Here is a 71833-nt window from a genome sequence, read left to right on the forward strand (position 1 = left end):
CAAAATCATCATGTGCAACGGTTAAAGGCAACCCATCAATATAATCCTTAACAAGAGCAAACTTCTCCGATATAGTGTAGTTGTGAGAATTCAAAAAGGATAATAGGACTATCATGTGTGGGTGCAATAGCAACAATGTCATTCTTAACATAAGGAACTATAGCAAGTTCATCTCCATAAGCATAATTCATATTGGCATCTTGGCCACAAGCATAACAAGCATCATCAAAAAGGGATATTAAAAAACAATCAACGGGATCATAGCAATAATCATAGCATTCATCCTTTGGTAAGCACGAAGGGTCATTAAATAATGTATGAGTTGAAGAGTTACTCTCATTAGAAGGTGGGCACGAGTAGCTAATCCGCTCTTCCTCCGTTTGTTCTTCGCTCTCCTCATCATCTTTTTCATCCAATGAGCTTGCAGTTTCATGTATTTCTTCTTCCATAGACTCCTGCAAAATATTAGTCTCTTCTTGGACAGCAAAATTATTCTCAATAAATACATCGATATCGTAATTGTATTTATAATTATCATAGCAATATTTAAGGATAGCAAGATTTTCAGGTCTATAAACTGAATCATCAAAATCTTCAAACTTTTCAAACAAAGATTCAATTTCATGTGCACCCTTAAAAGCAACAAATTCTTCTATTCGTTCCACATCATAGTAATCATATATACCATTAGCATAAGAAGCTAAGGTTTTATTAGCATTAAATTTGCATGAAAAGGGAAGATGTGGAGCATTCATCCTAGAGCAACAAGTATAATCATATCTAGAGCATAGATTCCAAGCATACCACTTCAATATATGAATTTGATCCCATAACAATTTCCCTTTATGAGTCAAGCGATAATCCCTAAAGTATTCACGTTGATCCAAGGTTACTCCCATTATATAGTTGAATGGGGTTTTCTCAGGATTGTCAAAGTAGTGCATAATATCTTTCACATAACGAGCATCGAGGGTTTTAGGAGGTTCCCCATCTCCATGAGTAGCAGGTACAACTAAATTTTTTTGGTGTTTCGTGTTCCATATCCATAACTGAAGATAGAGAACAACTTAGAACAAGAAAATAAAAACTACTTGGTGATAAAGCAAACAAGCACACACGAGAATATTCACCCCATGCTATAACTCCCCGGCAACGGCGCCAGAAAAAGGTCTTGATAACCCAAAAGTATAGGGGATTGTTTGTAGCCTCTTTTGATAAATAAGAGTATCGAACCCAACGAGGAGATAAAGGTAGAAAAAATATTCCCTCAAGTTCTATCGACCACCGATACAACTCTACGCACACTTGACATTCGCTTTACCGGAAACAAGTGTGAAACTATTTTGTAGCGGTGATGCTAGAACTACTTTGTAAGAATAAAACTAGAAGTACTTTGCAAGATAATAAAAGTTAGGTGTTTAGTAAAAGGGTTTGTGTCAACAAGAAAGTTATTTGTCCCTAGGCAATCGAGAACAAGTACCGGTAATCATTCTTGTAATTTTATATGAGGGAGAGGCATGAGCTAACATACTTTCTCTACTTGGATCATATGCACTTATGATTGGAACTCTAGCAAGCATCCGCAACTACTAAAGATCATTAAGGTTGTGAAACCCAACCATAGCATTAAGTATCAAGTCCTCTGTACTCCCATACGTCATACCCCACTTACTCGGGTTTACACTTCTGTCACTCTCGCAACCCACCATAAGCGAACCATGAACATATTGCAACACCATACGACGGGGACCCCTCATGTTTGCGCGAGAATGGAGAGCACCGTAGGACAGCACCATAAATAAAATATACAATCATACCAAACAAGATCGCGATTAACCCACAGGACAAAACGGATCTACTCAAACATCATAGGATAACCATAGATCATTGGGAAATAATATATGGAGTTGAGCACCATGTTTAAGTAGAGATTACAGCAGGGAGAAGAGGTGTTACACCGCTGCATAGAGGGGGAGAAATTTAGTGTTGACGGTAGCAAGATTGTTGATGTAGATCGCCGTCACGATCGTTGCCCCGGCGGCACTCCGGCACCACCGGAAGCGAGGGGGAGAGAGCCCCCCTCCTTCTTCTTCTTCCCTGACCTCCCCCTAGATGGGAGGAGAGTTCCCCCTCTGGTCATTGGTCTCCATGGCGGCGGAGGTGCGGGAGCCCCTCCGAGATTGGATCTCCCTCTTTGTTCTCTTCTGTTTCGTGTTCCCCTGATTTGGCCGAAAACCGCTTCTTATATTCCGGGAGATCCGTAACTCCGATTGCGCTGAGATTTTAACACGATTTTTTTCCGGATATAAGCTTCCTTGCGCCCAAAGTAGATCTCCAACCAACGTACAAGGTGAGCACAACCCACCACCACGCACCAGGGGCCTCTGGCGCGCCCTGGTGTCTTGTGGGCTGTGTGGGCCTCCGTTTGCGGTGATTCCAACTCCCAAAAATCACATATATTCCAAAATAATTCTCCGTGAAATTTTGTTGCATTTGAACTTCGTTTGATATGGATTTTCTGCGATACAAAAAACATGCAAAAAATAGGAACTGGCACTGGGCACTGGATCAATAGGTTAGTCCAATAAATCATATAAAAAGTTGCCAAAAGTATGTAAAAATTGTATAATATTGGCATGAAACAATCAAAAATTATAGATACGACGGAGACGTATCATCCGTCGCCGCCGTTGTATCTCTCCGGTTATTGCCCAGGCATCGTAGGACGTCTGCAGCCCCCACCAACACACCTGCTCGCCTTGGACTGCGCCGCCATCCACCTAGGATCCCTCCGCAGCCAGGTACCCTCCTTTCCCCTACTGAAGTCGTCCATGGCAGACACCATGCCCGACGTCGACACGTGTTCGGTAAAATGCACTGAGCTGTTGTGTAGAACTTCTCGATGTTTTCTAGAGTAATTCAATTACGGGTACTCAGTAATGGAGGATGAATTGTTGTGTTATGCATGATTGATTGTATCTGCGTGCTTTGCAGGTAGAAATGCAAGGAGCTCGCTCGCTCTTTTGGCAGCGCATGCATGCTTCCTTTCATGAGAAAAAGAACTTCACGCCCTACGACATATGCACGTCATCCATGGACGCAATGTGAGAAGTCGATATCACATCGATGGCACACCATCTGCAACTCCATCATGAACTTTTTTGCTGCGATTTACCGAGTGGAAACAATGTGGCCATTGTGCTTGGCAACTAGGGAGATCATAAGTTTTACTTCATGTTGCTCTACATGTTGATTAATTCATTTATTCACTCAATGTTGCTCTACATGTTGTATAGCCAGCACGCGTTGTCGTGAAGTACTACATGACCGAGCGCATACCATTCATGTACATGCATTGTTCAATGAAGCTCAAGGGGCATTATGCGTGGGACGACATGTGCCCGCTCTGGCTCTAGTATCGCTAAATTTGAAAAACTTGATGAACATCTGGTTATCTCGTATGTAATATTTACTATTGTTGTATTATTGGTATTTGCATTTTATTTATAGATGAATTGTGCTATTTTCTATAATTATTTTGAGTGTTGCGATCTTAGAAAAAACTGAGACGAACATTCAAGAAATAGGGTTGGATGGCCGGCTCTTGCATCAATGTTCGTAGACTGATCCTAACCAGTTCACAGAGAAACAATATATTAGTTTTAGGGTCAGCGTTGGAGATGGCGTAACGCTGGAATTAGAGCATCTACAACAGGAATTTCCTAATCCGGAGCTCTATACGTCTGCGAATGCACCTGCCGACAGTGACCTGACGGCCCTCAAATAATGCATTTTGCAATCACAATCCCTACTTTGAAAATATCAAATACATGCAAACACATGCAGCATTGATCATTTGGCCAAACATAGTTCAGTGCACATAAATACAAAGTGTTCGTACTCAAGAATACATGAAGTCAAACATAGTTCAAACGTAAATATTGTTCCTAATGCATAATTGATAAATTGAAGCAAAGTTCACTAATTTTCAGCATGGACCCACATATGCTCAACAAAATCATTCAGAAGTTGCAAATGTACATGTTGATCTCGCATTTATGCATGCATCTCTATAAAGTTGGCAATGTGCTCTGCCTCTTGTTCCGGGAGGCGGACCTAAATACCAGGTTTGTCAAAATCATGCGTGTGGGCTGCCCTTCATCCTCATCCTCGATAATCATGTTGTGCAAGATCACACAACATGTCATGAGTTGTCAAAGCGTCTCCGCTTCCCACGGCAGTCACTACACACAAGAACAAGTTTCTGCTCATTTGGAAGCCATGTCGAAAAAAAACCTTCATGGTATGTTGGGTCCACAGCGAAGCAGGCCGTGTACAGAAGCCGTGCATCGAAAATCCTATCCCGGGAAATAACTTTCCGACCCTTCATGGAGCCCTTGAAGTTCAACACGTGCTCCATCTCCTCTTGTATGCTCATCATCATCATTTCGGCATCTACGTCGTTACAATCTGACGAGGCAATGAACTCGTTGAATATGAATTCGTCAAGGTCGGGGTTCCCATAGCCATCATTCCACGACGAATACATCAGTGACCCGCAAGTAGAGGCCAAAAGAATAAAAACCGACTCGGACATTACGTGGAACACCTAGAGCACGAGGTGTATATAAGGGGGGAGTTGGACGTACCAGGGCGGCGACCTTGACCGGCTGCGGCACGGTCGGCGACAGTGTGGGTAGGGGCCTCAGGTGGCCAAGCTTTGGGTTTGGGATGACGGCGATGCAAAGATGGTGGCGGAAGTCCGGTGACAGCCGTGCGGACAAGGGAGAAAAGAAAAGAAGAGAGGGTTGGTCGGGAAAGGAGGGGTGCGTCCGGGCGTCTCTATATCTGTCGCAAATATGGGCCAGGTACAAAGAGTGCCGGTCAGTCTAGATGTTTGGACCGGATTTGTGTCCGGTCTGGTTAGGCAGAGGTCGCCTGGGCGTTTGGCACGGATTGAGGGTTCTGGCTGTAGATATTCTTGCCCAGTCAGACCGCAAGGGCCGGAGGCCGGTACACAACGGACGACATCCTTGATCACGCCGGCGACGCCGTCGGGGGGGGGGGGGGGGGGGGGCGGCCGGCCGGTGGCATGAAGGCGCGTGGAGCTAGCTGACGGGTACGGATAAGCAGCAGAGACGTACGTAGACGCGTGTGTCCACGTCAGGAGCACGTGCTTGCGTGCTTATCACACTCCACTCTGTCTGCCAGGTTCGGGGCCAAAAATGGATGAACCCAACTTGATAATGAATTTGAACCGGCACCCTTTTACCTTCCCACCAGAAAACTCCAGTGCAGCTTCTTTAATCATGGCTAAAAAAGAAGCTTAATCATGGCTGCCGGATCTCGCCGCCGGTGGGCAGGGCGTCGTGCATGGCATGGTACAATAACCAATCCGGCAATTTTCTTAACACTACGCGCGTGAGTTAGGTCCACCAAACGCCGGCGTCGCCTTCGGACAGTCCACGGGCACCTGACAGACAAACCTGCTTACTTGGGACGCCGCTAATTAAGTACTCGTACTACCAAGTGCTTGGACTCGACTGACTGAGACCTTTGCTTCGACACAAAAGAATGGTTGTTGCGGCCGGCCGGGTCGGGTCAGGCAAGCGATCGTGGATCCCGGGACCCGGAATCCGGATCAGGGTTAGTGATCGCCACGCTTTGGCATGGGATGAGAATGAGATCTGCTTTTTTGCCTCATGTGGGTGGATGGATCTCGGACTGATTCGCGCACCTACGTAGGACTACGTGGTTCCTCAGTTCTTTTACTCTCCGGCTTCGGCCTGCAGTGCACCGCCAAATTTGGAACCATGCATATGAGAATGTTTTTGCTTTGTCGTCCCCTCATGGGTCTTTCTTTCTTAGAGCATCTCCAACGGCCGCACAAAAATCTCGCGCCCAATAAAAGTTATAGCGCGCCACTTTAGCACTTTTAGTGCGCCGGAACCAATATTGCTTTAGCAGACACCCAAAGACGCGCGCCCAAAAAACAGACAGTGCAAATTGTGAAGCGCGCGCAATCCGGAGCCCAAAATATGCTGCGGACGATAGCGTTTTTCAGCGCGCGCCCAAAACTTTTTAGCGCTACAGCTTCTGCTGGAGCTGTTGGGCGCCCAAAAAAACGAATTTTTAGTGCGCGGAGCTCTTTTTGGGCGCCTGTTGGAGATGCTCTTAGGTCGATGCTATAGCGTTCGACTTCCCAAACTGAAATTCGCACCAATGCCCCACGAACCACGATGAACCCCTACCAACGTGCCTGCACTGCTGCTATTGTGACTTCTTTTTTGCAGGAATTATGAATCATGATCGCGGAAAGTAGGACAAAGACCTCTATTTTCCACTTTCTTGGGAACATTTAATTTTTTTACCACAATATGAAATCAACAAAGTCCACTGAACTTACATGAAAAACAGTTATTTAGATATAGTAGTGAGTCAATGGTTTAGTGGCTTTTTTCTAAGAGAGAACTGCCATTGAATTTATTTTAGGAAATTGTCGTTGAACTTTTCTAGTGTCATTTTGGCCCCCAAAAATTATTTATATACAAAGATATAAACACTACACTGTGCTTTCTTGTAATCAGCTCCAATTGTGTCGTTGCTTTGAGGGTCGTAGGTGGACCAACCTGTAATGGAGTGAATCGCTGATGGGCGTTATGTTTGGGTCTACCCCCAGGTGGCACCTGTATGTTGATTTCTATACTGCAGGTAAAAACATTACGAGTGTAATTGATTTGATGCCAAAAATTGGCATTGCCAACATTTGGCAAATGCCAAATATTGATTAGTGCATGGTTGCTTACCATGTCTCTTGCCAATCTCACAAGAAGCTGCAAAATTTTGGCAATTTTTTATATTGCCAATGCCAAACGTTGGCATCAAACCACACATAACAACTCACTCCACCTCACACACCAGATACTGCCTTCACTGGATAAGAACGAAGCCTGCAAAGGGTGAATAAACACACACTATAAAACAAGTGACCACAATAGACCATCTTAAGGAAAAGAGGCTTTACTCATGACTGAAGGACGACGTGACAAAGTGCACCTCACCCTCTAGCACAGTTTATATGTACTCTAAAATACGCTTAACCTTCATATTCTGGTGACATGACATGTATTTGACATACGAGGCCCATAAACCACACACAGACCCAATAAGACTCAATCCATCTTATAACACACCTTCTATCTCCCTCTCCCCCTTGCCCCTCCCCCTGTTTTCGTAAAAGAGGATACATCTCTGATCTTTGCGTCGACTTAACCATATAAATTATTAATGATGACAAATGAATCAGTTCAAAAAGGAGAAAAATATGGGAGGTCATCCACATAGTATATTCAAGTCCTATCTACCACCATGCCAGCGGGCGATATATCAACACATAAAACAACACCTTTTAAGAATGAATCTCTGCTTGCACATGGATGTTGGCTAACAACGGGACTTGTATGTCGCAAGAAGAAGAGTCATTTGTCGCCTTGATTTAAACTTTGCAACGGAATGTATCACAAATCTACATGAGCATATATCAGTCAACATTGGGCCTTGTAGTGAAAACCAGATCGAACTACAAACACATGTAAAGAACCACACGGTTATGTGCAAAGGAATGTGGATCATTCCATTGCAACCAGAAGCTAGTTATTATATCACTTTAAAGATAAAACATACGGGTCATGTGTTTTGGATGGGAGCTAGTTGCCATAGTTGACCAAACAATCTTGGTGAACATGAATGGCGCATTTGCTATGAAGCACAACTACCATGAAGGATGTAGTACACACATGTCTTTGGGCATGCATGAGCAAACCATCATGCCACAGCTAATTAATTATACTTCATGCACCAATCAATATATTTCTAGAACATTTGCATATAAGATTATAAGCATACCATGTATATTGTCAATTGTGTATGGTGGATCCGTCACGCGTTGAAGGATATTTTGTCCCTAGATCACACGAGATCGCTCCACCCAACTAACCTGGTGCCTGCAATTGCCATTACAGCTTATTTGTTCCTCTTAACAATTTAATTATTTTCATTATGTTTTGTTGCATGCCTTGAGAGTGCCATGGCCGCCCTGCGCTAAGCGCTAGCCACGACCCTCTATTCCTTTGCGACTGCTTTTCCTCTGCTCCCCCATTGGAAGGAGGCAGCAGAACTCGTTCCCATAGCCTCATGGTAGCGCTCAAGTTGGTGCTCAACTGCGGGGCTCTGGCGTCAGGTTTTGTGTTTGCCAAGCCCAAACCGAATCATCCGACGAAGACGACGAGAACAAACTCCAATCCATCTAAAAAAGCACGCCCATGAATTTCACCCGAACCTCAACTATCCATCCAAATTGAATCAAAATATACGAGGGCGTTGGACACACCTTCCCTGAAGCAAAGCCGGTCGCCACTTTCTTCTCCCCCGCCGGCCGACCCTTTCTTCCCCCCTCCAGCCGAAGCTAAACCGACCGAAAGCCCTTCAACCAGCGCGAGCGGGTGACCCCCATTGATTTCGAGGCTCGCCGGGGCCGGAGCCAACTGGATCCGCCGCCTACAAGGCCGCGCACCGAGCTTCGGGGCGAATCTATGGCGCTGGCGGCGGCTGCGACCCCGCAGAGCCAAATGAGCACCCGCCGCCCTCGAACTTGGTGGAATGGATGCGGCACGGGGCGGCGGTGCTAACGGACGGCACGGAGCAGTCGAGGGCAGCAAGCAACGATAGGGAGGTGCGGCGGCCGCAACCGCGGGAAGTGGGGCGGGAACGAAATCGGGCGGAAATGTCCTTCGTGCCAAGGGAAAGGGCTCCGGCAAAACAAGCCAATTCTCATAGATATGGTGAAAATTGGTCGTGGTTTGCAAGATCCCGTAAAACAAAATCTGAGACGATCGAATATAGGGATCTATTCGGGCCGGCAAATTGGTGAGTCCACACATGACAAAATTGTTGCGCGTACGGGGTTTGTCGAGCCCAAATTGGTGAGTCAGTGCCAAGGATAGCGCGTCGGATCTGCCAGATGTCGCACACACATGACAAAACTGTTGCGCGTCCGGGGTTCCTCTTGTATGGATCGGATGCGTGGAGATTTGTGACTTTCAGATCGGACGGCTGCGGAGGCGGCCGATCGGGTTGGAATATCAGTAAGACCACATTGTTTGACGCCGACAGGAGAGAGGCATGTGTGCGAAGGAGTGGAAGGATGATGCTGCCGGTGTACGCCTTGTTGTAGATATATAGATAAATAAAAGCAACGCCGTTGAAAAACGATGTCGGAGCAACGCGCGCGCCGACCACTCGATATAACGGGAAAAAACCCCTTCCATTTTACGACGTCTCGGCAGGCAGCGGCAACAAACCCAACCGGGCGCGCGCGCTCCAGCGGCCGGCCGGACCAGACCCGACCCGCGTCGCGCCACCCGCCAAATCCCACCGTCGCTCCGGCAGGCAGGCAGCGGGTCAGGTCAGGTCAGGTGAGCAGGCCAGCCGCAGCCACCTCCCTCTCCCCTCCCATCCCCTACCACCGCCCACTCCCCTGCCTCTGCCACCGGCGTCCCGTCCAGATCCCCGCCGCGGCCCTGCCCCGCCGCGGCATTGGCATTCGGCGCCCCGCTCCGTCCGCCCAGCCCCGCGCGCGATGCCGGCGGGCTCCTCCTTGTTATTGTTGTTGTTGTAGGAGGAGGAGGAGGGGATCTCTCTCTGCGTTCGTGGTTGAGGAGGAGGCATGCCGGAGGCGGACGTGCTGGCCGCGGTGACCGCGGCGGAGGTGGTGTCCCCGCGATCCGGCTACTTCCGGCAGCGGAGCATGCACGCCGCGGATCCGGACCGCAAGGCGTTCGACGTCGAGAACCCGCCGGGGGCCTCCGTGGGCGCCGCCGGCGCGGGAGCCGGAGGAGGACTCGGCCTGGGGCTCCGGCCCAGCGAGTCCGTCGCCAAGCTGGAGTCGCTGGAGCGGGCGGAGCGCGCCGCCCTGGCGCCCGCGGTGGTGCTCAAGACGGGGTTCTACATCCTCGTCTGGTACACCTTCAGCACCTGCCTCACCCTGTGAGTGCTCTGCCTCATCCTCCTCTGCTCCGCCTCCGGATCTCCCTCTCGCCAGCTCCTCCCGTGGGGAAAAAATAAATCAATGGAGGTTTTGATCTGGTTGCCTCCTTGTTCCTGTTGGGTAGATACAATAAGACGCTGCTGGGGGACAAGCTGGGCAAGTTCCCGGCGCCGCTGCTGATGAACACTGTGCACTTCGCGCTGCAGGCCGCGCTCTCCAAGATCATCCTGCTCTTCCAGGCCAAGGGGATCGACAGCGCCGTCGAGATGAGCTGGAAGGATTACTTCATGAGAGGTGACCATCCTCCTGCTCCACGATTCATCTCTCGGTTTACTTCCAGTTGCTCCATGGCTCTCTGTTTGCTCATGCTTCTGGCCTTGCCTCTCTGCAGTCGTCCCAACTGCTCTGGGAACCGCCCTCGACATTAACCTGAGCAACGCGTCTCTGGTGTTCATCACGGTCACGTTCGCCACTATGGTCTGTCAGCCGCAAAAGTGATTTAGTCCACTTACAGTTTCGATTTCACTGCATCCTGAATCGAGTTCAGCTAACTTGATTTCTGAATTTTGACCTTTTTGCAGTGTAAATCGGCATCGCCAATATTCCTTTTGCTATTTGCTTTCGCATTTCGGTGAGTCTTGTAATTGGATAACTGCTGTGCCATGGCTTTCTAGTGCTGCGGTTTTAGCTGGGATGCTCATTCTCGTTCCATTGATTATTGTTTGTTCAGCTTGACAGTTAGTTGTGGAGTTGATTTATCCATATTAGCAGAGCAGGGCATGCATTTTTACTAATTCTCATTAACTGGCAACATAACTTTACTCTATATTATTATTCCTACTTTTGAAGATGATAATTTGAAGAACCCAATGCTGCAACTGATCTATTTTTTGGGTGGGTTAAGCCAGTACATAGGTATTGCTAGTTCGTTCACGCATGGCCAAAACTGTGTTGATCAAATGTAAATCATTAAAAAAGCCAGTGTCTCTAGACAATAGACGGATTACTAATTTCGATGGTGAATAATCATGCCCGCACCACTTAATTCTATAACATCCATTTATTTTTCTTATGCAATTGCAACCTATAGCCTAGAGGGCTAACATATACAAACTGCGTTCAATTTTATATGGCTCTAAAAGTTGCTTCCTGGTTTACTAGGCTGGAGAGCCCCAGCATCAAGCTTCTAGGAATCATAGTTGTCATTTCCATTGGGGTTCTGTTGACAGGTATGTAGCCTCAGCGTGTTTAAATGGATAGAGGTTTATTATGGTAGCTGCTGAGAAAATAGTTTCTTCAGTATCAGCCAGCTTATTACTAAGATTGCATTATTTATATTTTTGTGGTTGTCCATCTCTGTAATTATTCCACTTTGGTTTATAGCCACATCATGTATAGTAGGGTTTCCATTATTTTTCAGTGGCCAAGTACACTACTTTCAAGTCATTCGAAATTCACCTAACTGTGTAATATCCCAACAAATTAAAAACAACACACTACTCGTAAAAATAGTTGATAAGCCAGTACATGTTTCCAATACTAGCAATTGAATGGAGAACTGGGATGTTCTGGAAATTAGTCTCACCACTGGCTATCATTTTATATTATCTTAACATTTGGACAACCAAGTTGTTTTGGGGTACATATCAGAGCGCTTAGCACAGTTGTTTTAGCGACTTGATTGTCTCGCCAGGTGGAAAGTATTGTTCTTCTAGGCAGTTTTAATCCAGTACTGAGCTGAAGCTGCTGAAGAAAGGATCTGGGGTTGTATTTTTTCGAGCAACCATCTGTGGTTGTATATATTAATTCCAGTTTTGTAGTTGAATGATTTTCCTGTCTAAGTTACCTCAATTGTTGTCCTCCAATTTGTAGTCCTTTTTGAATGCTTCAAGAATGCATCTTGGACTTGCCTTTTGTGATTTAACAATATTATTTTCATCAGTTGCCAGGGAAACTGCGTTTGACTTCTGGGGCTTCATATTTGTGACGCTTGCTGCTGTTATGTCAGGATTCCGCTGGTCCATGACTCAGATTCTATTGCAAGTATGTGTAATGACTAATGTTATTCAAATGCCTTGAGAATTATCACCAACCTCCCATCTTTCCTGTTTTCCTTTTTTCTTATACACTTCCTGTGGCTAACGGTTTGTTTTATTTATGTGCATGTGGATATTGATATTTCAAGAAAGATAGTTATGGTATGTTGCTTCACATGCGCACTTCCATGCCTCTCTTTTTTCCTTCAGTACTTCTAATGCCCAATAGTTTGAATGCATCTTTTATGCATATCATTAAGGCATTTGCTCTGGGTTTAGCTCCTTTTCTCCAGCTAATATGCTTGGTTCTTGCAATTTTATTTTATCTCCTGAATGAGGGCCTTGAAGGTGTTGAATGAGAGCTCGATCCTCTCTTTTCTAGAGCCGTTGCACATTTCTGATCATGGAGATAATCAAATGGTCCAGCAGTTAAAAAACTTGATATAATTGAAACTTAAATTTGGTATAGAATCTGAAGTATGGGCTTTATGATTTTGATCTTAAGTTCTGAAGTATCAGGAACAGGGCTCCTATTTCATAGGTATTAGTTATAGTTCTGCTTGATCCATCCCGTTTTCCCTAGTAGCTCTAGCTCCAGATTTTCATCTAGAGGCCAGAGCTTGGATAAATACGGGGCAAATATTATTTAGTAAACTTAGAAATCCTGATTTGGCTACTAGGAGTTCATGAGCTCAATAACCCATCTTCCTTTGGCAGGCCTGAAAGATCCAATCACCCTGATGAGTCATGTTACTCCGGTGATGGCCATAGCCACCATGGTACTATCTCTTCTGTTGGATCCTTGGAGTGATTTTCGAAAGAACACGTATTTCGATAACCCATGGCACGTCATGCGCAGTTTCTTACTTATGCTAATCGGAGGAAGCTTGGCTTTTTTCATGGTAATGATTGTTTATTTGATTACAAAACGAACTTGTCAGAAATATCATAGATGATTGACTGTCATGATATATTATATCAACTGCAGGTGTTAACGGAGTATATACTTGTTTCAGCAACAAGTGCTATAACTGTGACGATAGCTGGGGTAGTAAAGGAAGCTGTAACCATCTTGGTAATATTTGAAATCTATTCTTTCCTAAAAGAGTAATTGTTTTATATTTACTTGCATCTGTCATCTGCGTCGGAATGTAAATCCGCAAACACCTACCAAAGTAGTATCTTTCTATATTAGCTGATATTTATCAGAACACTGTTATTAACATGAATGCCACCTCGTTTAAAATAAAATCAGGATGAGGTAAGTGGTTAGGCAATTGATAACTCATGAACAGGAAGAACTAAATTCTGAACCACAAAATGGAACTGATCTGTTGTTTGTTCAGAAGTTAAGATTAAGAAGTATCAAAGGAAGAAATTCCCGTCAGTAGCTAATTCATTTTTGGCATACACTAATAGAGGCGAGCTATCAGTAGTCATATACAAAAGTCCAACAACATTTCTTGTGTATGCTTCTCTGCTAGAGTGTTGGTTCTAGCATGAAGATGAATACTGCACTTGATATCATTCATAGCCCAAAAGAGAATATTGTTCTTAGATTCCATATGATCCAGAACCAAAATCTTGTAGTAATTGATGTCCCTTATGAAGAAAATTTTACCTTGTTCTTTCAGGTTGCAGTATTTTATTTTCATGATGAATTTACTTGGTTGAAAGGGGTTGGTCTTACCACTACTATGGTTGGTGTTAGCTTATTCAACTGGTACAAGTAAGTGACTCTTGATATTAAAGACTTCGTTACAGCTTACATATTCTTCTTGGGAACGCAACTGAGCTGAGGCAAGCTGAACCATTGCCATTTGGTCAATGTTACAATACCTATTTATCTCAGAAGTAAATAAGTATTGTTAGATGGCTCTTATGATGTTTGTTTAGGACAGCTTAGCTCGGAGACATGAATACTGAAGTAATTCGGACCCAAAGTTCATTTGTTTTGACTTGTTGAATAGTATTGGTCCCACATTTTTGTTCTGCCTAGACCATCATCTTCTACAGTGCTGCCTGACAGTTTATTTAACGAATCATACTGTGGTCCACAAATTGTCAGTCTTTGACACAACATAAATACTTCTGTGCACACATGCATGGATATAGATATTTACGAAAACATTTTTCATTGTTTAGCCCATGCCAATAGTTGAGGTTCAAATTCACATTCATCTTCAAAATGATTACTTTCTTGATATTGTGGTGGATGGACCAAGGACATGTGGCATACTACATTGTTCATCTTTTCTTGGTTTCATATATTTATGGCTGATGACAGGTATGAGAAATTCAAGAAGGGTCAGATAAATGAGGATGGAGTCGATTCACCTTCATTTAGTGGGGATGCCAAATATATTATTCTAGATGACCTGGAAGATGAGGATGGGTTTCTGGATGAAGATACATAATTTTGGAATGTGGCAACATTTTAACTGCCACTTGGTAAGGTTCCCTTGCATATCTTATAAAACAAGAACTACTTGCATTATTGAGCAGACTTAGGCACACAGATGTCATCCGTGTTTATAAGCCACTAAAGTGACTAGTCCATTTTGTCTCATCAGTGTCCAAGTAACAGTAATTACGTAAACATAATGACTATTCCATAGATTGTTTTTTGTACTAGTCATCAATGCATAAACTGTTCAACCTCCTACTTTTGCAAGTCTTGAAAGGATGAAACTGAAAGGTGGAAGAGGGGAAGGGGGGCTTTTTTTTGGTATTTAAGACCCTGTTCGGAACCTCTCAAATCTCAAAACTCCGCTCCGCGCTGTAGAGGAAACGAGGAGCTCAGTTTGAGCCACTCCCTGAAATTGTGCTGTCGTTCCTTCTGCTCCAGGAGCCGCAGTTGTGGAGCAAAGAGGATCCGAACAGGTCCTAAAATGCCCATATTATGATGTAGTCTGTGCTAGTAACTAAATGATGAGTGTCAAGAGCAAGAAGAAGGTGAATGTCAGAGCATGAAAAATAGACCCGCTTCTGTGTTGTATGACGAAGTTTACGAAGAAAAGTTTTGATCAAATACTCGGACTTGCAGAAGAATCTGACAGTCATTTCTGTGTCAAGAATTGCTGCAGGGCTTTTAATGTGACTTCAGTATCATTCCTGACATATCGCAATAATGTTTGTTAAGATTATTCAGCTCTTGTTCTTGCACTTAGCATTTTTGTGCCGTTCCCGTAACAAATGCACTGACGACTTAATCAATCTGATTTTGGCAGGATTGTTGATGCCTTTAGACCATTGATGGCTGCCTGCTGAAATAATACTCATGGAGGTTTTCTACAGAGACATACAAACACACAAGCAATCTGTGTGAGCTTAATCCATCTCACATTGAGGTTGAATGCTTGATTGACTGAATGGCCACCTGGATTGCAGTATATCATACTATGAGCTAACTTCACTGGAACATTTTGAGAGGATCGGCAGGTGGTACAAATCGGCCTGCTTGTTCATAATGGAAGTTACTTAAAACCGACTGATATTAGCTTGTTTTTCCTTTCTCTTCGTGTGGGCGCAAACATGCACATATTCATTATAAAACCTCCACATTTTTGGTGCCTAGGCATATTCATCCGCTGTGTAGATCAAAGTGTAAGAGTGACCACACATACCCCACATGTGCTGCTCCCTTGAAAGCTTAGGGACAGCCTCTGATTATTTGTAATCTGTAAAACTGTGAGTGAAAAAGGATTGTTCTTCTCTACTGTATCTTGCAACTCTGCAGTTTGTGCTTTAACACTAGTATTCCATAGCTCTTGTTGTCCTGTTGATGGAAGTTAAAGCGGAACTGTTCCAGTCATTCGGTTTCTACCGTAAAGATAGACCGTTACTGTCAAAATTGTATGCTCAAAACCACACCAAAACTTGTAAACCTACCAGATCGCTTGACCATTCATTGAATGAAATTTTGATGGTGTGTTTAGAGAGATGAGATTGTGCGAACTAGCGGAACGTCTTGCCTTGCTCAGGCCGATGGGTTCGTGCTAAATAGATGGGCTGCACTTCCCATAACAGCGCATACATGTGGTTAAGATTACAAGCTTGGAGATCAAAAAAGGAGATAGAGACAAGAGGTTACATGAGATAAACATGATACTCACAACCTAACTATCTCCTATTAGATGCGCCTGTCATGTAGCGTGACATGTTGACGTGTTTAACACCCTCTCTTAATCACAACTGCATTAAATTGAGATTATACTTGAAGTTCTCAAAGCTCTTGACAGGCAATGCCTTTGTGTACCCATCTGCAATTTGGTCACTGGAATGCACAAAACGAATGTCAAGTTGCTTGTGAGCAACTCTTTCTCTGACAAAATGGAAGTCTATCTCAATGTGTTTGGTCCTGGCATGAAACACTGGATTAGCTGAAAGATAGATAGCACCAAGGTTATCACACCACAGACATGGAGCTTGTTTACTCTTTATACCAAGTTTCTTTAGCATGGACTAAACCCATATAATTTCAGCTGTGGCATTTGCCAAAGCCTTATATTCTGCCTTTGTACTGGACCTGGAGACTGTAGCTTGTTTGCGAGCACACCATGATATCAAGTTGGGTCCAAAGAAAATAGCAAAACCACCAGTGGAGCGTCTATCATCAAGACAGTCTGCCCAATCAGAATCAAAGAAAGCACCGACAAGTGTAGAAGATGATTTGCTGAAATTTAGACCCGTGCTTAATGTGTTTTTGACATATCGAACTATCCGTTTGGCAGCAGCTAGATGAATAGTTGTAGGTGCATGAAGGAACTGGCATGCTTTGTTGACAGCAAAAGAAATATCAGGCCTGGTAAGAGTGAGATATTGAAGAGTTCCTACCAAGCTCCTGTATTTTGTGTTGTCTTCTTGAGTCAAGAGGGTTCCTTGTGTGAGAGATAATTTTTCTGAGCTGGATAGTGGAGTAGGTGTAGGTTTACAACCTTGCAGGCCAGCTTTTCTTACCAAGTCAACTGCATACTTTTCTTTTGAGAGATGAAGTCCATCTTTGTGCCTCTTTACTTCAGTCCCAAGAAAATAATGCAAGTCTCCAAGATCCTTCAAGGCAAAATCTGCACTCAAATCTTTCAAAAGTCCTGTGATGGCTTCATCAGATGAGCTTGTCACAATAATATCATCAACATATATTAGGACAAATATGCATGCATTGGACTTGTTGTAGATGAATAGAGAGGTGTCAGACTTTGAAGGAACGAAAGCAAGTGTTTGCATTTTGTGACAGAGACGGGAGTACCATGCTCTTGGCGCCTGTTTCAAGCCATAGAGTGCTTTGTCCAATTTGCAGACATAAGAGGGTGCACTTTTACTTACAAACCCAGGAGGTTGTTTCATACATACCTCCTCTTTCAGAACACCATGAAGAAACTCGTTCTGTACATCAAGTTGTCTGAGACTCCATCCACTGGAAACATCAATAGACAAAACAAGACGGATAGTGGCAGCTTTAACAACCGGACTAAACGTGTCCTCATAATCTATGCCATACCGTTGTTTAAAACCCTTTGCAACGAGCCTAGCTTTGTAGCGATCAATAGTTCCATCAGATTTCCTTTTGATTCTGAATACCCACTTGCAATCAATTAAAATTTTACCTTGCTGTGGGGGAACTAAATGCAAAGTTTTATTTTTCTTAAGTGCCATGTATTCCTCGTTCATGGCATTCTTCCATTTTTCATCACCAAGTGCTTCCTCAAGTGTATGTGGTTCACCTGTAGAACAAACCATACCATATTTGGTTATGTGTTTATAATTAACAGGATGTGTTACCCCATGTTGTAGTCGTGTACGTCGTGACGGTGCAGCAGCAGGATCACCAGCCACAGAGAATCCCGGAGTAGGAACTCCTGTAGCAGAATCTGCTCCCACCGGATCTTCTGTGGCAGTTTGGTCGCGTGCTGCGTCTCCAGTTGGCGCAGAGGATCCTCATCATTGGCTGATGATGGCGTATCCGCCTCAAGTCAGACGCCAGTCAGGCGCGTGGATGCACGCGTGGGTGCGCTGGAGTCCGCGCCGGATCCCACGTCAGGCCTGGGCCCTGCGCCAGGTTGGCGAACCGGGTCACGCCGCTTGTACACGAGCGGCTGGTCGCGGTACCGCGCGCCGTCCTGACGAGCCGCGTGCTACCGTGTGCTGGGCGAGGATTGGCGCGGAGAGGGACTCGGGCCGCCGCAACTGGAGAGGAGACGCGTGTCGCGCGCTGGGCTGGAGACAGCGACGCGGTCGGCGGGCGCTGTCGCTGGCGCATCTGCCGCGCCTGCTGGCGCAGATCCCGAGGAGGATCGACTGGGCTGCTGCTGCGGAGCCGATCCCAAGGAGGATTTGCCTCCCAGATGCGGGCACATGAGATATGGGTCTGCCGGCGCGTTTTCTTCACTGATTTCACCATTGTTTTTGCTGTTTTCTCCTGTAGCATCATCAAAAAACTCATGCACACCGTTAGTAGCAGGATTAGTCAACGATTGATCATGATAATTTGGACCCCCTTGATCAATACTGGTGAGATGAGTGGGTAGGAGGAGAATTTCTTCTCGAAGGCGAGCACCGGCGTTTGGATGTAGAGTGGCGAATGGATATTTTGTTTCGTCAAAAACAACGTCACGATATATATAAACGCGACCAGTGGATACATCTAAGCACTTGACACCTTTGTGTTGAGGGCTATACCCTAGAAAAACGCATTGCTTGGAGCGGAGCATGAGTTTGCGTTTATTGTACGGGCGAAGATTGGGCGAACAAGCACACCTAAAAACACGAAGAGATTTGTAGTCTGTTTTTGTGTGAAGAAGTCTTTCTACCGGAGTTTCATTGTTGATGACTCGACTAGGAAGCATATTGATGATATGAACAGCGGTAAGAAAGGCCTCATCCCAAAACTTGAGAGGCATGGAGGCCCCTGCCAAGAGGACGAGCCCAACCTCAACTATGTGCCCGTGCTTACGTTCAGCAGAGCCATTCTGTTGATGAGCATGAGGACATGAAACATGGTGTGATATGCCAAGTGTTTGGAAGAAGGAGTTTAGTTTTTCATACTCCCCCTAGTCCGATTGCACTGCAATAATTTTGCTAGCAAATTTTCGTTCAACCAAGGCTTGAAAGTTTTGAAAAACTTGAAAGACATCGAATCTCTTTTTGAGGAGGTAAATCCATACAAATTTGCTATAGTCATCTATGAAGCTCACATAATACTCGTGTCTACCAACAAAAGTAGGGGCAGGGCCCCATACATCAGAGAAAATTAATTCAAGTGGTTTGATAGAAACACTAATAGATATTGGATATGGTAATTGATGACTTTTGGCACATTGACAGGAATCACAAATAGTTTCGACATTTCGCTCACCAACAAATGGGAGTTTATTTTTCCTAAGTAATCTTTCAACTAAAGAAAAAGCAGCATGTCCTAATCGATCGTGCCACCGTGTTGGCGAGACTTTGACAACACCATTGGCTTGTTTATTGAGTCTCCTAAGCTCCGGAATCAACGGGCAAAGCCCTCGAACACATCTACCTCGATAGAGAATCTTCTTCATTGCCTGGTCCTTGATCAAAAAGAAGTATGGATGAAATTCGAGGAAAACATGATTATCAATGGCAATTCTATGAACGGAGAGAAGACTTTTAGCAGCGCTAGGGACATGCAAGATTCTCTTAAGATGAATTGGATGATGAGGGGTACGAAAAATAGAATGACCAATGTGAAAAATCTGCATACCTTCTCCACTTGCCGTGTGGATGTGATCTTTGCCACAGTACTTTTCCTTCATCGTGACCTTCTCAAGTTCATTGGTTATGTGATTAGTGGCACCATTATCAACATACCAATTGGTGTCAGACGCCGTAGGATCCATCAGCCGCGGCGCCCACCTTTTCTTCATCTTGGGAGTCATCGTCATCTTCATCGTAACGATACCAGCAATCCTTCGCGGTGTGCCTAGGCTTACCACAAATTTGGCAGCGGGGCATCTCTGATTGGACCGATTTGGACCGCCACCACGGCGACCGCGGGATGCGCCGGAGCGGCCGTTGGAGCCGCCGCCGCCGCTGTTGCCGCCACCACCATGTCCTCCAGATCTCCCCTTGTTGCGGGAAGAGCCACGGCCACGTGATCCACCACCGCGGCCGCGCATCGTGGCATTGGCTGAGGAGCGGAAGCCGCCGCCCGAGTGGTTGAACTGGGCCATGCGCTGGTCGAAGATGTTGAGGATGGCGTAGAGTTCGTCGAGGGAGACCGGCGTGACGCGGGCGTCGAGGGCGGAGACGAGGGGCTGGTAGTCGACGTCGAGCCCGTGGATGATGTAGGAGATGAGCTCGTCGTCTTGGATGGCCTTCCCCGCAGCTGCAAGCTCATCGGCGAGGACGCGGAGAGAGGCGAAGTAGGCGGCAACCGTCTGGTTGCCCTTCTGCGCGTTGATGAGCGCCCTCCTGATATTGTTCACACGGCTCATGGACTGCGACGAAAACATACCTGCCAACGTGGTCCAGAGCGCGTGTGCCGTGGTGACCATGGTCAACGTAGTATTTAGGATTTGTAGCTTCTAGTACTAATCAATTCCTGAACCAGCTGATCTATTGCCAAGAAATATGCACACGCATACACAGGAGAATTCAAGAGATGAGGCGGACACAGACCTGAGCAAGGCGGATGGGGCCGGACGCAGAGTTGAGAAAGGCGGGTGTAGGCTTTCCCTGTCAAATCTGATGCGCCTTCTGTATGCCCACCTCGCTCGATCAATTTGCCGAACCCCACAGGGTCCATCTCCTGCCGTCCCTTCCCTCCCCTCCATGAACGGACCTAGACTCAACACCCTCTCCTCCTCCTTCTCTGATTAGGAGATGGGACGACTGACGGGGGCCTGGTTATGTCATGAATGTATCACAAAATGCATATGTATGTTGGGGCAGCCCTAACTAGCGCGCGCTCTCTCTCTCTCACTCAGCTGGAGGTAGAAGAATTTTTGCCGGCGCTCGAACGCCTAGCCGCAAGTACGGCCTAAGAGCATTTCCAGCCGCTCGCCCCCAGGGCGCCGAAAAAGAGCCGCCTGGGGGCAAGCCGGCGCTAGATTGGCGCGTGGGTTCGACTTTGTTCCCAGTCGTCGGCCCACAGATCGCCCCTGGTTCGGCGTCATTCCGTACAAATATATGCAAACTCAGCGATTTTGACACGAAACTCGGCGAAATTTCATTGGAATTTGTAAAAGAACATGAAAACATGCAAACTACGCCTAGCCGCCGCCGCCGCCGCCGTCGCCGTCGTCTACATATGCCGAGAAGCCTGTAGAAACGGGTGTAGTCGCCGCTGTCGCCATCGTCGTCGTCGTCGCGTGCCTCGCCTGTGCCGCCGCCGTCCCTGCTCCAGCCCTGGCCAGGGTCGCCGACGCGCGGTGGGGCGCTGGACGGCCCGGCCTCGTCCTCCTCGTCGCTGTCGAGGATGATGACGCCGCCCTCCTCACGCCCGCGGCGCCGGGCCTGGAGGTGGCAGCGGCCGAAGCCGTTCGCCGCCGTGCCGTCGCCTGGGAACCTCTCGGCCATCTGTTCGTCGGCGGGAAGAGGGGAGAGTGTTGCTTTCTACGCCGGAGACGGGGGAAATGAGAGCTGTGGCGTCTACCGGCGGGGAGGTCGCCTTTTATAGCTGGCGACGGGCTGCATGCCGGGCGACGGGTGGCGGGAGAGGGCGGGATACGCGTCGCGGCGCCTTCACTGCGCCGCCCGTGAGGCATCAGTGGAGGCTGACCGGCGCGACAGCACGGCAACCTTCGCATTGATTCCCGCAGGAACCGAGGCGATGAGGGCGACGAAGCGGCGTCTCGCTGACTCGGCGGGCCCATCCTCTTTCGCGCCAAAAATGCTCGCCCCGGCGCCCCCGGGCGCCCCCAGCGCGCCGGGTTCGGCCTGGGTCCGCCGGCACCAGTTTCGGCCCAAACCGGCGAAAACGGGCTCCTAGGGCGCCTGGGGAGGTCTGTTGGGGGCGCGGCTGGAGATGCTCTAATCTTTTCTCTGCTAAACTGGACTTGCCTAACAAGCAGTACATGACGGGGAGCTTAATACGTGCTGCCCGCGCGCCCTCCACTCTGCCGCTCGATCCGGCCGCGCACACGATGTGCACATACGCGCTCGACGGCGGTACGATCCGGCCGCACGCACGAGGCGCACAAAACGCGCTCGACGTGGCCCAAGTTCGCCCCCCGTCGCCGAGTTCGGCGCAAATTCAGGAAAAAATCAACAAAAAATAATTTTGATCACATAGTTCATCATAGAAATCAATACAAATCAAATAGTTCAAAGAAGCAAACTCATAATTCGAACACAAATTAAGACACATCGAACTAGGCGTTGCCCTTGAGGCTCCATAGGTGCTCCACCAGATCGTGCTGTAGTTCTTGATGCACCTGTGGGTCTCGAATCTCCTGATGCATATTGAGGAAGGCAGCCCATGCTACCGGTACCGGTTATCAATAGTTGCAAGAGGACCCTGCCTGAAATATGGTTCAGTGTCAAACACTGGCTCTTCCTGCTGGCTTTCAATGATCATGTTGTGCAAGATGACATAGCAATTCATCACCTCCCACATCTGACATTTCGACCAGGTCAGAGCGGGGTACCGGACAACAGCAAATCGAGATTGGAGAGCACACCAAATGCTCGCTAGACATCCTTCCTGCAAGACTCCTGACACTTAGCAAAGTAGGAGTTCTTGCCTCCTGGCACAGGGTTTGAGATAGCCTTCACAAATGTGGGCCATCTTGGATAGATGCCATCTGCTAGGTAGTATCCCTTGTTGTAGTGGCGCCCATTGACCTCGACGTTCATCGGAGAAGCATGACCTTCAACAAGCTTGGCAAAGACTTTCGAGCACTGTAGTAAGTTGACGTCATTGTGAGTTCCTGGCATACCAAAGAAGGAGTGCCAAATCCAGAGGTCCTGTGTAGCCACTGCCTCAAGTACCACACTGCAAGCTCCTTTGGCGCCTTTGTACATCCTCTGCCAAGCAAATGGACAGTTTTTCCATGCCCAATGCATGCAGTCGATGCTTCCAAGCATCCCAGGAAATCGTTTCCTGCATTCTGTGCTAGGATCCGAGTAGTGTCTTCAGCATTGGTGATCGCAAGTATTATGGTCCAAACACTTCCACCACTGCCCTGCAGAACTTGTACAAACACTCAATGGTGGTGGACTCAGTCATGCGTCCATAGTCTTCCTGTATATCATCGGGAGCTCCGTATGCAAGCATCCTCCACTACAAAAAAAAGACACATCCGTGACATTTTGGGCCGAACGAAATTTTTTCTGTCATACATACGACACTTCTATGACGATAATTGTGACAAAACCCGGTATCATCATAGATGTGGTGGGCTCCTACTTCTATGACAAAAAATCATGACAAAAAATGGGCTTTTCGTCCTGGGCGGGCCGGAGACGCAGCTGCATGACATTCTTTGGGCGTCCATGACGGAAAAAACCGTGGTAGAAGCGAGGGCGAGGAAAATTTCGGGGAGTTCCCGGTTACGGTGGGAGGTCGGGGGCCGAGCGATGCGCATTTCTCTCGTACACGTACGCGCGTGTGTGCGAGGCGTTGGCTCTAACTGAACCCGAGCGAGGCGTTGGGCTCTAACTGAACCCGAGCGATTGCACTGCAGGCTACGCGTTACTGAACCCGAGCGATCGATCGATGGCTGTTAACTGAACCCGATCGAGCGATTCCTTCGCTACTGCTGCTAACTGAAGCCGATCGATGCTGCCTCTGGGATGAACAGTGAGCGTTGCGGGGGGGGGGGGGGTTGGATGAACAGTGAGCGGTGGCGTTGCCTCTGGATGAACAGGACCCTGTGGTGTGGAGGGCTGGATGACCAGTAGACGGTGGAGGGGTGCCCGTGGAGGGGTGGTTGAACAGTAGCCTGTGGAGTAGCGCGCGGTGGAGGCTGGATAAACAGGAGCCCGTGGAGGCTGGAGGAGGTCGACGGTGGAGATGAACAGTATCCCGTGGAGTCCCGTTTTGCGGTACGCCACACCCCTCCCGATGAACATGACCCCCGCTTCGTCCGTAGGAGGTCCGTTTCGTCCGTTTTGCGGTACGCCACACCCCTCCCGATCAACAGGACCCCCGTTTCGACCGTAGGAGGTTCGTTTCGTCCGTTTTGCGGTACGCCACACCCCTCCCGATCAACAGGACCCCCGTTTCGACCGTAGGAGGTCCGTTTCATCCGTTTTGCGGTATGCCAGACCCCTCCCGATGAACAGATCCCGTTTCGAACGTGGCCGGTCGAACACAAGGCTGTTTCCTCCGTTCTGCGGTACGCCAGACCTCGTTTCCATCGCGTGTTCCGTCCAAGCCCTCCCGATGAACACGACCACGCATTCCGTTCTGACCCAGCCGGTTGGCTCCCACGTGTTCCGTTGCCTCCCGATGAACACGACTCATTCCATTGCCTCCTCATGAACACGACGCATTCCGTTGCCTCCCCATGAACACGACGACGACGTTGTTTCTCCGTTCCGACCCAACCATGTCAACGAGCCCTCGCCGTAAATATGCGCGAGTAGGCGTTCGAGACCCCGCCCGTATGTACACATACGTGGCCGTATTTTCTTTCTTGCACCCTGGCCGCTGTACGTACGTGTACATGCTACGTGCGCGCCTCTACTACGACACATGCGCACATCTACATCCACCAGTATATATGTACGTACACGTTCGCGACCAGAATGACAACACTACGTATGCTTCGACCAGGTGGGTCCCGACTGTCAGGCACTTCCTTGCGTGCGAAGATGTAGCTGGTGGGTCCCAGCAGTCAGGGGGGCGAATCGTTTTTTTGCCCGGACGCACTCCCTTGCGTGCGAAGGTGTAGCTGGTGGGTCCCAGAAGTCAGGGGGGTAAACGTTTTTTTCGCGAAATACGGTGGCCCGTCCGGTGGGTCCCCGCTGTCAGGTGGAGGAATAATTATTTTGCGCGTAATAAGGAGGCACTTCCTTGCTGCGGCCATGGACCCAGCTGTCAGCGTCTCCACGCACAGTACTCTACCGATGGAAGTCGGTCATTGACCACATTGACCACGCCGCGCCGAGAGCACCACGGCGGTGGACGACGGCGAGGCCTAGGAAGGGGACGACACGGAGGCAGGGAAGACTCGGCAGTTGTTTCCCACGCGGAGGGGAGTATGACTGTACGAGGGTTTACTGGTTCGTCTGCCGTCGCCGGAGAATAACAGCAGGTGTGGGTGAGTAGAGGGATGGCTAGGCCAGCGATGGGAGTACGGTGGGGCGGTGAGGCCTGCACGGCAGCACAGCCGGCCGCGGGGAGGAGGGAGCAGGCAGTCCCGCCGGCGCTTGTTTGAGTGGCTGGAGCAGGAAGAGCAGAGATTGAAGAAGCACGACGGCCGTTGGATGGACATCCAACAGTCAGTGCTTGTGCGTCAACCTTTTTTTAGGAAAGCCTCAAATCTGTGGAAAACAACATACAACCCATCTGCCATTATTTTTAATAATTTACAGCCCATTTGCTAATTCTGAAGGTTTTTTTGGAGCCCATATTCTTTTTGTTAGCATTACAACCCATATTGTGGCCACGGTTAAAAAATTATACGAAATTTTGCATATTTCGCTGCGGTCTGAACTGTTTTTAATCCCAAAATTTCGACTCACAATCAAACTGATTTTAAAAATAAATGTATATCAATATAAAATCCAACAAATTCTCCACGCATAAAAATTAATGTAATTTAAATCTTGAAATAAAAAAAAGATATTTGAAACTAATTGCCGGTTTGATGTGTTTTAAAAATGTACAGCCCATTTCTCATTACTGATGGGCCATTTTCTCGGCCAGCCGAATAAAAGCTCTCCTCGTCTTGAAAGATTTGTAGCCCAACAGGCCTGACAAAGCGACTTACTTGGCAAATCACAAAAAAACTGGGCTGTGGCCATGGACCCAGCTGTCAGCCTCTCCACGTACAGTACTCTTCCGATGGAAGTCGTTCTTTGACCACGTTGAGCACGTCTCGCGGAGAGCACCATGGCGGTGGACGGCGGCGAGGCCTAGGAAGGGGACGACGCGGAGCCGGGGAAGACGCGGCAGTGGAAGCCCGTGCGGAGAGGAGTATGAGGGTTCACTGGTTCGGCTGCGGTTTGAGGCTGCCGTCGCCGCAGGGCCTGGCCAGCGGTGGGAATAGTAGGGGGCGGTGAGGCCTCTGCGGCAGCACAGCCGGCCACGGGAGGCAGTAGCATGCGACACGACCGGCGCTGCTTTGGGCGGCTGGAGCAAGAAGACCAGAGGTTGAAGAAGCACTACGGTCGTTGGATGGACATCGTACGGTCACTGGAGCTAGAATTGTTCATATTGACTAAATTGACAAAGCCCTTCGTCCCCGTCAACTTAGTAGGCCCACAAGTGAGCCTCCCACCAAGGTGGGTCCCAGCTAGCCGGGGGAGTATTCATTTTTTTGTGCGTAATAAGGAGGCACTTCCGGTGGGTCCGAGCTGACAGCGGGGGGAACGTTTTTTTCGCGAAATACGGTGGCCCGCCTGGTGGGTCCCAGCAGTCAGGGGAAACGATTTTTTTCGCAAAATACTGGTGGCCCGTCCGGTGGGTCCCCGCTGTCAGGTGGAGGAATAATTATTTTCCGCGTAATAAGGAGGCACTTCCTTGCGGCTGCCGTGCACCCAGCTGTCAGCCTCTCCACGTACAGTACTCTTCCGATGGAAGTCGGTTGTTGACCACATTGACCATGCCGCGCCGAGAGCACCACGGCGGTGGACGACGGCGAGGCCTAGGAAGGGGATGACACGGAGCCGAGCAAGACGCGGCAGTGGATGCCCACGCGGAGAGGAGTACGAGCGTTCACTGGTTCAGCTGCGGTGTGAGGCTGCCGTCGCCGCAGAATAACAAGGGGTGTGGGTGAGTGGAGGGATGGCCTGGCCAGTGGTGGGAGTAGTATGGGGGCGGTGAGGCCTCCGCGGTAGCACAGCCGGCCACGGGAGGCAGGAGCAGGCGGCACGACCGGCGCTGCTTTGGGCGGCTGGAGCAAGAAGACCAGAGATTGAAGAAGCACTAGGGCCGTTGGATGGACATCATACGGTCACTGGAGTATTGACTAAGTTGACAAAGCCCTCCGTCCCCGTCAACTTAGTAGGCCCACAAGTTAGCACAACAATATGGTGGGTCCCAGCTAGCAGGGGGTATTCATTTTTTTAGGCGTAATAAGGAGGCACTTCCTTGCGTGCGAAGATATAGCTGGTGGGTCCGACCAGTCAGCGGGGGGAACGTTTTTTTCACGAAATACAGAGGCCCTTCCTGTGGGTCCTAGCTGTCAGGTGGAGGAATCATTATTTTGCGCGTAATAAGGAGGCATTTCCTTGCGTGCGGCCGTGGACCCAGCTGTCAGCCTCTCCACGTACAGTCCACTTCCGATGGATGTCGTTCATTGACCACGTTGACCAGGCCGCGCCGAGAGCACCGGGGCGGTGGACGACGGCGAGGCCTAGGAAGGGAACGACACGGAGCCAGGGAATACTCGGCAATTGTTTCCCACGCGGAGGACGAGGGTTTACTGGTTCGTCTGCCGTCGCCGGAGAATAACAGCATGTGTCGGTGAGTAGAGGGATGGCTAGGCTAGCGATGGGAGTATGGTGGGGCCATGAGGCCTGCGCGGCAGCATAGCCGGCCGCGGGAGGAGGGAGCAGGCAGTCCCGCCGGCGCTTGTTTGAGCGGCTGGAGCATGAAGAGCAGAGATTGAAGAAGCACGACAGCCGTTGGATGGACATCCAACAGTCACTGCTCTCGCGTGTTGACTAAGTTGACAGGGCATTGCGTGTGCGTCCACCTTTTTTTATGAAAGCATACGCGTCAACCTATAGTAGGCGCACAAGTCAGCCTCAAATCTGTGGAAAACAACATACATCCCATCTGCCATTATTTTTAATAATGTACAGCCCATTTGCTAATTCTTAAGAATTTTTTTGGAGCCCATCTTCTTTTTGTTAGCATTACACCCCATATTGTGGCCACGGTTAAAAAGTATACGAAATTTTGCATATTTCGGTGCGGTCAACTGTTTTTAATCCAGAAATATCGATTCACATTCAAAATATTTTGAAAAATAATTTATATAAATATAAAATCCAAATAATTGTCCACGCATAAAAATCAATGGAATTTAAGATCTTGTAATGAAAAAAAATTGAAACTAATTCCCGGTTTGATGTGTTTTAAAAATGTACATCCCATTTCTTGGCAAACCGAATGAAACTCTCCTCGTCTTGAAAGATTTGCAGCCCAGCAGGGCCGATAAAGCAAGTAGGCCTTGTTTGGGTATTTCTTTAAAAAAAATAGAACTGGGCTAGCCATTTTCGGCAAGAAAAAAACACAACTGGGCTCATGATGTGGTAAACATAAATAAAACCCTGGCTAGACGGGCCACAGCCCCCGCACAGCCCCGTTGTTACCCTGATCCGTCGCTAAAACTAGTATAAATAACAACTGCTTGTTCCTCAAAAAAACACTGCGCGGCTTGCTGGGTCCCTGGTGTCAGCCGCTCGTAGTGTAATTCTCTCGTTTATTGACTACGTTGACAATGGCGTGAGCCCCAGATGTCCAACCATTAGGAGGAACCATATTTTTGGGCTTGTACTATAGAGGCACTTGCTTGCGTACTGCCATGACGCTGGTGGGTCCCTACTGTCATCCTCTCCATGTACAGTCATCTCCTTGTTCCTCTCGGTTGTTGACGACGTTGACAACGCAAGAGGGCGGCGCACTGCGCACGGCGAGCGAACCAAGGCCGCAAGGCGGAGGACGACGACGAGGCCTCGAACGGAACGAACAGGAGCCGTTGAAGATGCGCCGGTCCAGTCGCAGGCGGAGGGGAGTACGAGGGTTGACTGGTTCGGGCGCGGGTGCGTGTTGGGGCTGACGTCGCCAGAGAATAACAGGACGTGTGGTGGAATAGAGGGAGGGACTGGCCAACGTTGGAGGGTACGTACGGTAGGGTGGCGGAGGCGCAGCCAGCCATGGGAGGCGGGAGCAGGCGGAGCCGACAGGGTGGTTTGGTTTGGGCGGCTGGAGGAAGAACAAGACAAGAGATAGAAGATACACGATAGATGTTGGATGTCAATCCAACGGCTGGTAGGCAGAATCGTTTGTTGACTGGCTAGTAAGTCGACACCACCTTGGATAGGCTATTTCCTCGCGGGTCCCAAATGTCAGAATCCAAATCTGTCACGGTCATGCAGCCTTTCCTATGAAAATTTACAGCCCATTTGATGTGCTAGTTCGAAATAAGTTTGTGGGTGCTGGTGGGGGCTAATCACTTGGCTTCTGTAATGCACAGTGAGCTCAAGCAGCCGGCGAGAGTGATGTTATTTCCCTTGGTTGGGATTTGTTACAATATTTCACTCTAAATTAAACGAATGGCAAGCCATTTGCCTTGTTTCAAATAAAATATGACAGTCACAACCGAGTTGAAAAGGGCAGGAACATCTAACTCCAGCTTACAAACTGTACAAAAGCACGAGGGTTAATTGTTCATTAGGTTTACAAAAAAAACCAGATTGAAAAGGGCAACAACATCTAACAACAGCACTGTTTTCGGCAGTCACAGTCAAATGGATCGGTCAGGTCCATAGAATGAACATCCTGGGTCGTAAAATTTACTGGATTATGACCACAATATGTTGTAAATAGATGCCCGGCACGTTCAGAAGCTCTTTGCCCACCTGAAACTCCTTTTTTTGCTCTTCGACATACCCATCCGTCAAAACCATGCTGCTGATAAACTTAAGGCTGATGGACAATAGTAACCTCGCATTCAGCAGGAAGAATGTGACAAATCTTGTGTTTGCACGGTTGGCTACATATCGTTCTAGAGTTATTGTCTTCAATCGAATCTCATGAGATGTGAGAAAATCCCGATGCTTACGAATCCACCGATTGGTTATAACTTTCTTACCCCGTCCTGTTGCCTAAATAGACATGAAGATTGAAAACAGTTAAGGACTAAAAGAAGAGTGTCGAAAGAGCAACAGCTGAACGGTTAATTCTAGTACACTATAAGCGGGCTTCCAATGTGCGTGAAATTATCACCTTTATATACAACTTCTCCAGACATGGAAAGCATTGCAGCAAGCCAATAATCTTGTTCAGATAAAAACTATTCATTTGGATATATAAGATCTTGACAGAATCCAGCACCATTGATAGGCCCTCCATGGAGAAACTCTTCATTGAGCATAGAACATAATATTAGTACAAAATGTGTACTCCAAGATGATATAAATTATGCGCAGAAATTTAAAATGCAGCTTATGGTTACAAGTGTAGATGATAATATAAAGTACCTGAAGAACTGTGGAGCCAAACACCGTATTGAAATGAGCACAGAGATCATGTATTACACCCAAGGTCTCCAGTTTAGGCGCAGAGAGGACGGTTATTTGCAACGGTGAATAACTAGAATCAAGGATCAACCTTTGAAGTGAAGGGGCATCTTGGATGATGAGCTGCCTTCCGTCAAAAGAAATTCCAATTCTTACAAGGTTAGGCGACTTTATTTGGAGACAACCGATTCTAACTGTGAAAACAAGCACCAAGCACTCCAGCGCAGGGCAACTGGAGTGGATGATGCTGTGCAATGAGGCCTCCGATATACGAACCCGCACAAGTGAAAGTTTCTTGAGAAATGGGAGTCGAAGGTTTAGTACCAGATTGTCTGGTAGGTAGCACAGCGCAAAGGTGGCGGTGTGGAGAGAGGACGAAAACCGCGAGATGGACATCGATGCTGAGGGCACAAGTTCATGGCGTTCGGTATGTGGTATGTGATTTCCAGGGGAATAGTAGAACTCAAGCAGCTGTAGTTCTGTGAATTCAGGAGATTTCAACCAGGCGTCCACCGTGCAGGGCATGGTATGCTTGCTCAGGTAGCATGACGGGATGCAGAGGCTTTGAACGGAGCCCTGGTGGGAGGAGATGATGGCTCTGGGGATTTCAAAATCATTGAAGAGAGTTAGCTGACGACAGTCGAGATTAAGGGGCACGGCGTGCCATAGAGGGCGCCACCGAATTGAGAGGACTTGGGTGCGGCAGCAATCCTTGGTGGGGAGAAGCGAGATGATCTCCCCAAGGACGGCGTCCGAGAGATCGCTGATGCAGTCCACCCGAGATTCTACGGGTTCCTGGGATCCGGTGGGGGCAGGGTCACCGCTTCTCCCCGCGTTGCCGGGTGCGGGATCTACAACAGACGTCGTCGCTGGCGGGAGCCTCATCTTCTTGGCGCTGGGGTCAGCCGACTCCATTTTCCTCGAGGGCGTCGCGTCGCGCTCACGGATTTGAGCAGAGTAACGAATGACGAGCCTAGTTGTAGTGCGAGCGAAGAAGAAGGGGAGCTGGGGTTTTCTCTAGGAGTGAGGTGAGGAATTTGGGGGTACGAGTGGAGCGAGCTGACGTGAGATGGGTGGCAGCGAGGAGGAAGAAGAGCACCCATGTTTTTTTGGGGGGGGGGGGGCGGTGTGCTGGGTGTGGGTAGCGCCTCTCATTCAGTAAATATATTGGCTTTTGAATTGATTTTACTATTTACTAGTGTGGATGGGCTGTTTTGTCTTGGGCCCAGAGAAACAATTACTACTAGTACTGTGGAGACACTCTACAGCTACCCAGAAAAACAATTACTACTAGTACAGTGGAGACACTCTACCGCTTCTGGCTCCTCCTAGGTCATTGAAACGTCTCCCTCTACTGAATGTCGTTATACTTTTGTTCACCGAAATGCGGGCCATGCAGCGCGCGGGCCCAAATGCCATCCGCCAAATTAGAAGGCAGTATGCAGGCGGAGAGTCACCCCGGGCGTAGCGCGGCAGTAACGAGCCATCGTATCACAAGACCCCACCTCCCCGCAGTCTAAGTTTGACGGACGAAGCAACCATCATTTCACTCTTCGCTGAACCCCCTTCTCCCTCACCGTCTTCAAGAAAGGCAGCACTCGCATCTGCCACTGTTCTTCTCTCCGAACGAAGGGAAGGTAAGCGGATCCGTGATGTTGGTATATTTTCGTTCAGAGAAAAAAAAACTTTTGCAAAGCAGTAACGGATCCTCACTCTCTTTTTTGTTTCATTGTCATTGTGATTGTGTTTTCCTTTTAGTGGTCTCCTAGTATTCGTCAGTTTCATGATGGACCAAGGAGAACCAGGCAAAGATCTGCCGATATTGGAGCAGACGCGGGAGGCTGATCCCCACGAGACAAAGAGCTCCAAGAAGATGGAGGCAACCACCGAGACGACCCCAGATATGCTCACGGCCACTACTGAGATGGTCAACGCCCCATTTGAGGTTACAGCCCCCGTGGCACTGCAGGAGCAGTTTTCCCCCTTCGAGGATGTGTCCCCCCCCCCCCCCCCCCGCTGAGCTACCCAAGGTGATTTCCTTCTTTGCCGATCTCGATTGTGGTTTTCATCTAAGTATGTGGTGATTTTTTTAGAAAAGGAAGTATGTGGTGATTAATAATGCAAAATTTTATTAGCTTCGATGCCATGCTATACATAGTGGTTTAAATAACTTGTGTTTCTTATACGGAAAAGTAATTCAGAATTTGTTTCTGTTTCAATTAGAGCCCTGATGCAGAAAAGGATTGTGTGGTTGTACATGTCACTCGCTATGAGGCGGACGACCTGAATATACGCACTGGGAAAACGGAGTTCTTAGGCTGTTGGATCCTGGAAGCCATTTGCGGTTATACCAATGAAGAGTTGTATTCCAGCCTCACTGCTGTCAGGCGTGTTGTCCAGGGTGTACTGAAGCACAAGAAGTTCAAAGCTACTCCTTCATTTGTGAGGCATACTGTTCTTGTCAAGCTTACGCAGGAAGATGACATGGCATGCCTCCACAAACAAGTTTATCAATGGCAAGGCCACAAGGTTGTCTTCATGAAGGTTCACAGGATTGAGCTGCTGCGGGACGTCCTCGATGATGTTCATGGCAAGGTCCGTCTTGTGTCCAGCCCAAATTAGATCGATGCATGAAATAGTTGCCCCAGCTAGTGTTTAATAGTAGTTTGGATTGTGTCTAATTATCCGAACCTTGCCTGTTATCGACCCCTCTGGGGCTAGTACTAGGTTTGAATCCGTCTATGGGAACTGCTGCTACTTTTGTGTGCCCGTGAATCATGTGAGAACCATCGTAATTGTTGCCGAAATAGATGCGTCCTCACTAGTTTTTTCATGAATATGGCATGGTAAGACATAAGTTGACACGGTTTATCATACGAGCAGTGTGTGTTTTGATGAAATAGAGTACTCGTTCGAGAACCGTGCGCCGACGTATACATAAGTACTTGTAAACACTGTTGGTGCTACCCCACTTGTAAGCAGTTGTGCAAAACACGCCACATTGGCTCAGCTCGCTTCAACACTAGGCTATCGACCAGCTAACAATCAACAATCTGCTGTCTGACATATAAGAAACTATGTATCTTGTTACAGTGGTTCATGCAGTTAATTGAGGCCACAATGTAATAAATTCCAAACGTTCACACGCTAGTCCAGCGCTCATGTGGAACACTCACATTAAACTCGTCTTCATAAAAAACTTGAAAAGCATAAGTTAAGCAATTTTATACATCTCAATGATTCATAGAACATAACAAACATATACTAGTTCACAGCAAAAGACAAAGTTGTGAGAAGGTTTACAAATCAGGAAAAAACAAGCAAGGCTTCTCTGAGCAAAGGGCCTCCCGGCAGGCTTAAATTTCCTGGAGTCCACTCTAGTTTTTTCTTGTTGCCACCATCCAGGGTTAGGTTCTCTCATTCCAGAATAACCAATTATAATTGTGGTCTCAGCTGGAATGCTGAACTGAACCATGCAGTGTACTGACCAGCTGAAATGCTTGTGCATTCCACTAAATTTAAGCACCGCTATTTGCAGAAATAAGCAGACCACAATGCCTCTTGTCCGCGCACCTGTCCAAAAAACCACCGTGCAGCCATGCCAGCTAGTCCTCGGTCCATGGATGAACTGGTAGAAAGTGCATTCCGGACTAGGATGCAGTTGTTTTCGCTCGCCCCTGCACTACAATCAGGAAGTAAAATGTACGAATCAGCTTCTTTTAGATTGCGTTGGTCATTCTACCTTAGTTACTACCAATGTAGGGATACCTTGAAGACGGGAGGTTAGACGACGGCAACGAGGGATAGCCATCTCATTTTGCGCAGTTGTACTAAAACTGGTGTGCTTTTGATTGCGGGGATAGAAACGATACGGAGATAGACATCCCGAAACGATATGGAGACAGACATCCCTATTTGCGCAAATACGAAATATGGTTATCTAAACAGTGACAGATATTACTACTTTCCCCCGTTTCCTCTTAGAACCAAGTCCTAGATTCATGCTACAGCTTTCCCACTTTCTTCCCTGTTTGAACCAACGCTTTGAGTCGACTGTATGAACTAGCTTTACTTCTAATAATAGTAGAAGTCTAGGTGGCTTTGGAACAGCGGACGGAAGTAGAAAAGGATCCACACGAAGGGAGCTGGGGCAGTAGAGCAAGGCAGGTTTCGAAGGAATATATACCTGAGGGTCGTCGGCATGTGGCAAAGACGGCGTCGGGAGGCTGCATCTTGGCCACAATACCGCAGGGAGGAAGAAGGGGTCGGAGGCCCTCCCGAGCCGGCGCTCTCTCGAAGAGAACGACACGGCCGCCGATCGGGACGCGCGGGCAGCCGTTGGTCTCCTCCCTCGCCGCCGATGACAGCATGAACGATGCACCTACACCCCTGCCCCGGTCGAGGTTGTCCGGCCAGATTTGTGACCAGCCGTGAGCTGAGAGAGAGTGTGGCCACCTATGTGTTGCTTAGATCTGGAGAGCATGAGAGAGTGAACGAGAGGAACCCTAGTAAAGCAAGCGCTAAGGCTCCTGCTTTTATATATAGTGGAGTGATTTTGTTGTACCAGCTTCAAAAAAATGCGCTACTACGTGTACCCGCGAGTGGGTGTGAGAGAACTAGTGCGTGCGTGCACCGCTTCTCTTCGTGAGAGTACAATATACTATGCCCAAAGAACGTTCGCCGCAAGAGTAATAGTATAAGTGTGTGACGTGTGAGCTAAAATAAAATGTGCGCGCCGTCTTTTGTTTTTTAGAAGTTCTGAGGGTAGGGTGTGAAGAGCACATATGTGCGTGACGTCTACCTGCAGATAGACGGTGGGTGCGACGTGCGAGTCTGCGAGAGGACTCGGGAGAGTCGTGACTCGTGAGGGTGCGTGTGCGTGAGAGAGAGGGGGGCACGTATCAATGCAATGCATGTGTCTGTAAATCATTATCCGACAAACGTTCGCCACAAGCCTTTTCCTGACGAACGCCGTAAGAACCGTTAGATCGGCATCCGACAGTGTCAGGTTTGCCATGTCATTTAACAGAACAGCCACTCCTCCTACACACAAATCTTCCACGTGAGTGTTAGCAACTGCCGTATGCTCCCTCCGTTCCGAAATGCAGTGCATATAGCTTTATTGAAAATTCAAACCTCGCAAACTTTTACTGAGTTTTCGTGTACCAAATTGCACATGTAGAATACCATGTATATATCATTTCATTCATCTTCGAGAGGTAACTATAAAGATGGGTGAGGAGTCTACAAAGAAAGACCATCGTATCACCCGCAGCAATTTCAAGCATCCTTTAGTGTCGAGGAATATCATAGGAACTCTATATGATATGATTTTTATAGGATTTTTTCCTTTAGAGCCAATTGGTTCATAGGAATAGATTCATATACTCCACATTTCAAAGGAAATAAACATGATATCATTTCTATAGCTTTAGAGCCACTTGGTTCATATGAATGGATTCCTATACTCCCTTAATTTCAAAGGAAAATAAACATTAGCGTATATTCAATAGAAAAGTTCCTATGATATGAACCAAATTACATCTCTTCTCTAATTCCTCCTCATAGGAATTGAGATACATGTCATCTCTAGATTCAATAGAAAAGTTCCTATGATGTGAACCAAATGACATCTCTTTTCCAATCCCTACTCATAGGAATCGAGATGCTCCATGTCATCTCTTTCCCTACACCTTCCATGTATACATCTTCTATTCCTAAATAGATAGTACAACCCACTAGTTGTTTTTTTCCAAAACATGCAACTATGGCACACAAACTATATAGTGTGCCAATAACTTTGAAAGATGGTCGCTGGATGAAGCTAACCCGACAGTGCAGAGATAGGCAAATCCGAGCACTACTGGCCGTTGGATATCATCAACATTCTACCAGATCTGCCACATGTACAATTTAGAAGACTCCATGGTTGAACTTAAGCATAATGCACAAACCTCAAAACACAAGCACTTCTCCTTTGTTCTACAATCTTCTGTATCATAATTGATTATTTTTTTCTAAATGAATTGCCATTATTTGTTTTTTACTTTATGATTTACAATGCACAACCCCAAGAATCTTAACATTTTTATAAAACTAATTGATTTTGAATGAGATGAACTATAAGAACTAAACGAACATCTACATCATGCATATATGACTCAAAGCTTTACATGCTATAGTGTGTATTTATTCATAATTTGGTTTCGAAATCTCATGGGTTCAATACATGTGTACCTTACTAGTTTTGAGTAGAGTAGCAAATTTCACGCGGCCCCGGGTATATCAAAATGCAGGGCCCATGCATCATTGCCTTTCGGTCGAACCTACGTCCACAATTTTTTGTACGTACTATATCTCCACTGGTCCCCGAACCCAAAATGTTGCCTCGTTCCCGTAAAACCAAGCGGCCCACACATATTTAAGGCGTCGACTCGAACCCATCTACTACGACGTGGCCCCGCACGCCGTAGTACTCCTACAAACCCTACCGCCGCACTCATCATCGGTTTTCTTCAAGAGGACGAGGGAGAAGCCGATTTGTAGTGGAGGCGCTTAAAAAAAAGGATCTGTAGTGGAGACCCCTACCCTAGGGTGCCCTAGGTAGCTGCCGCACGCATCATTGTTTTCTCTTTTCTTTATGCTCTTGCGCCCTAGAGTGAAATGATGGTTGCTTCGTCCGTCCAGCTTAATGCGGGAAAGGTGGGGCTTTGTGATTTGACCCCTCATCGCTCATTTTCTACTACTACGGCGCTACGACCGGGGTGCCTCCAATTCCAACCGCTGCTCCGAACTGTAATTTGGTGTATCGCACGTGGAACAAGACGGTGGATGAGCCACATGTCGGCCAAAGGGGTCCTGTTAAGTGTGTCGCCATTTCGTGTGCGGACTGACCCTGCTTGAGTTGCTACGCCAACACGACAGGAGCAGCCTACCACTTGGTTTTGCTCCTTGGTGAATCCCGACTATATTGATCTAAAAAGATACATGTTGAACTACCCTCTCAGTCTCGGTTTTTTTATTTTTAGGCGTCTCGGTTTATAGGGCCTGCACGTAGTTCTAGGTCATCCATTTGACTAACTAAATATGAGTTACTATGTCACAAAAAGTATATCATTGGATTCTTAAGCGGATGTAGTTGTATTTAAAAGTCGAGGGCGGGGCTTTTCCTGCGCGGTAGGCGGGGCAGTTCCGCCTAGTCGGTTCGACAGAGACGCGAGAAGACGAGGGAGTAGGCTGCTGCAAACGTAGGGCTGTGTGATTTGACAGCGAGTTACTGCTGGACAGGCGGGGCCCCGTTATTTGACTTGCCATTATCATTTTAACTGCGGCGCTACGACCGGCGTGAGTCTCCCGATTCCTGACCACCTCCATACAGGTGCCTCTCCCAATGCTCCACCATGTAGTAGAGGCTGGCTCTTGCATGAGAGCCCACTTCTCCACTTTTTCCTTGCCTCTCTTTCCTCCACATATGGCAAAATGCCATGTAAAGCGCACTATTGTACTTACTTTTACTTGCTCCTACATGTGCTTAAGCTTGCCACATAGGCATAAAGTCTGATGTGGCAAGTTAATCAAGAAGAGAGAGACTAGTTTGGTGACCCAAGGAAGAAACGGTGCTAAGCGAGTGTACCTAGGTGAAAAGACAATTTTGAGTCTATAGCTAATTAAATGAAGCAAACTTAGCAACACCATTTCATTGGAAGAGGTCACTCCTTGGAAAATGCAATAAATACTAGTACTCCCTGTGTCCCATAATATAAGAACGTTTTTGGCACTACGCTAGTGTCAAAAACGTTCTTATATTATGGGACGGAGGGAGTACGAAGAAAGAGATAGAGAGGAGTAAAAAAAAATACACTTATAGCCAACCTTATAGCCAACCTTGTTGTAGTATGAGTGACTAAGTGATGACTATGTATGACATGCCAATATCAGATAGCCTAACGCACCGTGTTAAATCTCCAAGGGCGCGACCGCGCGAGCGACGCGACGGTCGTGGTAGGCGCGACCATGATACGGGCTGCTGGCAACCCTTGGATCTGAGATCAAACGGTCGCATGCTAAGTTGCTGAAAATTTGTAGAATAACCCTCCAGGATTGGATATTCACCCATAGGTCTAGAATCACGCCATGCAACCGTTCGATCTCAGATCCAAGGGCTCTCGGAAGCCCGTATCATGGGAGAATGGAAAGCCACTACCCTGCCATTCGCACGCTGGCAGTTCGCTCCCTACTCGTCCCCGCACGTCCTTCAATACTACGGCGGTTCGCTCCTAGTCGTCCCGTCCATTCACATTACGGCAGTTCCACTAATCCTAACCCTCCTCCCAAATCCATGGCGTCCCAAATCTCCACGATCGGCGGTGAGTACAAGGTTAGAACCATCACCGGCGATGAGTTCGACGTCATCTACACCCGTTCTTCGGCGACGGTGAAAGGATGCCTTTCTCGCTTCAGATGCATGTTCGAAAACTCAGATGATGAGTGGGTCGCTGGGCTAGATGTTGAGTACACCACAGTCCTGGGACAAGAGAAGGATCTAAAGGACGAAGAGAGGAAGAAGCCCGCCGTGATCCAGGTTTGCGTACATAACGTTTGCTTGGTGTACCACATATGCCATGCCGACGTTGAGTGCCAGGATTTTAAGAACTTCCTCAAGGACAAAACAGTGAAATTCGTTACTGTAGACTTTAAGAACGACAAAGAAGTCCTGGGTCAGATAGGCCTCGTTGTAGGCAACCCCTTTGACCTCCAGAAGAATCGGCTGGTGCCCTCTCGTCAGCCTTCAATGCTGACCCTGGCAGGAGCCATGGTTCATCCTTCGTACCGTAAACTGGAGAAACCTCATTACACGTTTCATCGTCATGCATGGCAGCGGAATGTACTAGATATAGACCACATCCAGTACGCTGCAATGGATGGCTACCTTTGTTTCAATATCTACAAGGGTTGGATGAAGAGCAACAGCCAAGTGTGCGGTTCAAGCAAAGAAGTATCGGCCAAGAGGAAGAGGGACAAGGACAAAGTCGAGGACATGGACGAGGACTCCGAGTAAGGTGGCAGTGTCGTTGCTCATGGTGGTTCTAAACTTCTAATGCAGTGTCTACCGGATTAGTTGGATAGTTTAATTTCAGGTGTGCTTAGTTTAATTTGAGGGTGTGTTGTACTGAGCCCCCAGCAGAACTATGTTATGTTTCTTCTCGTTACTTTAACTCTTCAGTATGTACATACTACTAGTATTTCTTTAATAGAATTTAGCACCCCAATTAAGCACGTACTAGCTTTTTTAATAGTACTATATGCATAATTTGGCGACGAGCGCTCTCTATATGTACCACTTTTTTTTTAATTTCAATTTTTGCTCCATGGCGCAATCCATCGATAGTACTACTGTACAAAAGTATACATTTTTTAAAAGGCTAGAGTACTGTTCATCACATATATAGTCAGTTAAATTCTCAACCTAGAACGATGTGCATGCCATGTAGTAAACCGATACGGAGGAAGTATAGTAAAAATTAGGTGATTTTACCGAGCGATCAGCGGGGGAGCATGGCCTGTCATGCGGTCCCACGTGTCATGATGTACCAAGGCGATGCGCGTGTCCTTCTTGAGGCAGAAGCAATACTACGTGGTTTGAGATGATGGCGAATTGAAGTGTGAAATAATGGTTGCTTATTCCGTCTGGGAAGGTGCGGCATTATGATTTAACGTCTCATTGCTCATTACTACTACTGGGCCGGTACGAGTGGGGTGCGTCCCCGCTGCTGTTCTGCACTGTTATTTGGTGCTTGACACGTCGACCCGGTTTCTATATGTCCCACATGTCGGCGACAGGAAGTACAAAATTCATGAAAGGGAGCGTCGACGGAGGAGTATACTACAGAATTCATGAAAGGGAGCGACTTAGTTTTGGAAAAATCCGTTTTTACGGAGTACATACCCACTAGGGTTTATAGGGCTCATCTAAAAAACATTCTTTTTTCCGTTTGATAAGTCTCAATTCTACTATACTAGTAGTAGTACCATTACATGTTGGATTTCGAGGTGCGTTAGATCACCCGACGCAAGCAGTGTCAAGAGGAAACTAACCAATGCATGTACAAGTTCATGGAAATTTAGTGGTCATTCATGCATTCGTTCTAATTAATGCCTCGGTAAACATAACTTCTTGAGAAAAACGAGCGTACTAATTACTTGTGCAAACTACAAAATTAATTCGACCACTCACCGTCTACCTTGGTTGGAGAGATTTTGAAATTGAGCCATAAACTGGAAAGGAGGGAGTAGTAACTTTTGTCTCGAATACTATTTGTGGCCTTGTATAGATGCAAAATTTATTTTTTTATAGTGGCCTTGTATAAGTAAATGGAGGGAGTACTAACCAAAGTACGTAGTAGGGACGAGGAGTAAACGGAGGGAGTAGTAAAATTTTCTCCTCGTGCTGCGAGCCACCGCGCGTGTGGGCGAGGGAGCGGGCGTAAAGGCGTACAGTAGTAGTAGTAGTACTACTACTACTACTACTCGTAAGCAAGCTTCACCTCATCCTGCGAGCCACCGCACCCGTGGGCGGGGGAGACGGCGTACTAAGCAAGCTTCTCCTTGTTCTGTGAGTTGACGGGACACATCAAAAGTACTCCAGTGTATAGAGCCTTGCCTCTAAGGTAGGCCCCACATGGTTTGCCTCTTTTTTTAATTTAACATAACGCGTCAAGTCGCAATTTGTTTGTTCACCAGTGGTAGACGATCCTCCCTCCACCAAGTGGACAACCAGTACACGTGCCAAATTACCACGTGGGCTGCCTTTTTCGTACAGAAATGAGCTCCACTGTGTACCCGCGCGGGTGTGGTTGGGAAAGACACGGAAGTACGTGCGCCGTGCGTGCACCTCTTCTCTTCGTGCACGTCCCCCACCTACGTGGGTGTGTGTGAGAGAGATACAAACCTAGACATAATGCGCCGTCCATCCCCATGCCTCCGCCCAGTCCGACCACCAGTCACCACCACGCCCCACTCCTCCTCACCTTATCTCTCATCTTTCTCCCTCCATTTTTATATACAAGGGACCACTATCAAAATTACAATTTGCAGATATACAAGGCCACTAACACTAAACGATGCAATATTAATGGTGTTTGCCTCGTGGTACTAGCAAAGGAGGACATTAATTATGCCTTGCATGCATGCGGGAGTTTGTAAAAAAATGCATCTTGATGTTCCGTGCAATGCACGGGCATCTTGCTAGTCCATGAAAACAACACATGGCAAAATTCCACGGTGAACGAGGGATTTGAATCTGTTGGGAGGGGCTGTTTGGATCTTGCCTGGGGTAGCCAAAATATTGGCGACCCTTTTGTCCACCGGTGCCTTTGCCACCGATGAACGAGGAATGGCTCGGGTGCTCATGCTGTCATGCATCCTCCAGCGCGCACGTTGGAGACGAGCTCGCACGAGCTGTGTTTTTTTGTCCCACAACGCCGCCCGAGCCGCCCGCAGACCGACCGGCGACCCACAAATTACGCCATCCAACCGTAGCCGCACACATTATGACAGCAACTCAACCAACCGGACGAAATTCACGCAAGCACGTAGACAAACTGTATTTCATATAAACAACGACGGAAATCATATAAAATACCGGATTTTCATACAAACATGATGGATTTCATTACATTCAAATGAACTACGCGGTGCTAGTTCTGGACAGCACAGGTATATAATACCTGGCCTAAATGGTCGCCCGCCGATCGATTTGTGTTCCTCATGTCCGGCAGCACGATCACCGGACTGCCGGGAGCCCCGGAGGTATATGCTTTAGCGCAAAGGACGGCTCGCTTCCCCACTGCCCAACTGATATCATTGGCTGGTGCCGAAGATGATGGTGGCCGGCACCGGTTCGAGTTCATCACCGGCCACTACTTCGCCATGGCCGGCACCGGCTCGAGTTCATCCTAACATTCCCCTCTTCCGTGGAGCCCATGCGGGGTCGACGAAGGTCCTCGCAACAAAAGGATCCGGCAAGACACCTGCTGTGTACGCCGGCGTCGCCTCCGCGGTGGCCTTCGTGGGACCCAAGCGGCGGCGGCCTCCCGTGTTCTACTTCTCCTCGATGATGGCGGCGGACGCGGAGGCGCTGGCCACCGACTCGTTGCTCTCCGCGCACCCGGCTTTTGTCGCTGCTTGCATGGCGCGGCCGCCGGCATGGGAGTCTCGGCCACAGAAACGGGAGACGCGGTACGAGGCGGCGGCGTGAACGGCAGCAACGACGCCCGTGCACCGCTCCTCGTCGAGCTGGCCTGGAGCGGCGAGTTGTTGAACCGCGCGCCGGCTTGGGGCGGCAACTGGCTCCGTCGGGCGAGGGGAGGGAGGTGGATCAGCGAGCTGCATAGCTCGTATCCGGCGGGCTACCCAGCCGGCTTGGATGCGGAATAACTACTCTTCGTAAGCCATTGTAAGAGTGGACAAAATGGTGGAGGAGATAGGGGAGTGGCGGAGGTGTGCAATTCTTGGCCGGCGTTTGGCCTCGTTTAAATAGGAGATTAAATAGACGGCGGACGGGAGGAGCTTGGCCGGCGTTGCGTTTAACGCCGGCCCGGTCATGAACGGACGTGTTTCCAGAGTGGGTGTCTCGGCTTCCACACGGGCGGGTTTCATGGAGGCTTTTGAATGCGGCACGGAGGCGTGTTCAGCCGGGTGTGCCGTGAGTGGCGCCCTCGACTCTGACCTAGGACACCGCGCCGTTCTTCCACTGACGTGTGGGCTCTTTGGGTGCATGGCCTGCATGTCAGTGACCCAACGCAGGCAGCGCACGGCAGAGGAACCTTTGGTGGGCCAGGGCGGTCAAAAGCGGGCATTTCATAAACCGATGATTGTTCATTGAGTGTGACGTCATCTTTTTCATGTAGATAAGCCTACTATGTTGATAGCCCGTTCGATACGTTGTGATTCATAAAGACCGCTGCAAACATCAATGTTCTACTTATCACAGATAAGATTGATTAATACCCGTAACAATCCATGTCCTTAACAAAGGGTGCATGCACGTATAGGTTGAGTGTGTGTCTTGTGTCATGTGCTGTGTGCATGCAGGCGTGCGAGTGTTGCGTGCGTGCAAGGGTACGTTTCAGTGTTGCATGCATGGGTGCGTACGTGCGTGTGTTTGTGAGTGCACGTGTACGTGTCAGTGTTGCACGCCAGCATGCGTGCGTGTGTACGTGTCAGTGTTGCACGCCTACATGCGTGCGTGTCTTGCGTGCGTGCATGTGTACGTGCGGGGTGAGGCTACACGTCAGTCGACTGACTTTTTCATCTCTGGTCATTAGATTTTCCAGCCGTTGGATATGAAATCAAGGGCCTCCAGTTTATCATCAAACTCCACCCCCCTGAGCCGCCAGCCACCACCGGCCGAACCGCCAGCCCCCGCCGCCCGCGGCCGGCCCGCCCTCCCCGAAACCACTCCCCACCGCCGGTCCGCCGCCGCACTGGCCATCCCTCTAGCCCCCCCCCCCCCCCCCCCGCCAAGATTTTTCTCCAGGGATCCCCACCCCACCGCCCAATGAACGCCCCCAACCGCCGGTGACTGCCAACCAGAGGTCTCACAACTTTGAATACCCACCGACCACTAATTTATTACTATTTCTGTCCTTCATATACGCGCTGACGGGTGGGCCCTATGGTAATGTGCGCTGCTGAATGTGGACCGTTTGACTGGTCAATTGATCGTGTTATCAACAAATTACAATGACCGTAAGTGTCGTCAACAAAATGTATGTGGTGACCGTGATGAGCTTATTCTGAAGTCCAGTGACCATATCGTGCTTTCGCTTCAAATACAATGACCATAAGTGTCGTCAACAAAATACGGAGCACGCATCAAATGCAAAGTCCGCCAGTGTCATCAACAAAATATGGAGACATATCGTGAGCTAGATACCATTGTACTATTGTATATGCTTATTTTCTTAGTGGCCGATTGCGTGTGTAGTATGGTGGGCACATCATTTCTAGTTGTGGTGGGTCAACATGAAGACTCATGGGTTGGTTCCATCCTGCGCCACATATAGGTTGGACCGAGACGTGTTATACGAAGACCCATGTGGAGGACTCGGCGTACAACACGAAGCTACCAGAGTCGCGGAGGACTCTATCCCCACTGGTGATAAGCCGACTATATATGATTTGTAACCCTAGGCCCTTAGTATGTTATACAAGCTTGGGGGCTAGTTCATCGATAGTATACACACACGCACAATGCCTGGTATTCACGTGTACTTTGTACACACCCCTATCACTAATATACAGTACCAGGAGTAGGCTCTTTCTTCAACTGCAAGGGTCCGATCCGAACTAGGGTAAAACTTTGCCTCGTAGTATTACCATCCAGCCTAACAGCCAGGGATATCCTACCGAATGATATGATGAAATCATATCTGCCAACTACTAAGAGAGAGGTGTGTCGGGGGGGGGGCAATGTGTGCGAGAGAGGCCTAAAGATAATGTGCGTGCGGGAGACACGTAGGCACATATATGTGCATATAGAGGGCTAGTAGAGACCGTGCATGTGTATATATGCATGTGAGAGAAATAGTGTTTTCCAACTGAGATTAGTGAAAAGAGTGGTACATAGTAGTCAGAAAGAGAGAGAGAGAAACAGAGAGAGCATGTGCGTGAGACACCCCGACACCCTGAGAGAGATTGTGAGCATGTGTGAAAGAGAAATGCCGATGCATATAAAGTGTGTGCACTTATGCGTTAGATAGAGAGATATATAACACGTTTGTGAGAACGGGGCGAGGCATAGTGCATCTACGTGTAAAAGGCGGTTCTACGCATTAAATTAAAATATAAATGGCATTATTATTATTGGATGAGATCATGAATTTTGCAAATTGCGTATGGACGAAAATCGGTCTATGAGACACCCATACTCTATTGAATTCTAGCATGTGCATGTGTTTATTTCATATTATCGATCCATAGAGTGAGAGCGGTTTGAAATACAGGCAATGGATGCTTTTGCAATTCATATATAAACATTAATAGTGCACTCCATGTTGTTAGTGTGAAGCACTTTACAGATTTGTCACTTGCATGGATACATTCCAAATTGCTAGCTACGAAATAGAATACATGTCGAATTCAACATAAAGGGGGTTTCGAAGATTCGAATTCATAGGAAGTGCATTCATCTATTTGAACCCGAGATAATGGCATTTGTAAATCAGATGTAAAAGGGGCATCAATCTTTGTTGTGAGTTTGAACATGCTATATAGATTCATACGCATATCTAACCTTTTTTTTGCAACCAAGGAGATTATATCTGGAACCATGCATGAACTGAGGTAAGTTGCATATTTTTTAATATATACTCGTGTACAATGTATATTCAAATGTACCCCCTCCATTCCAAAATAATCGTAGCTTTAGGATTTTCAAGAGTAAAGATTTGTGAAGTTTGACAAATCCTGAAAGTTCAATTCAAGAGAACCGAAAACGTTAATGCTTCTGCTCCCAAATATTGAACGAAGCGCCAAATAGGCCTCTGGTCACCCGAAACCGTGTGAGACTAATGTTTTGGTGGTAGGAAATTACTGTCCCGACTCTAGCCCGTGTAGCCTATCGGCCCGATGTCCAAAGGTTTAAACCGGGGTAGGTTTGTAACTTCACCAAGACGCCAGTCTCAACCGCCTCCGAGAAGCATTCATACGCCGTGGGCGCCTACCCATGCGCTCGGCCGAAATCTATCCCGCCCACATTTGGGACACCTGACATGATTGTCCTACCCCCAACCCGCAATATGTCTGAAATTTTAGATGGGGGCAAAGTTTGTAACTTCCCCAAATTTCAAACAAGCGCGTCTCAAACCAAAACATTGTTCCCCCTTAGTTCCCCGCCTCCCTCCGTTTCCCCATTCATACTCCGTGGGCGCGAAAACGCCCTCTCCACCAGCCGCGAAACCCTAGCCTCCTCCGTCCTCCACCCCATAGCAACCAATCCATCTTCGCCCTCCTCCATCACGCCGGAGCCGGTACCCCGACGTCGTCGTCCAACGCAACCGCAACCGCAACGCCCTCAAGGACTTAGCAGCTGAAGCCGAGGCAGAGCTGCCTCCACGACGCCGACGCCGACGTGCGCCGTACCAGAACCACTCCGACCACGCCGTCCTGCGCCTCACTGCTGCAGCTCCACTATCGCAACCGTCCACCGCACCGGAGCTGTTCGCGCTACGCCGTCGTTCGCCGCCTCGGATCTGCTTCCCCGCCGCCGACAGACGGCCACCGCACCGCACTCAACAACTTGGCCATGGGTTCGTCCAAGGCTGCACCGTCCTCCACAACTTCTGGTTTCCGGCGAACAACAAGAAGATCGTCGGAAAAACAAAAGGAGGACACAACACTGCCAGCAGAAAGAGGTACTCCTCTTCCCTTATTCGCGCAAATCTTACGTCTCCGCTCACACCGTATTCATCCCATGAAAGAAACTAGTTGAGCGCTTCTTACTGCATCTTCTTCGTGATACTAAATGCACAAGGTTTCCTCCCTTTTACTATTTCACCTTTGCTAGAGGCCAGTAGCCCGCCTGGATTTCAATTCAGGGTCAGTCGAACCGCAATTAAAAGAAGCAGCACCCGCTTAGGCGCGCGGAGCACCTAGTCCGCCTGTTCCCCGGGGAAGCGGCGCATCGGTGTCTATCATAGGGGTGTGGGGCGCAGGAGCTGCTTGCGCCCGACCTGGAGGTCGGCGGGGCGTGAATGGATGGCGCGGGGGGGGGGGGGGGGTGCCAAGCACGGCGGTGCGGTGAGGTCGAGGGGAGGGCGCAGGCAGGGGAGGAATACTGGGCCGGTGGTCGCTGGCGTTTCGAGGAAGATCGTCAACACTGACTGGCTGGAGGTAGATGAAGGCGATCTGCCCGTTCTTTGTACATCGGACGGTGCAGAAAAATGGACTGACCTATTTGCTTTCAGTCGACTGTTATTTTCATAGAATCCTGTAGTAATTTAGTGTGCCATGCATGTTGTAGAGCTATCATATGTTTCCCGTCATTTATTTCTCACCGACCTGCTATCTGCTACCTTTACACTATACTAATTGTGCACACACTTCACCCATACTCACACTATTGTTTTTTTATGCATGGGTATTTCAGACTCTGTCGCAGTGTTGATGAATGCAGAAAAGAAAAGACAGAAGTCGCTCCAGTGTAATTCGAAGATAAGCACTAAGCGTTTCAGCGCTCTAATGGGTGCAGTGTCAGCAGTTGGAGACAGTAAACGTAGCTCTGCAGTTGATGATCTCAATTGCCACACACAACCATCCCAGGTGCTTGCTTTAACTTCGCGCTGTCAAATGTGGTTGCATGTTGCATATGGTGTCTAGCTTGTATTGCTTCCAATTTGGTTAAATTGGATCTGCTTACTTTACACATTATACCTTTGATAATGCCATGCCTTCCTGTTTTTGATACATACTACATATCTCCATTAACCATTTTCATACATCAAACTAATGCTCTTTTGTATCCCTCGTCAATCACTTATGATGAGACAGTCACCCGAGTGGGTTACTGTGAGACGCTCTACTCGTTTAAAGAGTGCAGTGTCATCTTCCCCACATGATTCTCAAGAAACAGCAAGGCTAAATGAAGATAGTCAACATAGCTCTCTAGTTGATCACCGCAATTCCCCCACACCACCATCGCAGGTGCTTGCTCTTACTTGGCAGTGTGATATGTGGTTGCATGTTGCATATGGTGTCTACCTTGTAATGCTTCTAATTAGGGTAAATTGCATCTTCTTAGTTAACACATTATACCTGTGAATATGACATGCCTTCCTGTTTTTGGTACATACTACGTCTTTCTATTAACCATGTTCTTACATCAAACTACTTTTCTTGTGTATCCTTCATCAATGCTCCTAATTTGTTAAATTGCATCTCCTTAGCTTACACATTATACATGTGAATATGACACGCCTTCCTGTTTTTGGTACATACTACATCTGCCTATCACACCATGTTCTTACATCAAACTACTGTTCTTCTGTATCCTGCGTCTATCGCTTATGATGAGACAGTCACGCGCGTGGGTTAATATGAGACGCAATACTCTTATAAAGAATGCAATTTCATCCTCTCCACATGATTCTCAAGAAACAGCAAGCCTAAATGAAGATATTGAACGTAGCTCTGTACCTGAAGACCGCACTTCCCCTACACCACCATCACAGGTGCTTGCTCTAACTTCGTAGTGTGATATGTGGTTGCATGTTGCATACGGTGTCTAGCTTGTAATGCTTCTAATTAGGGTAAATTGCATCTGCTTAGTTTACACACTATACCTGTGAATATGACATGCCTTCCTATTTTTGGTACACACTACATCTATGTGTTAACCTTGTTCTTACATGAAACTACCACTCTTCTGTATCCTGCATCAATCACTTACGATGAGTCACCTTTATTCGTTGCATATTGCATATTATTTCTAGCCTGTTGCCATGTATTGCTTCTAATTTGGTCAAATACATTTGTTAGGGCACCCTTTTAATTTGGCAGAGTGATATTGGTTTCATCTTTCATATGGTTTCTAGCTTGCATCGATTCTAACAAGTTCAAGCACCTTGTGCTTAGTTTACACTTTATACATCATACATGTCAATATGTCACACCGTCCTGTTTTTCATACATATTCCATCCTCCTATCATGCGGCTGCCTTACATGAAAGTAGTGTTCGTCAGTATCATGCGTCAATGAGTTTTGAAGAGAAAATTTTATTCCTTTTTCTTGTGGGTTTGACTTGACAAGGCAAAATCAAGAAAGAGGAAGGAAAAGAGTAAGGAAGGCGATGATGGTGGTCCTCTGCAGCAACGTAAACGGAGCATCTGTACCGATTCTCCTTGTACTGATAGTGCATTACAAGGTCCAAGTCTCCGCTCCCCTACTCCACCATCCAAGGTGCTTGCTCTAACTTGGCAATGTGATATCTGGTTGCATGTTGCATATGGTGTCTAGCTCGTATTGCTCCTAATTAGTGTAAACTGCATCTGCTTAGCTTACACATGATACATGTGAGTATGACACGCTTTCCTGTTTTTGGTACATACTATATCTGTCTATCACACCATGTTCTTACATGAAACTACTCTTCTTGTGTATCCTGCATCAGTCACTTATGATGGGACACCTTTAAGTTGGCAGTGTGATATTGGTTTGCGTCTTGAATATGATTTCTAGCATGTATTGCTTCAAGTTTGATGAACGCCACCTATGACGAGACAGTTTTAACTTGGCAGAGTGATATTGATTGCACCTTCCATATGGTGTCTTGCAGTGTTTCTAATTTGTTGAAGTGACTTCTGCTTAGTTACCACATCATAGGTGTGAATATGTCAAGACGTCCATTTTTTCGTACATATTCCATCCTCGTATCATGACTTTGCCTTTCATCAGAGTAGTGTTCGTCAGTATCATGCATGAATGAGTTCTGAAGAGCGAATGATATTCCTTTTTCTTGTCGGTATGACCTCACAATGCAAAATCAATAAAGCTGAAGGAAATTGGCAAGGCATTGGATGATGGTGGTCCTTCCGAGCAACTGAAAGGGAGGTTCTCTACAGATTCTACTCCGCCATCCTCCCAACAAGATTCGCAAGACAATGCAAGGCTAGACAGTCAACGTAGCTGTGTAGATGATGAGCACATCTCCCCTACTCCACCATCACAGGTGCTTGCTCTAACTTGGCACTATTATATGTGGTTGCATGTTGCGTATGATGTCTAGCTTGTATTGCTTCTAACTTTGTTGAATTGCATCTGCTTACTTTACACATAATGCCTGTGAATATGACATGTGTTCCTGTTTCTACATCAGACTACTATTCTTGCATATCCCGCATCAGTCACTTATGATAAAGCACCTTTAAGTCGCCACTGTGATATTGGTTGTGTCTTGCATATGATTTCTAGCATGTACTGCTTCTAATTTGTTGAAATGCCATACAATTTGAACTTGGTAGAGTGATATTGGTTGCATCTTTCATATGGTGTCTAGCTTGCAGTGCTTCTAATGTGTTGAAATGCCTTCTGCTTAGTTACCACATCATAGGTGTGAATATGTCACACCATCCTGTTTTTCATACATATTCCATCCTCGCATCACGTGTTTGCCTTTCATCCGAGTAGTGTTCGTCAATATCATGCATGAATGAGTTCTGAAGAGCGAATTTTATTCCTTTTTCTTATCGGTTTGACTTCACAATGAAAAATCATTACAGCTGAAGGAAATTAGTCCGGCAGTGGATGATGGTGGTCCTTCGGAGCAACTCAAACAGGGGGTCTCTACAGATTCTACTCTGCCATCCTCCCAACAAGATTCACAAGACAACACAAGGCTGGACAGTCAACGTAGCTGTGTAGATGATGAGCACATGTCCCCTACTCCACCATCACAGGTGCTTGCTCTAACTTGACACTATTATATGTGGTTGCATGTTGCGTATGATGTCTAGCTTGTCTTGCTTCTAACTTGAATTGCATCTGCTTACTTTACACATAATGCCTCTGAATATGACACGTGTTCCTGTTTCTAGAACATACGTGTACATGATGAGCACATCTCCCCTACTCCACCATCACAGGTGCTTGCTCTTACTTGGAACTGTTATATGTGCTTGTGTTTTCCGTATGATGTCTAGTTTGTATTGCTTCTGATTATGTTGAATTGCATCTGCGTAGCTTACAACTTATACCTGCAACGATCACTTACCCATAAGACACATTTAACTTGGGACTGTGATGTCGGTTGCATCTTGCATTGTGTTCTAGCTTGTACTGCTTATAATTTCTTGAAATGGCACTTACGACGAGACACTTTTTACCTGATAGAGTGATATTGGTTGCATGTTCATATGGTGCCTAGCTTTCATTTCTTCTAATTTTGTTGAAATGCCTTCCGCTTACTGTTTTTTCATACATATTCCACCCTCCTATCGTACGTGTGAATATGAAACGCTGTCTTTTTTTGTATATATTCCATCCTCCTATCCTGCGCTTGCCTTACATCAAAGTAGTGTTCGTCTGTGTCATGCATCAACCAGTTATGCAGAGCTAATTTTATTCATCTTCTTGTGGTTTTGACTTCATAAGGCAATATCAGAAAATAGGAAGGAAAAGAGTAAGTTAGGGGATGTTGGTGGTCCTCCGCACCGACGCAAACAGAGACTCTCTAGATTTGCCACTTCTACTGCTAATGAAGTTGAAGTCCCAAGTCTACATGATGAGTTCATCTCCCGTACTCCACCATCGCAGGTGCTTGCTCTAAGTTGACAGTGTGATAATTGGTTTCATGTTGCATATGTTGTCTAGCCTGTATTTCTTCTATTTTGATTAAATTGCACCTGCTGAGTTTATACGTTATACATGTGCATATGACATGGCTTTCTGTCTCAAGAATACACTGCATCTATCTATCATACCATGTTCTTACATCAAAGTACTGCTGTTGTGTATCCCGCATCAGTCACTCATGATTGGATGCTTTTAACATGGCAGTTTGATAGTGGTTGCATCTTGCATTGATTTCTATGTTGTACTGCTTCTAATTTTTCGAATTGCCACTTATGACAAGACACTTTTAACTTGGCAGTGTAATATTGGTTGCATCTTTCATATGGTGTCTAGCTTGCATTACTTCTATTTTCTTGAAAATCCTTCTGCTTAGTTTGCACATCGTAGCTGTGAATATGTCATGCCGTCCTGTTTTTCTTACATATTCCATCCTCATATGGTTGTCTTACATCAAAGTATTGCTTGTCTGTATCATGCATCAATGAGTTCTGAAGAGTGATTTTATTCTTTTGTGTTGTGGGTACAGCTTGACATGGCAAAGTCAAAAAAGAGCAAGGAAAATAATATAGAGAGTGCTGTTACTCGTCGGGTGAAACGGAAAAGGTTCTGCCGTCAAGATTCTGCTGGTACTTATAGTGCAGTAGAAGGTCCAAGTACACCAGCTAACTCTACAAACACAGTATCACCTGCTCCACCAGCTGCAGCATCCGCTTCAACTGTACCAGCATCTCAACCAGTTACTCGTTCGTTTGCTCCGGAACTGGCTAGTTCCCTAGCTACCTTCACACCTAACACTACTTCCGAAGCACTGCTGACACAACAGGACTTGGCAAGATCAGATGCACCTCATGAGCATCAACACCAAGACGGTACCTGACCGAGTCAAGTTGCAGTTGCATGCTCCTTTATATGTACTCTCACAGTTTGATGTACACTAACACTTTCCATATTCGTTGTTGAACTAGCACCACGGCGCAAGCGGAAACAGACATCAGGGATAATGCTTGACAGATTAACAAAATCTAAAGGAGGAAGAATGGAGATCCATTTTGAGGCAGGTTTAAAAAGGCCACGTGATGCTACAGAGTCAGCCAAGTTAGTATCAGAGGCAGCCGTTGCCGTTAGGTGTCATGCACGTATCCTCCCAACGTGGATCCAGTACAAGAATGAGAAAGACAATACCCAGTTTAACACCTTCCTTGACCATTTATCCGTAAGTAATGTTATTCATCGCAATTAGTAATATTGTCTTGCTCTGTCCCATACTTTCTAGCTTCCTCCTAATAAGACTCACATTCTTTTTTCAACAGATGAGGTTCAAGTTGGATCCAAAAGATGATGCAACTAAACAAGCATGCACTCATGTTTTTCAGTCTGCTCTGCGACAGTATCGGTACCACCTTAGAAAATCTCACTTTGAAGGCAAGGCTAACAATGAAATCTCCCAAACATCTCCAGTGGAATATATTACAGATGAAGACTGGACAGCCCTCGTTAAACACTGGTCTGATCCAAAGTATCAGGTAGGCTATATGTATTTGATCAGACCACATATTGAACTTGTATTTATGTATGTGCCTTACAAGTGTATCTTCTTCTAGGCTAACTGTTTGAAGAACAAAACCAACCGTTCTAAAGTGAAATTCCAACAGACAACAGGATCTCGTAGCTATATTGCACACTGCGAGGCTCTTGTAAATAGCTGCTACTTCCTTCTTTTTTTTGTGCCATATTATCGTATCTATATTGACTTGTTCCAAATACAGAGGAAAGCCCGTGCGGACCAAAAAGAACCTGAACCGAATGCAATGCAAATCTTCAAGGATTGCCACACCAGAAAGATGAAGGGCATGAGCACACCAGTTCAAGCCGCTGTTGTAAGTCCTTACTCCTCCTGCCTTGAACTGATTGGTACTGTGATGTGTTCATTTAACTACTTGGTTTGCAGCCAATGTCAGTTACTCTGTTCACTTTTATTCACAATTGTCTTAACGTATCTTTTCACCTTACATGGTTTAAAAGAGATGAAGGATATTCTTTTGGTCTTGATCTGTAATCTAGTTGTTATGTTCATGTGCGCACATAATGATAAAATAGCCTGTTTGTTTTATATCTGTTTGCCCATGATATGAATGATGTCATACTATGTTCATCCTACTTTAAACCATGTCTCTTTATCCTTATATGTCAACGAATGTGAGGAAATAGACAATACAGTAGGCATGCTACATAGACATATGTTCCGAAAGTGATTTTATTATGTAGTTGGCACTACAATACATGCTAATGTATTACAGTAGTTCACCAAAATAAGTTATGTATAAACGTTTAACCTACTTTGTTTGCTTTTGTCTCATTAGTAACTTATCTGGTACACTAATCTACAAGTTCAAACTTTCAGGAAGCTATGGAACAAATGATTGAACAGCCACAACCACCTGAAGGTGACGAGGCTACTACAGGCACAATGTCACCTCTTGCTGCAGTCCGTCAGTATCTCTCCACTAACAGTGCAAAAAGCACCTTCCTGCGTATTCTGGGTTGGTTGTCAAGGTAACCTCGTCCAAATCGCCTACTGAACAAAATCTTCCTGCTAGACAGAGTGATATATCTGTGCTCCAGACACAAGTCCAATCCCTAATGGACGTTGTTTTGGAAACAAGAATAGTGGTTGAGAAATGTCGTCAAGATATGAATGGTTTTGAAACCAGACTATCACACATTCGCTTCGTTGTTCAAGAGCAATGGCGGAAAAAGGTGGAGATCGTGCTGCTCCATCAGATTCTACAGCCTGAAACATTAGCACTCAGGTCAAATGATCTGTGCTTCTATACATCTGATGGTGCTTTTATCTGGAAGGACTGTAAACTTTATGCCAACAGGCCTTTTGTTGTATGGTTGGAATTTATTTTGTTGTGATACAACATTTATGATGCTGCCTCAGGCTGCAGTAATTACAACGCTATTTTTGTATAGTGTAGGTTTATCTTAGTAATGTATTCGGCCGAAAGCTTCATAGGAGCCCAACATGCCAACATTCGTCGGGCCCATTCCAATTGGGCTAAAAATGATTATGGGCAGAAATTGGCATGTAGCCCACTAAAAATATCTGGGCCTAAATCAGCATAAGCTTTCATATTTTTCTGGTAGGCCTGTGCCCATAGTGGGCCTTTAACAGGCCTAAACATAATTTGGGCCCTCAGTAAAAATAGGCCGTTTACAGGTGTAAATATCTCGAGCCCATAAAAAACATGGGCCTTTAATAGACCGAAAGTGAGATTGGGCCCTGATTGTGCCAAATAACCCACTGGACTTAGCAGGCCGAAATGGTGGCCCATTTACGATGCGGATCTTTGACAGGCCGAAATTCGGACGGGCCGTAAATGCGCCGACCTAATACACGGGCCTTTAACAGGCCAGAACTTCGGTCGGGCTAGATTATCGTCATTTTTATATGGGCCGTTAATGGGCCCGATATGACGTTGGGCCACATATGGCCCATGGTTTACGTCCGACGTTAACATGCCGAAAATGACAACAGGCCGAAAGTGGCCCAAAGCTATAGTGGGCCTCTAATAGGCCGAATGTCAGACATGGCCGAATATGACCCAAATCCTTCACGGTCGTTTATGGGCCGAAAGTTTTGATGGCCTGTAAATGGGCCCAAATAAAGCCGGACCTTCAACAGGCCGGAAATACACCGGGCCGTAATTCGGCCCAATTACTTAGCGGACTGTTAACGGGCCAGAAGTGACCATGGGCCGCGTTGATGACAAGTCTAGGACAGGCCGTTGACGGGCCGATTTGACAGAGAATGTTGGGCCTTTACCTGGGCCGGCCCATTATGGTCTGCAGAATCTTGTGGGCCTTTAGCTGGGCCGGCCCATTGTGGTCCGCAAAATCTTGTGGGCCTTTCACTGGGCCGGCCCATTATGGTCTGCAAAATCGTGTGGGCCTTTAGCTGGGCCGGCCCATTATGGTCCGCTAAATTTTGTGGGCCTTTAGCTGGGCCGGCCCATTATGGTCCGCTAAATCTTATGGGCCTTCGGTTGGGCCGGCCCATTTAAACTTTGTGGGCCACTTTTGGGCCGGTCCACGTGTCAACATATCATAGGCCCATCTCGACCGTTAGATGAGTGACACCTGTGCCAACGCGGAGCTGACGCGTGGATCCGTCAGCCAATGAGAATTTTACACATGGAAAATCGGCATTGGTCGTGGCTGTTAACGGGTTATCGGATCCAAAATCCGACCCGATAGCTTAACGGCGTTCCGTTACTGTGGATGCCACGTGTCGGTCACCCTTGACGAAAGCACTTCTGTGACGTGCGATTTATCGTCATGGAAGTGGACACTTCCGTGATGATAATTTTGGCAATGTCATGGAACACTTCTACGACAGCACAGATATGACTATCTTGATTCTGTCATAAATTTGTCATGGATGTACATGCATGACAGAAAACGCAACCTACTGTGACAAACACGTATCATCACGGAAGTGTATTTTTTTGTAGTGCTCATAGCTCTCGTGCACTTCTGGAGTTTGGAGAATCCAACCGTGACGGTGCAATCCTTCTTGCAAATGAAATAGCTATCAAACTCCCGGATGGCATTCGCAATCCTGAGGAAGGGCTTCCGGCTCATCCGATAATGGCGCTGAAATACTTTCTCGTCGTGTAGTGGAGCGTCAACGAAGTAGTCGGCGTAGAGAGAGCAATAGCCCTCCATCCGATGCCTCTGCTTGCTTTTACGGCGGCCCGGCGCCGAGCCACCTCGCCGCGGCTTTGCATTGTTCGCGAAAAGGCCGTCCAGAGCAGCGAGGATCATGAGATGCTCTTTGTCGTCGCTGTCGGCTTCAGCTTCCTCCTCCATCAGAGCCGCGAACACCTCCTCGTCGTCGGAGTCCATTGTCGAACAGGCAAATCGCTGAACACCTCGCAGGCGTGGAGGGTGGGCAGCCGCCGGTATCCCCGCCTACGTGGTCGGAGCCCTGGAGAGCTCGCCCAGGAGCGGGATGGAGGCTGTCACGGCGAAACCCTCTCTTTCCGATGGGGAAAGGCCTTTCTAGCGGCGGAGCAGCGGCTGTGGGCAGGTGGGTAGTGCTGGGATCGGCCTGGAGGCGAAAGGGGAAGTGGCGTCCTGCCACGCGTAGGTCAAATCTGGGCAGGGAAAAGGCGTTTCTCGCTTGACAGTGGTGGCCCACGCGCCACTTTTCCTTTCGCCGAATCCCCAAATGCCCCCAGTGCGCTGGGTTCGGCCTGGGATCGCCAGGCCAAAAAATTGGCGGAACGGGGTGCGACTAGGTTTTTTTTTTGCGTCCGCAGAAAAATGATGTCTTGGGGGGCCTGTTGGGGGTGCGATTGGAGATGCTCTATCGGCCTCTCTACTACATGGTGCATGCATAGCTCCTCCATGCTACATACACGGGAAGCTAACTAACTCCAACACATGCACATGCACGCACACGCACACGCCCGGCCGCCACAGACCTGGCCTGGACGTGCTCCAGCCGGTCACCACAGGCCCGGGCACGGCTTATTCTAACAAACTTTAGAAAGTATAGTATTGAAAACATATTATTTGATTTGTCTAAAGAAATATACGACTATTGCTACTACCTCTGCCCCAAGTAGATGGCATATAAATTCAGTCACAAAGTCAATACTTTCCAAGTCTGATCCAGTATATATACAAATTTTTTAAGATAAATAATATCAGGTCAATATCAATATATCCACCATTATATATATTTTTAATCTATTTACCGAAAATTGTAGTTGCTGATATTTTCTTCCAGATATTTGGTCAAACTAAAAAAGAACTAACTTTTCACTGGATTTAGACGCCATGTATGTGGCGACAGAGAGACTAACATATTTTTGTCTCAGGTATCTTAGGTTTTCTCATTGATATTCATATATATAAATAATATGAAATCATAGGTAAAACGGGGATCCTAGAAACGAATCAAATTGGTATAATAAAGATTCACCATGTGTGAGATGATTATTCGGTGTGTTAAACTATGGAATCTTAAAAGCTACTGCAATAATAGAGACGGAAGATCTTACGCTGCTTACGATACAGGACCAAGGAGGCTCTTTGGCATTTCATCTCTTATTTTGTTCATTCTATCCCTTATGACATCTAGGTTTTTGTATACTTTACACAACATACCCAAAGTGGTATGTTTTGACATATAATTATGTACATTCTAGTCTAGTTTTAATTAATATAAAAATCTCATAGCAGCCTATCGTACTGTTTTCAACTATAGTCCTATATCTATGCACCTGCAAGAAGAGCCTTTTGTAGGAAGTAGGAACACGTGCTGGCCGATGAAGTTACACTTGCATACGTTCAACTGTATGTTTTGTGATCCTTTAGGAAACAACAAAGGCATGCACTTACGTTCCGAATCTGAGCAGGTATACATCTGGTTGTGGGGGCGCCTTCATTTGAGAACATGGTAGCTCGACCGATTGACAGCCGGTCAGTGCAATGCGACGTCTTTGTAAGTGCACATCTGGATGTTGGATGCTCCTTCCCTGAGGTACAGAGGGCATGCATCTAGAGGTTGCGAAGAAGATGACAGAGCTGTGAGGGTGATAGGTTGCAGAGAACATGTATTGGCAGCTACTCCTGCCTTATGAGCAAAACCTGATAGAGCAACTGGAGATCAACACATTAGGGTTAAAGGATGGGGGCTGCTAGGCGTCCGCCGGTGGATGAATTGGAAACATCCACCGCCTGGCTGGCCGTTGGATGGACGCGCTGCTGGTCGTCTAATGTACAACCCACGTTCCCCACCCCCCTTCTGCAACAAGCGCGGTGTTGCAGAAACAAGCCCACCTCCCACGCCGTTAGATCTCCCCACGTGAGCGTCACAAAATTGCAACAAGTTGGTTGTTGCTGAAACATAGACTTTATGCGGAGACGTGATGTAACTTTTGCAACAATAGTATTATTGCAGAAAACTTTGCAACTGTGGTGATGTTGCAGAAACAAATTGCAGAATTTTTTTCTGCAACAAAGCTAATGTTGCAGAATTTTTTTTCAACGGAAGAGAGATTTGAAACATACCTAATGTTGCATAAATTTTTCTTGCAACAAAGAGGATGTTGCAATGCCAGGGACACGATGGCTTGCCTGCATCAGCGACCGCTTCCCTCGTAGCAGCGTCGGTAGCAACGCAGTGCGGCAGTAGGAGTAAAAGCAACGGGCAGGGCGACCAGGCTACAGAGTTGCAGAGCCATGACCAGGAGCTTGAGAAAGAAACGGGGGAGAATTTTGGATGGATAACGGTGCAGTGGCGTTGACTCATGAAAGAAGAAGGATGCTCTGGTTGGTGCTGGATATTTCTAGAGAAAGATGGGACCAGAAGAGCACAAGACGGCTGGGCAATCCGACGGCTGGGCAACAGGCGGATACATCGGTTCGATCAGCCGGTCAGACGGAAGCTTTTCCCTTAAAGGATTGAGGATTTTTTATGGCTATGATTGGGGTAGATGAACCTAGCGCTTGTAGAGGAGCATGATGGCACCTCGGCCAGGAAGTCACAAAAAATGATGCTGAATCCGTCCGTCTGTGATCTTCTTTCGCCTCCAATCGGCTGATCAGTGGTTACAATCACCTCGGCCAGACAATCACAAAAAGTGATGCTGAATCCATCCATCTGTGGTCTTCTTTCGCTGCTGATCCGCCGACCCGTACAATCTCTACACTGTCAGCTGATCCATATTTCCAATACCAGTGCTTTGCCGATGCCATTTTTTAGGGATCGATGGCTGATGTAGTTTTGCGAGACTCTCAGGAGAGAGGACGTTCACTTATGCACTTCCAGAGCCTGGTCATGTGCCGACGTATATTATGAGAATTAAGAACAGTACTTAAACCATGTAGGAGTAGTATTCCTATCATTTCCTGCTTAAGCATTGTATATATTTGTGTAACCCTTGTAACTCAAACCCTATCAGGGAAATAACGGAAGATGAGAATGCCCTTTACCAGCTGGCAGACCGTATATTATGAGAATTAAAACAATAGTTAATCCGTGTAGGAGTAGTATTCCAATTGTATTGTGCTTAAGCGCTGTATATATTTGTGTAACCCTTGTAACCCAAACCCTGTAATAATAAGAGAAATAAAGGAAGATCAAAAGGCACGTTACCAGCCGGCAAATCGGTCAAGCTGATCGTTTATGGGCAGCAGCAAGTAGTACATGTACGTCCAAGCTGATTGTGTAGTAAGCTAGCTTCAGCAGCGGTGGGGAAGGAAAGGTCGAGCACAACTTTCGGCGTTGGTGTCAAGTTTTGAGGAAACTTTCAGGCCAGTTTTTTTTTCTAGTATAGCTTTATACGTGTTGGTGCGTTGTTTCAGAAAGTAATCCAGCTAGCTCCGCATGCCAGCGTGAGGAAGGAAAGGTCGAGCACAACTTTTGGCGTTGGTGTCAAGTTTTTTTTTTTTGGGTGTGGGTATGTTTTTTCAGCCTGGCCGTCAATTGTTTGAAGCAATGATGTGCTCAAACCTTTTTTTTCTCTAACAATAATAGGCGTGCATTGGCTGGGTGGAATAAAAGAGATGAAATGTTTTTTCTATAATGCCAATGGTGGGTTATTTCTTTGAACATTTATGTCAAAGAAATATTATCTAAATCTAATGGTTGTTATTTTAAAGGTGGATAAATCGATGGTTAGATGTTTCTGTTTTTTGTGGTAATTTCTAGAATAATTATCTTTTTTCTGGTTAGCCAGTCAATTACTTTTTATATATAAATAGATAGATGTATAATGTACTCCATGAATTTATTTTATCAACACGTCTCTCTCTCTCTCTCTCTCTCTCTCTCGGGAAGTTTGATCCATGAACATTTTAGTGTTCATTGGTAAGCCAAAAATTCATTGATGCGAGGGGCCAGGGAAGTAACCGTTTTTGTTTCGCGGTTGTTATTCGTGGCAGGAAAACATTTCGGTGTTCATTGATTTGGGTCTGGGCAATATGTGTGTGCATTTGGAATTGATTTTGCTGTTCTGTGTTTGCAGTCTGGCCCATGGTGTGTGTTTGTTCGAAGAGTGAGTGGTTGGTGTTTAAGATTTTTTTTCTTTTCAAGGAAGAATGATGTACCTTTTGGCCTCTACATCCTAGGATACACACAACCATCATGTTATTAAATAAGGATGATGTGAAAAAAGTTATTAAATGAGGACAAGGCAACAGACCAAAATACATTATAAAACAAAGCATATGAGATGGCTCGGTGAGTTGTGGGCGGATTTTTTTTCTGGTGGTTCTTTTCTGAACATTATTTTCTCTCCAGGTGAGTTTGTTGGTGGTTGTGAGGCAAATTTGCTTGGTGTTTTCCTTTGTCTTCGACAGTGGTTCGAGCTCAAAACAAAGATGAATGCCTGGTTGCCAAACACAACTGTGGCGGGCGTGGCGGAGCGTGCATTACCATCTTGTTTAACTACAAATAATACTCCTCACGTTTGAAGACTGATCAACACATTTTTCTAGAGACGTGGATGTGTGATTGGCTAGCGAAGGATCCGGAGCGGCCGCTAGCGGCATGTGGCGTGGAGGATGGATACATATGCCTGCGAGTATATATAAGAGCATCTTCAACAACTCCCCTATCTCTAATTAACCACCATTTATGAAAACTTGAGGCAAAAAGTCTCTCAAACAGTCCGGAAAGTGGCCATAACTTTAGAGAATCCTTTAGAATTGGCCCTTTTCTTCCTGTTGGTTTATGGAAGACCATCTTCCCGTAAAGTTTTGGCGGGCTAGTAACCGTCTAAAACTTCATTGCCCACCCCACCGGAACACCGCTGCGGCACCACGACCGCGACGCTGCCTGCACTGCCCCTCACCAGCAGCCATCCTGCACTCACGCCGCCGCCTAGCGCCACACCTAAGGCGCTGCCCGCACGACGCCTCGCCGACAGCCGTCCCGTGCTCGTGCCGCCATGCAGCCTTGTGCCGTCCCTCGCCGACAACAATTGCACCACCCACCTTCACGTGTGTCATGGGCTGGCAGGTCCTAGGCCATTATCTATTTTTTGTTTGATTTAAAATAAAAAAATAGATTTAGGGGAAGAAGTTTAGGGGAACTGACAAAAGTTGGTCTGAGGCAAGTTCCCCTAAATTTTCTGGGCATCCCGTAAAACCAGTTGTATGAGAAGTTTTTTAAGGGAGCTGTTGGAGTATCATATTAGTAGTAGAAGAAACCGCTTAAATGAACTGGAGCTGAGAGGAATTAGCTCATCATGAAGCAAGGTTGTTGATCTGGATGTGGTGAGATGCACTGGTCTAGAGCATTGCAAAACCCGCGGTGGCAACACCAACGCCTAAACCAGCCCACCCTCAGGTGACTTCTCCAGTCAGTACACGGGAAACGGCAACACCTCTCCCTAGATCGGTGTCCTCGCCCGTCTCTTCGGCAAATCTGTACAAAACTCACAACATCTTAGAAACGTTAGAAAGGTAAGTAAGAACCTGAGGTAGAATTGATTTCAGAAATGATCGCAGAGAACAAGTCTAAATTTGTACAAAATTCATAGCAACATGAGCTTTAAATTTGTACAAAATTCATAGCAACATTATCTGATGCACTCTCAAACATTCAAACACAAATATTTTTCCCCATGAATCATGAAAATTCGATATGGCTCGTAGGACTATATGCTAGCATTATCCCAAGTTCCCGACCGATGGACGTCAGAGAGATCTACGTATATCTACAAGTATTCGTGCTATTGATAACATTATTGAACAGTACTACCCATGGCCCATGTCTGTGATCCATGGGTTAGCTTAGTTGGACGCCTCGTTCTGAACTCAACGACCGGTCATGAGTTCGATCTTTGCACAACAGAGGAAGGATTTTTCTCTGCTTCTAACGACGTACGAGAAAGTAGGGTACGGACGGACAAAAATTAGTCCCCCCCTCTTCTTTCCCGAGTACGACTACACTCCTGATGACCAGTCTCTTTCAGCAGAGCTTCCAGGCAAGCAAAACCCTCTTAATCATTCCTATATCGCCCACTCTTTCTCTCTCATACTTGCATTAGATTTTGCTACAGTTGTTCGATAGCTCCTATTATGATGCATAGCCTGCTTTTGTAACCTGCTACCACTAGTAGAAAAAGGGTTATCTGTCCCGGTTGGTAAGGGCCTTTTGTCCCGGTTTTTGAACCGGGACTAAAGGGTCGTTACTAATGCCCTAGCCCTTTAGTCCCGGTTCTTACACGAACCGGGTCAGATGGGCCTCCACGTGGCCGGTGCGGCGAGCCCAGGCAGGGAGGCCTTTGGTCCCGGTTGGTGGCACTAACCGGGACCAATAGGCATCCATGCGTCAGCATTTCAGGGGCTGGGGTTTTTGTTTTTTTTTGAAAGGGGGGGAGGGGTTGGGGGTTTTGGGGGGTTAATTTAGGTGTTTCATATATTGTGTTAGCTAGCTAATTAATAGAGAGAAGTGTCCTCTCTTATCTCCGTGCTTGGTCGACGCTACGTACTATATACGTATAGAGAGGACTAGACACGCTAGCTAGTAAGCAAATGAAGGAAACAAAAGATCGTCATCAACATATGCATACAGAGAGAAGTGATATCGACCACCTCTCCTTCTCCGAGAGATTGGTCGAACAACAAGTTCTCGTATATCTATCCGACACTACTGGCTACATATATACAATAATTATCTCTTACAATATAATCTCCTAATTATATATGAACACAAGGTCCACATGGTATTCTCCGTCTTCAGCGATCACGTGGTCAAGGAAGAATGCCGCCAATTCCTCTTGAATTGCTCACATACGATCTGGTGCTAGGAGTTCATCCCGCATCCGAAAGATCTAATTTGAAGAAGGGGGTCAATACATATATATATATGTGAATAAATGAAACTCAACACAAATGATGGTAATAAAATAAAATTTTGAATATTATTGCTTACGCACTTCATATTGTTCGTCAGAGTAGCCCCGCTCACAGGTCGTGTGGCGGATGGACTCGCAAACGTAGTATCCACAGAAATCATTCCCTTGTTCCTGCCACAACCACTTTAAAAGAAATAGAGGTCAATCAAACTGATAAGCAAGCATCCTAAATGGTATTGATGAAACTAGCGCTTGAATCACTAGGAGATGCGTGGAACATGCTACTATAGTACTTACTTTCGGGTGTCTAAATTGCAGCTTCTTCGGCAGTCCCGGAGCTTTTTTGGTGAATTTTCTCCAAACCCTGCCAGACAAAGAAAACAATTACTTGATATCAGGAAATGAACAAAGTTGCTGATATGGTGGATAATGATCGATTTAACTTACTTCTCGAGCATTTGAGTCATGTCCGCATAGTCCTGGGGATCTTTTCGTCTCGAGTCTAAGACGGTTACTACTCTCTGCTCAAGCTTAATCTCTAGGAGAATATAGTGGAAGCTGCGCACGCATGCATAAGTCATCAATTACATTACTATAACCTGGACTAATAAGGGAAGCCGAAGATGCACAAGACAGTAACACTCACTTGAAGTTGTAAGGAAAGAGTATTATATCTTTGTTTTCATTTATTACCAACGATCGTAGCAAGTTGGCCTCGGTATTTTCGGCATGATATTTAACCTCAGTTGCATCTATGAGATTTGTGTTAATGAATCCAATATCACCGATTTGTCTTTTCTTCAATTCGGCGATCTTCAATCTACATAATATAGTGAGGATAATTATAAATACATGCAATGAAAGAGCTGACCTATATAGAGAGACTTAATGACAGAAGTAGTACTACTTACAGACAGTAGCAAGTGACCGTTGATTTATCGAGGGCCTTTTGATGGAAAAACTGGAAGAACTCCTCAAATGGAACATTTAACAGTTCAATTCCAACAAGGTCGTGCTCCTCTTTAACTCTCAGCATCAAAGTATCCCTCCCCCCAGACTCTCTGCAGGTTTTCATGTACCAATCATGTAATCTTCGCATCATCGTTGTTACAGATCTTTCATCTTTGACGAGAGGCTTCCCGTAATGGTATTTGTGTTCGTCCACCTCCAAGAAATCATAATGTACATCGTCGGGCAGGTAATCTCCAAGATTGCTATAACCGGCCACCATCCTCGGATCATTAGCGACGACGTCACTAGACACCTTGAGCGGGGGGCACGATTGGTTCGCTTGTTCGCCGAGCTGGGCAATTTTTTTCCCAGCTCGTCGTTCTTTTAACCTTTGATCACTGACAGTACTTCCCGACCGCTCCGCTTTGGCAAATGTCTTTCCAATAATGCGCTCATAGTTTCCTTTCGGCGGAGACTTTGGTGGTTTTGTCAGGGCAGCCAGAGTGCGCTTCGCTTTCACCGGATCTACCATCTCCTCCGGAGGTGGATGTTTCTTTGCTTTCACCCCTTCAAAGAAGTTCTTCACTTTGGCTCGCACGATCTTCGTGGTTTCCTCCTCGGTCCTCTCGTATGGTAACTTCTCTGGAGTCTTCAGAGAAGGGCCGAATCTGTATTGCCTCCCGCCTCTGGCTGTACTGCTAGACGCCGGCAGAGTAGACGGAGCGGCTGCGGCTGTCTTCTTTCCTTGCTTACGAGGCGGAGGAGAAGGACTACGACGCGTCGGAGCAGCCGGAGCGGCGGTGGGTCTCTTCCGCCCTTGCTGACGAGGCGGAGAAGGAGGAGGCTGGCTGCTCCGGCGCAGGCGGAGAAGGAGGCGGAGTGCCGCCACGCGCCGGAGAAGGAGGCTGAGTGCCCTGATCACTCGCCGGAGGAGGAGGCGGAGGAGGAGGCGGAGTGCCGCCACGCGCCGGAGAAGGAGGCTGAGTGCCCTGATCACTCGCCGGAGGAGGAGGCGGAGTGCCGCCACGCGCCGGAGAAGGAGGCTGAGTGCCCTGATCACTCGCCGGAGGAGGAGGCGGAGTGCCCTTACTCGCCGGAGGCGTCCAGTTCGGAAGGTTGATGAGCTCCTTCCGCCATAGGCATGGAGTCTTCAGAGCAGAACCCAGCCGAGTCTCCCTTTCACCGGTAGGGTGGTCAAGTTGGAGGTCCTCAAATCCCTCCGTTATTTCGTCCACCGTCACCCTAGCATATCCTTCTGGAATCGGACGATAGTGAAAAGTTGCGCCGGGTTCAGGAGGTCGAACAGAGCCGACAGCCGCCTTGACTTTGAAGTTCTCCCATCGCGTCATAAGGTGGCAATGTTGAGACTCCGTGATAGCATCCACGGGGTAGCTAGCAGGAGCCGTCAAGACATGCTCCGGCTGAAGCAGCTCGGTGGAAGCCACGCTGCATCTCCGCTGAGATGGCGGGGTAGCTTCGGGGGTAGTTTCGGCAGGTCGATTGCTGCGAGCTACGTCTCGTTCCACTAGTGCTTGAACCCTTTCGTGCAGCTTCTGAATTTGGGTCTGCTCCACTTTTTTCCTCCTCTCCTGGCTTTTGTAACCACCTGCGTCCGGAAAACCAGCCTTCCACGGAACGGGGCCTGGCGTGCCTCGTGTCCGTCCAGGGTGCTCAGGATTCCCGAGGGCCATTGTGAGCTCGTCGTTCTCTCTGTCTGGAACGAACGTCCCTTGGTGCGCTGCATCGATATAGTGTTGAAGCCCCTTGACTGGTATTCTCATTTGCTCGTCCGTCCAAACGCACTTCCTTGATACAGGGTCCAAGGTTCCGCCAGCCCCGAAGAACCAGGTCCGGCAACGGTCTGGCCAGTTCATTGTCTCTGGTTTGATCCCTTTATCGAGCAGATCATTCTCAGCCTTGGCCCACTTAGGTCGGGCTTTGAGGTAGCCACCTGACCTCGTGCGATGGTGAAGCTTCTTCTTTGCAGCATTTTTCTTGTTTGTCGCTGACAACTTCTTACTCTTTTCCGATGTCTTGTGGGCCACAAATGCGGGCCAGTGATCTCTGATCTTCTCATATTTGCCGATGAATTCTGGTGTCTCTTCTTTGTCGACAAACGTTTTCAGCTCATTCTTCCACCTCCTGAATAGGTCTGCCATCTTCTTAAGAGCATGAGACTTGATTAATTGCTCTTTAACTGGCTCTCCGGATCCTCCTCTGGCGGTAGGGTGAAATTTGCCTTCAGCTCAGTCCAAAGATCATCTTTCTGCATATCATTGACATAAGACACCTCAGGGTCTTCCTTCTTAGGCTTATACCATTGGTGGATGCTGATCGGGATCTTGTCCCTAACAAGAACCCCGCACTGAGCAGCAAATGCTTCCTTTGTCCGGATGGGTTCAATCGGTTGGCCGTCGCGCGCGATTGCTGTGATCTCAAACCTTTCATCCGAGCGCAACTTTCTCTTTGGGCCTCGTCTCTTTACCGAAGTTGTGCTCGATCTGGAGGGCTAGAAAAAAGAAGAAAGACGAGAGTTAATTAATATGTGTACATACCAAAACAATGAATGCATCAATTAGCTAGTCAGCACAGGATTAACTAATATATTTACCTGGCCGGACTCTGTTCGGTCATCGGAGCCGTCACCACGGGCTCCTTCTTACACCAGCATTGGGTCACCGGAGCCATCATAATCATGTCTTTCCTCCTCCACTCTTCGATCACCGTAGCCTGCTTCTTCACCCTGTTCTTCCAGACCATCATTGTCGTTAAGATACGAGAAGACATCACCTCCGGCTAAGATTATGTCCCCCAACACCTCTTCTGCTTCCTCGTCTCGTCCGTGCTCCATTGTTTCTGCAAATATTACAACATGGCAATTATTACACAAACATGACAGCAGGTGGATATATTAGTGCAAACGTAGACCTAGCTTATTCCGGGTTTGGGGTGGCCTCGGCAACACTTCAAGGGTAGGGGCGCGGCGGGAGGGGGTAGGAGACCTACATCGTTTTTTCTAGGATTTGGGTGTCCTCGAGAGTTTTGGTCGAGCGAGAGGGCCGGGGGGTGCTCCCGTGGTATAAGTTATCACGGTCGAAGTTATCCGGGAGGGGGTTATATCGACAACGACGACATACATACATGGGAAAATAAAGTTATCGGGGAGGTGGTAGGTCGAACCCCCCCCCCCCCCTCGTGTTGAAGTTATCGGGACACGGGGTATATCGACAACGACATATCCGATAAAAAATAAGAAGATGAAGAAGAAATAAAAAGAGGAGAAGAAGATATTAATAGAGGAGAAGATTGAAGAAAAAAAAGAAAAAAAAAGAGGAGAAGAAGAAAGGAATAGAGGAGAAGAAGAGAAAATAGAATATTCTATTTTCTCTTCTTCTCCTCTATTCCTTTCTTCTTCTCTTCTTCTTTTTCTTCTTTTTCTTCTTCTTATTTTCTTTTTTCCTCTCCTTCTTTTTCTTCTTCTTCATTATCTTCCTAGCTAGATATATAATACTTTTCTAAAAATGTAACTTTTGCATATATAAAACCTTTTCTTCTTCTTCCTTCTTCCTTCTCTTCCTTCTTTTCCTAAATATATAAAACTTTTCTAAAAATGAAACTAACCTAAAAGGTACCCAAATGTACTAAAAATCTAACTTTTATATGCACAGAGAACATACACACATATATACATTTTTATAAAAATGCAAAAAACAAATCATCATATATATGAAAGAAAACAGAGAGGAAGGCCGGTGGCCGGACCGAACGTGGCGGCGGCGTGTGGTCGGGGCAGGCCGGGGGCGTGGGGCGGCGTCGGGGCAGGGGCTCGGGCCGGGGCGGTGCGTCGGGGCAGGGGCGCGCGGGCCGGGGCGGCGCGTCGGGGCAGGGACACGGGCCGGGGCGGCGCGTCGGGGCAGGGCAACGACGCGGGGCGACGGCGACGAGCAGTGGGCGATGACGAGGAGCGGGCGGCGGGGCGGCGACGGCGAGCACGGGCAGCCTGGCGGCGTCGGCGAGCACGGGCAGCAAGGGCGCGGGGCGGCGACGGCGAGCACGGGCAGCCTGGCGGCGTTGATGAGTTCGGCGTCGTCGGGGGGCAAATGTTCGATGGAACTGGAAAATTTACAATTCCTGCTTATATACGGAGAGCATTGGTACCGGTTCATGGCACAAACCGGTACCAATGCCACCTTTAGTCCCGGTTGGTGTCACCAACCGGGACCAAAGGCCTCTTTTCAGCAGCCCAAAGGGAAGGAAGCGGCGGCTTTTGGTCCCGGTTGGTGGCACCAACCGGGACTAAAGGGGGGGCATTGGTACCGGTTAGTGCCATGAACCGGTACCAATGCACCCCTTTAGTCCCGGTTGGTGCCACCAACCGGGACCAAAGGCCTTGTGCTGCTGCGCCCGCGTCGAAAGTTTAGTCCCACCTCGCTAGTTGAGAGGGGCGCGCAGTGGTTTATAAGCCCCACTGCCGCTCCCCTCTCGAGCTCCTCTCCATTGCAGGCTTATGGGCCTAATTGTCACTGCTATGCCTGATGGGCCTACTGGGCCTTCTGCGGGCCTGAATCCTGGCCCATCGATGGGTTTCTAGTCGTATTCAGGCCGTGGTGGCCCAGTAGGTGGCATATTTTTTTATTTTTGCCTGTTTTTTGTTTTCTTTTTTGCTTTATTTATTTTTTGTTTCTACTTACAACAAAAAACTTATTTATTTTGTTTTATTTTGTTTCTAATTATTTATTTATTTTTTGCTATTAAAGTTTCTAACAAAAAAAGTTCTTTATGAAAATTCTTTTTGCTTTCAATGATTTTGAACAGAAAATACTTCGATAATTTTAGTTGCATCAAGTTTATATAATTTTAGTTTCAATAATACTAGATGTTGCTTATAATGTTTTGAACAGAAAATACTTTGATAATTTTAGTTTCATAAATTTTATTTATGTTATTAAAGTTTATTTTATTTTGTTTGTACTTATATATTTTATTAAAGTTTATATTATTTTGTTTCTAATTACTTATTTATTTTATTTGTTATTTTTCATGCACCATTTTTCATGCATTTACTGATTATTTTGAGCTATAAGACCCTCAAATTGAAAAACATTTCAAATGAACTCTGAAAAGGTTGAAAGTTGGCATGGTATCATCATTTCATCCACATAGCATGTGCAAGAAAGTTGAGAGGGTTACGGCAAAAAATGGATGCACTTCGTGTACAAAACGGACAATCTCTTTCGAAGTATCAGGATTTAATACAGAAACTCGTCTGTTACAAAGGGATTTTATTTTTTTAAATTTATTTCAACTCCTGACTTTTTGTGTGTTCAAAATGCACCATTCAAAGCCACATCATCAATTTTCAACCCTTTCTGACTTCATTTCTTATTTTCATGCATTTATTGATTTTGAGCTATAAGACCCTGAAATTGAAAAGCATTTCAAATGAACTCTGAAAAGGTTGAAAGTTGGCATGGTATCATCATTTCATCCACATAGCATGTGCAAGAAAGTTGAGAGGGTTACGGCAAAAACTAGATGCACTTCGTGTACAAAACGAACAATGGTATCATACTCGTCTGTTACAAAGTTGGCATGGTATCATCATAATAGTTGCGGGAGAAAGTCTTCACTTTTTCTTCGCTTGCGTCATTTGCTTATTGCGCCGTAACCATGGATAATCTTCATCGTTTATCAGGATGCTTGGGTCAGCCTTGACTTTGAAGGGAGGAATTTCATGAAACTTTTCATAATCTTCAGACATGTCTGTCTTGCCCTCCACTCGGTCCCTTTTTCCTGAAAGAACTATGTGGCGCTTTGGCTCATCGTATGATGTATTCGCTTCCTTATCTTTTCTTTTTCTCGGTTTGGTAGACATGTCCTTCACATAGATAACCTGTGCCACATCATTGGCTAGGACGAACGGTTCGTTAGTGTACCCAAGATTTTTCAGATCCACTGTTGTCATTCCGTACTGTGGGTCTACCTGTACCCCGCCTCCGGACAGATTGATCCATTAGCACTTAAACAAAGGGACCTTAAAATCATGTCCGTAGTCAAGTTCCCATATGTCCACTATGTAACCATAATATGTGTCCTTTCCCCTCTCGGTTGCTGCATCAAAGCGGACACCGCTGTTTTGGTTGGTGCTCTTTTGATCTTGGGCGATCGTGTAAAATGTATTCCCATTTATCTCGTATCCTTTGTAAGTCAATACAGTCAAAGATGGTCCCCTGGACAACGAGTACAGCACATCACAAACAGTGTTGTCACCTCTGAGACGTGTTTCCAACCAACTGCTGAAAGTCCTGATGTGTTCACATGTAATCCAGTCGTCGCACTGCTCCGGGTGTTTGGAGCGCAGACTGTTCTTGTGTTCATCGACATACGGGGTCACCAAGGTAGAGTTCTGTAGAACTGTGTAGTGTGCTTGAGACCAAGAATGCCCGTCCCTGCATATTATTGAGTCCGCTCCTAGCTTGCCTTTTCCAGTCAGTCTCCCCTCATACCGCGATTTAGGGAGACCTATCTTCTTAAGGCCAGGAATGAAGTCAACACAAAACCCAATGACATCCTCCTTTTGATGGCCCATGGAGATGCTTCCTTCTGGCCTAGCGCGGTTACGGACATATTTCTATAGGACTCCCATGAACCTCTCAAAGGGGAACATATTGTGTAGAAATACGGGCCCCAGAATGATAATCTCGTCGACTAGATGAACTAGGACGTGCGTCATGATATTGAAGAAGGATGGTGGGAACACAAGCTCGAAACTGACAAGACATTGCGCCACATCACTCCTTAGCCTTGGTATGATTTCTGGATCGATCACCTTCTGAGAGATTGCATTGAGGAATGCACATAGCTTCACAATGGCTAATCGGACGTTTTCCGGTAGAAGCCCCCTCAATGCAACCGGAGGCAGTTGCGTCATAATCACGTGGCAGTCATGAGACTTTAGGTTCTGGAACTTTTTCTCTGGCATATTTATTATTCCCTTTATATTCGATGAGAAGCCAGTCGGGACCTTCATACTGAGCAGGCATTCAAAGAAGATTTCTTTCTCTTCTTTCGTAAGAGCGTAGCTGGCAGGACCTTCATACTGCTTCGGAGGCATGCCGTCTTTTTCGTGCAAACTTTGCAGGTCCTCCCGTGCCTCAGGTGTATCTTTTGTCTTCCCATACATGCC

At 47.0% G+C, this 71833-nt stretch overlaps 3 protein-coding genes across 3 annotated transcripts; 1 reads left to right on the forward strand and 2 right to left on the reverse strand.

Moving 5' to 3' along the window:
• Positions 1–9315: 9315 nt before the first annotated feature.
• LOC109783395 (probable sugar phosphate/phosphate translocator At1g06470) lies at positions 9316–15799 on the forward strand. Its single transcript, XM_020342001.4, has 12 exons — positions 9316–10044; positions 10170–10339; positions 10437–10522; positions 10627–10676; positions 11207–11274; positions 11988–12088; positions 12231–12243; positions 12799–12983; positions 13070–13156; positions 13716–13810; positions 14369–14532; positions 15312–15799. The coding sequence occupies exons 1-11, from the start codon at positions 9725–9727 to the stop codon at positions 14496–14498; spliced, it is 1305 nt and encodes a 434-aa protein (XP_020197590.1). The 5' UTR covers positions 9316–9724; the 3' UTR covers positions 14499–14532; positions 15312–15799.
• Positions 15800–16269: 470 nt separating this feature from the next.
• Positions 16270–21624, reverse strand: LOC141026833 (uncharacterized). The gene is made up of 6 exons (XM_073503691.1): positions 21354–21624; positions 19808–20560; positions 17582–17804; positions 17434–17497; positions 17019–17277; positions 16270–16463 (listed from the first exon to the last, which is right to left on the reverse strand). Exons 1-6 carry the CDS (start codon positions 21622–21624, stop codon positions 16270–16272), a joined length of 1764 nt encoding a protein of 587 aa, XP_073359792.1.
• Positions 21625–22737: 1113 nt separating this feature from the next.
• Positions 22738–56725, reverse strand: LOC141026834 (uncharacterized). The gene is made up of 2 exons (XM_073503692.1): positions 56375–56725; positions 22738–22947 (listed from the first exon to the last, which is right to left on the reverse strand). Exons 1-2 carry the CDS (start codon positions 56723–56725, stop codon positions 22738–22740), a joined length of 561 nt encoding a protein of 186 aa, XP_073359793.1.
• Between the last annotated feature and the right edge of the window lie 15108 nt (positions 56726–71833).

The sequence above is a fragment of the Aegilops tauschii genome, chromosome 7 (genome assembly GCF_002575655.3).
Source record: "Aegilops tauschii subsp. strangulata cultivar AL8/78 chromosome 7, Aet v6.0, whole genome shotgun sequence".
NCBI classification, from domain to species: domain Eukaryota; kingdom Viridiplantae; phylum Streptophyta; class Magnoliopsida; order Poales; family Poaceae; genus Aegilops; species Aegilops tauschii.

What these genes read in the sequence shown, in the direction of transcription:
- LOC109783395 (XM_020342001.4), top strand. Translation starts at nt 9,725, where the DNA reads ATGCCGGAGGCGGACGTGCTGGCCGCGGTGACCGCGGCGGAGGTGGTG. An exon ending in TTCAGCACCTGCCTCACCCT is followed by an intron (nt 10,045 to 10,169) that starts GTGAGTGCTCTG and finishes CCTGTTGGGTAG; the next exon opens with ATACAATAAGACGCTGCTGG. An exon ending in CATTGGGGTTCTGTTGACAG is followed by an intron (nt 11,275 to 11,987) that starts GTATGTAGCCTC and finishes TATTTTCATCAG; the next exon opens with TTGCCAGGGAAACTGCGTTT.
- LOC141026833 (XM_073503691.1), bottom strand. Translation starts at nt 21,624, where the DNA reads ATGGCCGAGAGGTTCCCAGGCGACGGCACGGCGGCGAACGGCTTCGGC. An exon ending in CTACAGGCTTCTCGGCATAT is followed by an intron (nt 20,561 to 21,353) that starts GTAGACGACGGC and finishes CCACGTTGGCAG; the next exon opens with GTATGTTTTCGTCGCAGTCC. An exon ending in AAGAAAAGCTGGCCTGCAAG is followed by an intron (nt 16,464 to 17,018) that starts GTTGTAAACCTA and finishes TCTATCTTTCAG; the next exon opens with CTAATCCAGTGTTTCATGCC.
- LOC141026834 (XM_073503692.1), bottom strand. Translation starts at nt 56,725, where the DNA reads ATGGACTCCGACGACGAGGAGGTGTTCGCGGCTCTGATGGAGGAGGAA. An exon ending in AGAAGGATTGCACCGTCACG is followed by an intron (nt 22,948 to 56,374) that starts GTTGGATTCTCC and finishes AACTTACTACAG; the next exon opens with TGCTCGAAAGTCTTTGCCAA.